Raw genomic sequence first — 70,280 nt, 5'->3', positions numbered from 1 at the left:
GTACCTATGTTATAATACAGGGGTTAAGGCACTGATCCCTGGTTGTTGTTGTTGTTGTTGTTGGTTTTTTGGTTTTTGGGTCAGACCCGGCAGCACTCAGAGGTTACTCCTGGCTCTACGCTCAGAAGTTGCTCCTGGCAGGCTCGGGAGAGACCAAAATGGGATGCCGGGATTCAAAACACTGGTCCTTCCTGCATGCAAGGCAAACACCTAACCTCCATACTATCTCTCCAGCCCCTGATCCCTCCCTGTTTGATCTCCATCACCACTTATGGTATCCAAACACCTCCACGAATGACCTTCTCAAAAAAATTTTAAAAACACAAGAAAATTTGCCTTTACCTGACCACAAAATCTTTGCTCCAGTAGGCAGCTCCTAAGGACAATTCTGACCCAATCTTGCTTGTGCTATGGGACTGAAAGAAGCCAGCCTTCAACTTCTTCCAGAAACCAAAGTGGTTTGGGCCCGGAGAGATAGCACAGCGGCGTTTTGGCCTTGCAAGTAGCCGATCCAGGACCAAAGCTGGTTGGTTCAAATCCCGGTGTCCCATATGGTTCCCCCATGCCTGCCAGGAGCTATTTCTGAGCAGACAGCCAGGAGGAACCCCTGAGCACCGCCAGGTGTGGGCCCAAAATCCAAAAACCAAAAAAAAAAAAAAAACAAAGTGGTTCAACCCCCTGGAAAATGCTTATCTCAGCAAACAAGCATTCTGCATCAAGTCTCCTTGTCTTTGCAGGGATGTTGGTGGTGAATGTAACGTGGAGGAATAAGATCGTACGGTAGGCACACTTCTAGACTGTACCAGGCATGATTGGGCACCCCCCAGGTAAGCCCCTGATGTCTAACTCCTACTTTTATGAATCTAGAGCACAACAGCTTTTCAAAAGATCTCCAGTTTGCGGCGGCAAGGGAGCCATTGCTACTCATCTGCTATTCGAGAACAAATTAATTGAAATTGACAGGGAGGAGATCCTGTTTAAGATTTTATTTGGAATTCTTTTCCCCCTCATTTGCTGACCACCCACAGCAGTGCTTGGGGGCTACTTCTGTCTCTGTGGTCCAAGATTAAGCCCAGAGGTGTGGGTGGGCCATGAGCATGGGGAAGGGAACCATGTGATACAGGGTGCTGAACAAGGGTCAGCCATATGCAAGACCAGCCTTAACTCCTGTACTCCTAGTGATACCTGGATATTTTTTTGTTTGTTTGGGGTTCTTTTTGTTGGTGTTATGTTGTTTTGTTTTGTTTTTGGGTCACGCCCGGCAGCACTCAGGGGTTCCTCCTGGCTCTATACTCAGAAATCGCTCCTGGCAGACTCGGGGGACCCACATGGGATGCTGGATTCGAACCGCCATCCCTTCTGCATGCAAGGCAACACCCCTACTTCCATGCCATCTCTCTGGCCCCCATTTGTTTTTTGGTGTTTTGTTTTGGGCCACACCCGGTGAAACTCAGGAGTTATTCCTGGCTCTGTGCACAGAAATAGCTCCTTGGCAGCTTGGGAACCATATGGGATGTCAGGGATTAAACCTGGTCAGCCACATACAAGGCATATGCTCCTAGCCTCAAGGGCCCTTATGATAACTTTTTTTTTTTTTGGTTTTTGGTTTTTGGGCCACACCTGGTGACGCTCAGGAGTTACTCCTGTTTGGGCTCAGAAATCGGTCCTGGTTTGGGGGACCATATGGGACACTGGGGGGCTTGAACCTCAGTTTTCGTCTTAGGTTAGCTTATTCAAGGCAGAGGCCCTACCACTTGCACCACCGCTCCCAGCCCCATGATAGCTTTTTTGTTTGTTTGTTTTGGTTTTTTGGGGTCACACCCAGTGGCACTCGGGCTATGCCTGGGCTCTGTGCTCAGAAATTGCTCCTGGGAGGCTCAGGAAAACCACATGGGAGTGGCGGGGATTTGAACCACCATCTAACCTGGGTCAGCTGTGTGCAAGGCTAATGCCCTACTGCTGTGCTATCTCTTCGGCCCCCATGATAGTTTTTTGATAGAAGGTATATCTCAGAAAATTTTCCGGAGGACCATGTGTTAAGGATTGAACCTGGAACTCCCACACACAAAGTATGCATTCCAGCCCTTCTTTCAGTAACTTACATGCAAAACCATTGTGGGTATATCAGTCCTTTCTTTGAAGGGATGTGCAGTCTCAGATTCAGTGCCTTATGAACTCTTCCTTGGCCCCTTCTTCAATTTCTGTGTGTATGTATGTGTGTGTGATTTTATATTTATTTTATGTTTTGGGGCCATGCCCAGCAGTGTTCAAAAGCAAAGGGGCTCACAACTAGCAGTGCCAGAGAACCAGAGACTATCAGGGTTGAGCCTAGGCTTTTCACTTGGAAAGCCTGTGCTCCAGCACTTTAACATCTCCTCACCACCCTCGTTCAGCTGTTCAGCTTTTTAAACTAGACGGTGTGGGGTTTTACGATCTTCCCAGGTTGTAATTGTATCTTAAAACTGACATCTTGGGGGCCAGAGAGATAGCATAGCAATAGGGCATTTGCCTTGAATGACGGACCTGGGTTCGAGTCCCGGCATCCTATATTAGTCCCCAAAGCCTGCCAGGAGCTATTTCTGAGCACAGAGCCAGGAGGTAACCCAAGTGCTGCCAGGTGTGGCCCCAAACCAAAAAACCAAGAAAAGGAAGAAAAAAAAACCATCTTGACATCTCAACAAATGGCACATTACAGCTTGTTCCCAATAGTAGTATCTGTTTGCTAGGGCTTAGGATCCCAAATGGGTGTGGGGCTGGTTAGAGAGAGCTTGCACATGCTCAGGAGTTGGTCCCTACCACACTTCCCACAATGCCAAGGCTCCTTTAAGAGTCATGCTATTGAAAGTGATAGTTGCATCCAGACAGTTCTGGTGGCTGCAGCTAAACTCAGGTTTTGAAGTTTTTTTGTCTTGTTAATAATCCTCCGTTTGTCCCTTGCCAAGGTTCTGTGACTCCCCCACCAGTGACTTAGAAATGCGCAATGGTCGGGGTAGAGGGCAAGCGCAATGCGCCCCAACAGCAACACACCTGTCAATGAGGCTGCCACAGCCTCTGACAGCAAAGGGAGCAGTAGCAGTAGCAAGACCCGGGCAGGAGCCAACAGCAAAGGTCGCCGGGGCAGCCAGAATTCTTCCGAGCACCGCCCGCCTGCCAATAGCACCCTCTGAGGATGTCAAAGCCAGCCCTTCCTCGGCAAATAAGCGGAAAAACAAGCCCCTCTCTGACATGGAGCTGAATTCCAGCTCAGAGGACTCCAAGGGAAGCAAACGTGTCCGCACAAAATTCCATGGGATCAGCCACTGGCCCCCTCCCAGGGACCAAGGCGGAACCCACTATTGTAGACAGAAACTGTCCCTCCCCTGTCCTCATTGACTGTCCCCATCCCAACTGCAACAAGAAGTACAAGCACATCAATGGACTCAAGTACCACCAAGCTCATGCCCACACGGATGATGACAGCAAGCCCGAAGCAGACGGGGACAGTGAATGTGGGGAGGAACCTGGCCTCCACGCTGAGCTTGGCAGCTGCAACGGTGCAACCGTGGCACAGAAAGGTTCCCTGTCACCTGCCCGCTCAGCCACCCCCAAAGTTCGACTTGTTGAGCCCCATAGCCCTTCCCCCTCCAGCAAGTTCAGCACAAAAGGCCTCTGCAAGAAGAAGCTGAGCGGAGAGGTGGACCCTGACCTTGGGGCCTCCTCCAATGATGGCTCTGATGATGGACCCGCTGTCATGGACGAGACGAGCAGCGATGCTTTCGACTCCGCGGACAGAAAGTGTTTGGAGAAGGAGAAATGTAAGAAGCCCACCAATCTAAAAGCAGAAAAGCTGCCTGCTAAGAGCCTGAAGTCAGCACGGCCCATTGCCCCAGCCATTCCCCCACAGCAGATTTATACCTTCCAGACCGCTGCCTTCACAGCCGCCAGCCCTGGCTCCTCCTCAGGCCTGGCCACCACCGTGGTCCAAGCCATGGCCAGCAGCCCCCAGCTAAAACCCATTCAGCCCAAGCCCACCGTGATGGGGGAGCCTTTCAGTGCTAGCCCTGCCCTGACACCCGCCAAGGACAAGAAGAAGAAAGACAAAAAGAAGAAGGAGGCCGCTCGGGAGCTAGAAAGCCCTCTGACTCCTGGGAAGGCCTGTCGCACTGAGGAAGGCAAAAGTCCTTTTAGGGAAGCAGCTGATGGGATGAAAGTGGAGGGGCTCCTCAATGGCTCCTCGGACCCCCACCAGAGCCGCCTGGCAAGCATCAAGGCCGAAGCAGACAAGATCTACAGCTTCACAGACAATGCCCCCAGCCCTTCGATCGGAGGGCAACAGCCGCCTGGACAGCACCACCCGACCCAACCCCTAACTCCCTTACATGTAGTGACCCAGAACGGAGCCGAGGGCAGCTCTGTCAAAACTAGCAGCCCTGCCTACTCTGACATCTCTGATGCCGGGGAGGATGGTGAGGGCAAAGTAGACAGTGTCAAATCCAAGGACCCTGAACAGCTGGTCAAGGAGGGCGCTAAGAAGGCACTCTTTCCCGCTCAGCCCCCAAGCAAAGACTCGCCCTATTACCAAGGCTTTGAGAGTTACTACTCTCCAAGTTACGCACAGTCCAGCCCCAGCGCGCTCAACCCCAGCAGCGGGGAGAGCCAGGCCCTAAAGACAAAGAAGGACGAGGAGCCTGAGAGCATGGAGGGGAAGGTGAAGAGCGACTCGTGCGAGGAGAAGAAGCCCGAGATGAGCAGCTCCAGCCAGCAGCCCTCGGTCATTCAGCAGCGACCCAACATGTACATGCAATCCCTGTACTACAACCAGTACGCCTACGTGCCGCCCTATGGCTACAGTGACCAGAGCTACCACAGCCACCTGCTCAGCACCAACACAGCCTACCGACAGCAGTATGAAGAGCAGCAGAAGCGGCAGAGCCTGGAGCAGCAGCAGCGGGGGCTGGACAAGAAGACAGAGCTGAGCCTGAAAGAGCGAGACACTGTGCTCAAGGACGAGTGGAAGCAGAAGCCAGCAGCCCCACCCACGCTTACCAAGGCTCCCAGCCTCACTGACCTGGTCAAGGCAGGGCCCGGCAAAGCCAAGGAGCCAACCACTGACCCCGCCAAGTCCGTCATCATTCCCAAACTAGATGAAGCATCCAAGCTCCCCAGCCAGGCACCAGAGGGACTTAAAGTGAAGCTGAGTGAGGCCAGCCACCTTGGTAAAGAGGCCCCCGAGGCCAAGGCAGGCACTGAGTGTGGCCGACAGGCAGAGGTTGGACCCAGTTCTCTGGTACCGGCAGGTAAAAACTTCTGGCACAGGTGGAGATAGCTCCCTATCTCTATCCTCCTCTTCCCTCCCTTCTCTTCCCCTCCTTCCCTTTTTCTCCTGTCCTTTGCTCCCTTCTCCTCTCCTCACAATTCAAGGCTGCCCTGACTTGGGGTGGGGATGGGGTCAGGGGGAACATAACTCATTTGGGGAATTCATTTTTTTTGGTTTTTTGGCTCACACCCGGCAGTGCTCAGGGGTTACTCTAGCTCTATGCTCAGAAAGCGCTCCTGCAGGCTCGGGGGGATCATAGGGATGCCGGCATTCGAACCACTGCCCTACATCCATGCTATCTCTCTGGCCCCTTTTTGGGGGAATTCTTGGTTAAAAACTAAAAGTGTTTTCCCATATGACAGGAAAGATGGGTTTAGACAGTGTTGCCTTCTCTGGAGCCGTGGAGTCGGTGTCCACTGTTTCCTCCCTGTGGACAGAGAGAGGAGCCTGTGGCAACTTTGTCACTGTTTAGACCACAGCACACTCAGACCAGAGAGACTTGGTGGGTTGTCTTTGTTTTGTGTTGGTTGTGGGGTGACTCTCCATTATGCTGGGGGCTGGCTGTGGAACAGCTTCATGGCCCGGTCAGTCCCAGCCACCTACCTACAAAGCATGTGCTCAGCCCAAAGCTTCTTGAACTCTCTCAAGGCCCAAGAAGATTTCATGGGGAGAAAGTAAAACCAAGAAACTTGGTCTCACATCTTACTCTTCCTGTGAGACTCAGAAATTTTCTTTACCTCTTTGATCAGGCTACCCTTTTACCCTGATTGGCACTTTTGATACCCTTGGACTCGGTGGGCTGGCTCACTCTTCCTAGAGACACAAGGGTGCCTCTTTTTGTTTTCCTCATGGCTTGTTTCCTTTGGGGTTTAGGGAGGCAAATTTTCTAGTACTTGACTGACAGAACTGATTATTAGTGAAAATCAGTAGGGCCCCATAGTGCTTGGGGCCCAGTGCTTGGGGCCTAGCAGTGATCTATGCCATGTTCTGACCCTAGGAAGCAGAACCCCGAATGTGGACCTACGTGTATCCTGCCAAGTACTCAGACATCAAGTCAGAGGACGAGCGGTGGAAGGAGGAGCGGGACCGGAAACTGAAGGAAGAGCGGAGTCGGAGCAAGGACTCTGTCCCCAAAGAGGACGGGAAGGAAAGCACAAGTGGTGACTGCAGCAAACTACCCATGCCGGAGGAGTCCCGCCTCGGGGGCAAGGAGCCGCGACCCAGTGTGCACGTGCCCGTGTCGTCCCCCCTCACTCAGCACCAGTCCTACATCCCCTACATGCACGGCTATTCCTACAGCCAGTCCTACGACCCCAGCCACCCCAGCTACCGGGGCTTGCCTGCTGTAATGATGCAGAACTACCCAGGTGAGCAACCCCGGAAGCACCACTGGGAGCTTCATTTGCTCAGCCCTAAGCTTGCTGAGGCTTGGATAGGTGATGCCCTGTCTTCAGTGGCCTTTTGTGATGTGCCACATGACCTTCAATTCCTCATTGATTACTGATTGCTGCTGTAGGATCACTTCTCTCTCTCTCTTATTTCACTGCAATTTTCAGGCATCTGGGACAGAAAGTAAGCCCCCTGTTCCTCAGCTGGGAGTTGTAGACTCTGTATCTGAGTCTGCAGAGCATTGTGGGGTATGCAAAAAAGACGAGGCTAGAGCCTCTCCTGAAAGAGCTTCACCTAGGGGTAGCTGGGCAGATAAATGAAACAAATGAGATTCAGCGCTTGCATTTATATTTGTCAGACTGTGCATGGTCAATCTGGGGGGAGGGTAGTGTGGTTGGGCCACGCCTGGCAGTGCTCAGAGATTACTCCTGGCTTTGTGCTCAGGAATCACTCCTGGCAAGCTCAGGGGATCATATGGATGCCAGGTCGAACTCGGGTTGACCACAAACAAGGCAAACTTCCTACCGCTGTGATCCAGCCCCACGTGGTCAGCTTTAAGCGAAGGCTGTGGCAGGAGGTGGCAGAGTCAGGCAGTGGGAAGTCAATTTGAGAGCAATCAATAAGCAGATAGATGTTCCACTGTTTGGGGGGGTTGGAGGGACTTCCTCCTGGCTTTGCACTCCGTGATCACTCCCAGTGGGACCATATTGAGTACCAACATGTCAGCTACATGCAAGGCAAGCATCCTACCTGCTGTATTGGCTCTCTGGCCCTAAAAGGTTCTGATTACAGTGCCACCGTGAGTCTGGAGGGGTAGGGGGCAGAGCAGAGTGTATCCACAGGTTCTGACTCACGAGGAGAGTGCTCACAACTCAGATTATGCATTGAATCTCATACTGGAGAGTGATGTCCGCTCTCATTCCTCAGAGCTGCGTCTCCCACACGAAAGCAGCTAGGACAGTCTCGCTATTCTGACAATGTTCTAAAGCAGACTCCAGACAGGCCAAAGTAAGCATTTTTTTTTTTTTTTTTTTTTTTTTTTTTGGTTTTTGGGCCACACCCGGTGACGCTCAGGGGTTACTCCTGGCTATGCGCTCAGAAGTCGCTCCTGGCTTGGGGGACCATATGGGACGCCGGGGGATCGAACCGCGGTCCGTCTCCTAGGCTAGCGCAGGTAAGGCAGGCACCTTACCTCGAGCGCCACCGCCCGGCCCCGAAAGTAAGCATTTTAGACAGCAGGAAATTAACTCAGCCTGCTGGTGTGTCTTCCTCCCCTGCTCCAGCTAGCTTCAGGGAATGAGTTTTCTCTGAAAAGGGGAAGAGGGACCAGAGATATAGTACAGTGGGGCAGGCACTTGCTTCAGATATTATGGTTCCCCTAGCACCACCAGAGTGATTCCTGAGCATCTCCGCGTATGGGTGGGTGGGTGGATAATAAAAGAGAGTGAAGGGTTAAGGCACTTATCTTGCATGCAGACAGCCCCAGTCAGTACCCTGGGAAGCCCAGAAAACAAAACTGGATCCAAACAACTAATATTAATGATGGTGTTGGCGCTGGAGCAATAGCGCAGTGGTAGGGTGTTTGCCTTGCACGCGGCTGATTCAGGATGGACCTTGGTTCGATTCCCTGTATCCCATATGATCCCCAAGCCAGGAGCGATTTCTGAGCGCATAGCCAGGAGTAACCCCTGAGCGTCACCGGGTGGCCCAAAAATAAAAAACGAAAACGAAATTATGATGGTGACTGAAACAACTAATATAATGATGATGGTAATGATTATTTCTATGGCTAGGAAAGTGGTTCAGCACCCCTAACTTCCAGATCCCATCCCCAGCATGGCCAGTAGCAGCCCCCCACAAAGAAAATAGTGATAATAATAATGAGACTGCCTCCTTCCCCCTGGTATGTGGTCTTTGCTTGTCTTCCCTCACAAACACCCTAAGTCAGTGTTGTATTTTTACTGGGGTGGAAACTAACTCAGAAAGGTCCGTCTGAACCGCGGTCCGTCTCCTAGGCTAGCGCAGGTAAGGCAGGCACCTTACCTCGAGCGCCACCGCCCGGCCCCGAAAGTAAGCATTTTAGACAGCAGGAAATTAACTCAGCCTGCTGGTGTGTCTTCCTCCCCTGCTCCAGCTAGCTTCAGGGAATGAGTTTTCTCTGAAAAGGGGAAGAGGGACCAGAGATATAGTACAGTGGGGCAGGCACTTGCTTCAGATATTATGGTTCCCCTAGCACCACCAGAGTGATTCCTGAGCATCTCCGCGTATGGGTGGGTGGGTGGATAATAAAAGAGAGTGAAGGGTTAAGGCACTTATCTTGCATGCAGACAGCCCCAGTCAGTACCCTGGGAAGCCCAGAAAACAAAACTGGATCCAAACAACTAATATTAATGATGGTGTTGGCGCTGGAGCAATAGCGCAGTGGTAGGGTGTTTGCCTTGCACGCGGCTGATTCAGGATGGACCTTGGTTCGATTCCCTGTATCCCATATGATCCCCAAGCCAGGAGCGATTTCTGAGCGCATAGCCAGGAGTAACCCCTGAGCGTCACCGGGTGGCCCAAAAATAAAAAACGAAAACGAAATTATGATGGTGACTGAAACAACTAATATAATGATGATGGTAATGATTATTTCTATGGCTAGGAAAGTGGTTCAGCACCCCTAACTTCCAGATCCCATCCCCAGCATGGCCAGTAGCAGCCCCCCACAAAGAAAATAGTGATAATAATAATGAGACTGCCTCCTTCCCCCTGGTATGTGGTCTTTGCTTGTCTTCCCTCACAAACACCCTAAGTCAGTGTTGTATTTTTACTGGGGTGGAAACTAACTCAGAAAGGTCATGAACACCAGGATTGATTCCTGAGTATTGCCAGGTGTGGCCCAAATACAGGACAAAAAAGTCGATTTGCTTCTTAGTCTTAAAGCTAGGGTTTAAATCCAGAGCATCTCCCGGAGAGATAGCACAGCGGTGCTTGCCTTGCAAGCAGCCGATCCAGGACCTAAGGTGGTTGGTTCGAATCCCGGTGTCCCATATGGTCCCCCGTGCCTGCCAGGAGCTATTTCTGAGCAGACAGCCAGGAGTAACCCCTGAGCACCACCGGGTGTGGCCCAAAAACCAAAAAAAAAAAAAAAAAAAATCCAGAGCATCTGAACTCCAAATCTCAGGACCTTCCCATTGCCCATCCACCTCCCCAGGATGGATCCTGAGACTGGGATCTAGCAAGGAGCTCAGTAAGGGACCTTCTGGGAAACAGCTGGGAGTTCCTGCAGCAGAAGGTGGCCCCTGCCCCAGGGTCTGCTGTCCTCCCACTTCCTGTTCTCTCCTCTGCCCCAGGTTCCTACCTGCCTTCCAGCTACTCTTTCTCCCCATATGGCAGCAAGGTCTCTGGGGGAGAAGAGGCAGACAAGGCACGCGCCAGCCCCAGTGTCAGCTGCAAGCCCAGCTCGGAGTCCAAAGCTTTGGACATTCTGCAGCAGCATGCCAGCCACTATAAGAGCAAGTCCCCCACGGTGAGGCCATCCAGCACCTCCCCTCCCAAGGCATCTCGGGGTACCTGGCTCTCCGGGTGCACCTCTCACATTTATGTATTTGCTTTCCTTTTTAGATAAGCGATAAGACATCTCAGGAGAGAGACCGGGGAGGCTGTGGGGTGGTCGGGGGTGGTGGTAGCTGTAGCAGCGTCGGGGGTGCAGGCGGGGCTGACCGGAGTGTGGACCGGCCCCGCACCTCCCCTTCTCAGCGCCTCATGTCCACACACCACCACCACCACCACCTGGGCTATTCACTGCTCCCAGCGCAATACAACCTGCCCTATGCAGCAGGTAAGGTGGGCCACCCATGCCGCTCTCTTATGCCCTTTCTTGTTGTGTTTTTTTTTTTTCCTTTGGTTTGGGGGCCATACCTAATGGTGCTCAGAGCTTATTCCTGGTAGGTCCAGGGAACCATATGGCCCCTGGGGAACTATCCTCTACTCTTAGCCTCTCATCAGCACAGGGGTTCAGCAAAGCCCATGCAACTTGGGGAAGTCCCAGGAAGTGTCTTTGATTTGCCAGATAAAGAAGGGATTTCCCTACAGGAAAAGATGACTGAGAAATGGCTTTCTTGCCCTTAGATTGGGTGTCTGGGTTTGTACATAGGAGGCCATGCTCAACGCTGGCTCTTCTGCATGATGGTGTGAGCTTGGCCTGATGGGGAACATGATGGGGAACAGTCCTGCTTGCTCTCCCTCCCTCAGTTTCCTTCTGTTGTTTCTGTTCAATGGGGCCTCCCTATACCTGCCAGGGCATGGCTCTCACCTGCTCTCTGTCTTTCCAGGGCTTTCCTCGACAGCCATTGTCGCCAGCCAGCAAGGCTCGACTCCATCTCTCTACCCACCCCCCAGGAGGTGAGAATGGTAAGTAACAGTGTCATTCGGGCACTCACCTCCAGCAGGGGCATAGGTTCCTGCTGAGTTTAAGTGAGGGGCCGCTGAGTAGGGTTGGGATATGGAAATGAGAGTGTTCTGGCCAGGCTTTTCATCCTTCTCTTTTGAAGTCCCTGTACTTGGTGGAAAGGCCCTGGAACACTTAGAACTGATGTGGCCAGCACCTCTGCTGTTCGTGTTCCTGGAGCGCCACCTGCTGGTAGTCATGCCAGCTGCCTGAGTGTCATGTTTTCTTGCAGACCACCAAGTGCCCGGACACAGCTTCACGGTGCACCCAAGGGAGGTGCTGGAGATGCCGCTTAGACCTCAGTTAACTGGTGTTGATCTTCCTGTTTGCTGTTCCTGCCATGCCAGAGGCAGACCCTCGGCTCTCCCACCTCCACCAGACTCCTGGACTCTGACCAGCCTCTTCCTCAGGAGCTGGAGGGCTGGTTCTTGGCAAAAATATTTATTCTCTTGACCACAGTCATGAGTGCAGTGGCTTCTGGAGCCACCAGGGCAGAAGGGCCTCAGCCCCACGAAGTCACTGCTCTGTTCCCCAAATCCCTGTTGGTGCTGGGGGTGGGGAGGAGCGCAGCCCTGGGTCAGATCTGAAGACAGCACATCTGCCACCACCAGATCCCTTGTCTCTCCAGCTGTGGGGGCCTGGAGGAATCAGAATCTCAGGAAAGAAATTGGGGGGACTGTTTTCTCTGTCCTGGTGAAAATAAGGTCTTCAGACTTGAAGGCTTCTCCCCTTTGACTTGAGCACATCTGCATGCTCAGCGCCACTCGGAAGGAAGGACACGAGGTGCCTCCCACAATGCCTGGGCTGCCCATCAGGCGGGGGCCCGAGGGCACAGGAGCACTGGAGTTGGAGTGTGCACGGAGCCTGTGGAAAAGCACCTGCGTCCCCCACCATGTCCTGCTGCTTCTTAGCCCCTGACTCTGTACCCTCTCTCCCCTCCTGGTGCCTTTCCCAGGGGTCCCATGCTGTTCTGTCTTTCCTACTGCTTGGCTCCCGAGCCTCGGGCAGGTGAATCGTCTTTTCCCAGGTGGGAGGAGCTTGGAGCTGTCAGGCCAGGCCATCTCCACACAGGCTCCCTCGGCCGTCTCAGCCCGGGTGCCCGTGTAAGTGGTTTCCCTGGGATCCCCATCTTCTAGAGGCCACGGCCTGAGGGTCTGATCCATTCAGTCTGGGAGCCACTGCACCCTCCCAACCCAAGTTACGTGGTGTGGGGTTCACCGGATACTATAGCTGTGTTGATGCTCTTGTCCTTTGTCCTCCCATCTTTGCTAGACCTTCTCTCTGGATTGGTCCCACCCAACGTCAGAGATGGACATTGTTGGGACCTGGGAGCATAGTAATTGGGCCCCACACAGCAGCTCCCCAGAGTCCAGGTGTCCCAGTCTTCCCTCCAGTTTCTACATCTTTGTTTTTGTCCAGTTTGGTTTCTGTACCCTCCCCAGGCCTCTGAGCAGTGACTTCCTATCAGCATGGAAGTAGTTATGGTGTAGACAACTTGACCCACCAGACTGAATTTCAGTCTGATTGTGGCCTTCCAGCTTCTAGCGACTGCCCAGCTTTGTCCCAGTTTTTAAATATCGTTGTGTGTTTTGTGCCTGTGGCGCAGCTCTGTATATACTGTAAAGATCCGGGCCCAGGCCAAGCCGTTTGCTTTCCCCTGGGCTGGCTCCACTTTATTCTTCAACACAGAGAAGAGGAACCTCCATGGGTTGGGGCAGCCTGGGTTGGCATAGGGACCAACCCCTTTTTTTTCCCAGAAGAAATGATTCTGGGCGCTTAACTCACTCGAGCCAAGGTTAGTGAAGCAGCAGTCTGGCCTGTAGGCACTAAGTGAAAGGATTGCTTTCCTCAGGAGCAGGACCCCGGACATAGGTCTGCCCCGTGACCCGGTCTGAGGAGCCCCGGCCTCACTTCGTAAGCAACACTGGGAGCGTCCGGCACGGGATTTCTGCTGGGGCCCTCAGAAGCCTAGGCCACTGCCCATCCCCTCACATCTTCTCTATCCTCCTCTGACCAGGGCCGGGCGAGCACCCTGTGAAGTGAAAGGTGGTTCTTGAACCTCTGCTCTCAGGTGGGGCAATGGGCAGGGCTCCCCAGAAGGGCTAGAGTCACTGTGCGTGGGCTTTGAGGTCACCATGTCACAACTCCCCCGTGTCCCCTGCCGCCATCCCGACTCAACCGGGCAGCTAGTTGGCCCCACAATTCTGGGCCTCTGTTATTTGCTTTCTCACTAGGGCATCCCAGGGAGCTTCCCGGTGACCCTCTGCCGCAGGCCCCATCCCCAAGCCCCCCTCCTGCCCCAGCCCACCCGTTTGCCTTGGTGCTCAGCCCCCTTTGGGAGCAGGTTGGGGCGAGCTGGAGGCCCGGGCCGGAGGGTCGGTGTTACTGTTCATAGCTTTTGTTCCATTGGCGTTGCTGTTGCATTTAATTTCAGTCTTCCTGATTCTTCCCTTCTGTAAAGTGTACATTACCAAGTTCCTTGTTTTTTTATATATATATATAAATATATATATATACAAACTGTACTCTTTTTGCCTTTGTACATTCAGGCAAGAAGAGAAAATAAATCTTTTTAAGAGACAATCACAAATCTGTGAGGGCTGCTGGTTATTTCTCCTGGAGTCCGCTGCCTGAGCTGCCTCCTTCCTCCACCATTCCCCTCCCCAGCTTTCCTGATCTTCCCAGCCTGCTTCAGAGGTAGCCCTGGCCCCTGGTGAGCTGGACCCCAGCGTCCTGACAGTGGCGGTATTTGACAGCCTGACCACTGGCTTCCCTGCAGCTGGGCCTATCTCTTCTTCTCCCTTAGCTCCCATTCACCGAAGTGGCTTTGGACAGTCAATTGTGAAACTATGCAGCTGGGATCTCTCTGCCTAAGCATTTGCACTACTTACCCTGCCTGGGAGTTAGAACCAGTGATCTTAGTATGAGGGAACCTGGCCCCTACATGCACTCCCACCCTAATTCCAGCCTCATGCTCTAAATACAGAGCTTTAGAGCATCCCTCTCTGCTCTCCTCTCTAGCCAAACAAAGGGCTAAGGGTTTATGGGTCAAAGGCATTTGGTCAGCATTTCAGAGGGTGGTATACTCTGAAGCACCCAAACTGTTGTTCCCCCATAACTTTCTTCTGCTTCTAACTTCCTCCTCCCTCCCTTTTTAACCTTTCTCTCTACTTCCTAATCTTAATTGGCTTTGGAATTGAAGTATATTTTTTAAATTATTTGTTGTATTTATTGAATAAAGTTTTTAATGTCCCTGTTCTTAAATTTAGACTTAGTTTGCCTTTCACGTATCTCCCCTATCTCACCAAAACCCCCCCCCAAATTCCCATCTTCTGTTTTGCTATATCAATTGGAATACAGATTTTGGAGATCTCAATTTTTTTCCTTTCAGTGGGCTTATCTAGCAAAGGTTTTTGCTATCTTCATATGGAGTGCCTGTGTTTGCAATTCAGCCCAATTCAACTGTTTCGAAGAGGATTTATCAGCAAGTGTAGCAGGAACTCAGGGCCAGGAAAGAATTGGGTTTTGCTGCCTTACTGTCTTTGGTGATTCTTTCTTTGGTTTGGAATTTCACACATTTTTAGAGTCCTAAATGGCCTCTGTTCAGTTGGCCAGTCAGCGTGCCCTTAGATTTCTGCTGAAAAGTGCTCACTCAACCATATTTTGGTCAGATTTCTGCTGAAAAGTGCTCACTCAACCATATTTTGGTCACTGCCTTTTATGCTGCTTATGGACAGGACGGGAGGGATGTTTATTTTGGGTTTGGGGCCACACCTGGCGATGCTAAGGTTCACTCCTCCTAGCTCTGTACTTCCAAATGACTACTGGTGGGCTTACAGGACCATATGGAACACATATGGTGATCAAGTGCTGCAGACGTCTTGCGTCCCTAAGCAAAACCTTAGTGGGATCAGAAAACTACACGAAAGAAAGCGGGTTCACGAGGCGGACGAATATGAAATACGAAATAATTGAGACCACACAAAATGCATTGTATGGGGACCCACGTCTATGAGACCAGAGACAATTTTACTTTTCAGCCGATGACATTTTAAGCACAACTCTGGTATGCAAGGTAATTTCAGGGAAACAAAGGGCAGAGGATCCTTAGGAGGGACAACACAATGGTACTGGACCCTAGAATCTACATATCAAATAACTACCCAATGTAGGTGAGAAAGAGCCCTGCTAGAGGTATGCAGAACATGAGCTGGAGATGTTTTTTTGGGTTAGCAAAAAAACAGGTTTTTCAAGAAACAGGAGGAGAGAAGCAGGTTAAAAGGAAAAGAGAAATTGGGAAAATTATTGTTTACTATCATGGAGCTAGACCCAGAAAAACAAGTTGCTGGTGCCAGGTTATACTCAAAGTAAGAGTTACAAATAAACTAGCCAGCGGGGAGCTTTTGGCAGGCTTTCTTTGGTACTGAAATTTCTTTGTGACTATAGGATAGCTAAGGCCGAATTTCTGTAGTCGAAAAGGAGACAAGGGCCCAGAGAGATAGCACAGTGGCGTTTACCTTGCAAGCAGCCGATCCAGGACCAAAGGTGGTTGGTTCGAATCCCAGTGTCCCATATGGTCCCCCGTGCCTGCCAGGAGCTATTTCTGAGCAGACAGCCAGGAGGAACCCCTGAGCACCGCTGGGTGTGGCCCAAAAACCAAAAAAAAAAAAGGGGGGGAGACAAAATCAAAAGGAAAAGAGAAAATGTAATGCCACAGCCATGTCAGAAATATAGCCAGTAATCCATGTAAGGGTCAATGATTGACTTCTCCAACGGGCCTTCTGGCAGATATTTCTTGGGAGGAAAATTAGGCACTGCACCAGGAAAGCCAAAAGCCACGTCTGGTGCGTGTTTCCCTAATAAATAGAGACATGCATGCTGCATGCCTCTACAAGTGTGTGGCTGCATGCAAAACAAATGCCCTGCTTCACTGCACTATCGCTCCAGCTCGTGGTACACATCTTCAAGCTCTTATTTTCAAATGAACCTCTGTAGGTTCTACGCAGACTTGTGAGAGTAGAGGTGCTGAGCATGACTTAGCATGACGAAAACAAGATTAACACTAACTGAAAATGGGCCAGATTCAGGAGAGGCCAACTTAATAGCAGTTACAGAACTAACTGTAGGAGATGCATTTCATCATTTGGGGCAGCAGAGCAAAAAGAGGAGAAAAGCAGTAAGTCTTTGAGAAATTGAATAGAAAGAATGAGAGACTGTAGTCACCACTAAAATGCCACTGGCCTACTGGGGATGTGATCCATGATATAGGGAGAAAAAAAAACACATGTGAGCTTCATTAAAATGGCTTGAATTCACAGTGTGACCTGTTTATTGAAGGAGGCTGATGTGTACAACACAGCCTGTCTCTAGGGGGTTCTGACAATGTGGCACGGAAACCTAGCAACCCAGTGTAATGTGGCCCCAGAGACCACGGCCTTTGCTCAGGTGCGTGTCAGACCCCTCAGGCTTTAGACCAAAGATTCCCAAACTTGTTTTGCTGAATCAACCCTTCATCGCCTCCCTGGAAATCTACCTTCTGTGATCCAAATCTCACTCACTCTCTGAGGTAGCTGCTATTGTTGGTCTCTGGATCACTTAACATCACCTCGGGACATTGTCACGGTGGTGCTTTAGACTTAAATGTACAGATGGCAGGGAGATGATTGTGGGACAGGAATAGAGAGCAGAACAACCACAACTTTAAATCAGTTTATTGACACAGAAACACAACACATTTGCCTTCCTGGCACCCCGCCCCCCTCACTCAATCTTGATCTCTCCCATTTTCTCCTGCTTAGGACATGCTGGCCACCTGTGCACACACTGCCGACCCCTGGTTGTGGAGTAGGGTCTCAGCAATCACTCCTTAGAACCTGGTGAGGGCTGCAAGTTTGCACTAACCAGGCAGAGGCCTCCAGTCCTGAAGAACGGTTCCGCATCAGCCCCAGGCCCTGAGCTGCAGCTCTTCCTCCCCTCTGTGACCCTAGGCAGGAGAAACCGTGGGGCTGGTCCTGTAGCCAAGATCATGATGTGTTTGACAACCGGGGTTTGCTAGTGTTTCTAAGGTTCAGGCACCCCCAAAAAAGCCCTGGTGGTGAGAGTGAACTTCAGTATCCCTATTTAAAAATGCACTGATAACATGAAACAGATTAAGCCAGCTTAACCAAATGCCAGAAAAACACTAAACTGTAAAAGAAGGGTTGGGCTGGGACCTGGGACTGCCAGACACTAATGCACAGAGAAGCCCAGGTGTGGCTGTCAAAAAAACAATTCTGAGGCCACTGCCTAAGGGCTGAAAAGGCCAGGATGAAAGGAAGCAGGAAAGAAAATACACATCTTAAAACTGAAAAACCCACCAACAGGGGATGCTGCACCCTCGGGGCTTCCCACCAGCCCTCCCACCAGCCCTCGGGCCTGGCCCGGCCCCTCCAGGAAATTCCTCCCCAGGCTAGATAGAGCACATCACACAGCGCAGATAAGAAGCTTCTAGTGCCAGTTCAGAAACATCTTCGTTTACTATTGGTGATTACATGTGAATAATATGTTTATACTGTTCTTTATGGAAAACAATTTCAACCAGTCAACTCCGAGAACATAATAGGCAACCCTCACCCTGAGCCCCTTGGCGTCCTGCCCTAGACAGCAAGGAGCCCCCTTGTCTGTCCTAGGGCTACATGGCTTCCCTTCTGACCTCACTGCAGCTCTCGGACAAAGCATCCTCTGACCACTAGTCCTCATCGGACAAGTGCTGGTCCAGGGGGTAAACCATGAACATCACATCTGGCCGAGAGGGGACACAGGGATGGCCTGGGCGCACAATCTCAAAGCCCAAGAAGCTGAAGGTCTTTAGAAGTGGAGCTGCACAAGAGAAAAAGAAAAGGTTCTGAGAAACCCCTAAACAAAGCTCGGGAAAATTAACACTAGGTCTTCAGGAACAAGCCTTTGGGACCTAACCCTCCTTCCCGGACTACATTTTCTTTTTTTGGGGGGCAAATTTGGCCCCGCCTCATGTGGGGTGCCGCTTCCCTCTTTTATCCCAAATGTCTGGAGGAGGGTTCAGAACATTCAGTCCTCTCTCACCTCTGTCTTCCCGGCCTTTCCTGAAGCAGATGAAGACATAGTTTACTTTCATCTTCTCTTCAGCAAACTCTAGCAGTGCTAACAATCTGCAAGAAGCCAAGCAGCAATTCAGGCCCATTCCCACCTCAGAATCCCCACCTACACAAATGAAATAGTTGGGGGCTCAAAGCCAGCATTATAAATAGGAAAGACGCTCCTGCGTAAAGCTTCCAATTTTCAAGACCTGTGTGGCCCTGAATTCAGAAATAAAGTCGCAGTCTCAAAAATGGTACTCAATGATCTTTCCCTCGATAATAGGAAAAGGGCTGTTCCACTCAAAATAACAATCCGTTATAAAGCAAACTTTCTGCTGTGTTTTTGCCAAGAATGATCACCCACCCTAGAGGGACTAAGGATGTGGGGTAGAGGGGACCTAGTTCAGGAAGCTGTCCCACAATGTGCCCCACTCTGTCCTCAGTCTTCTCGACAGTATTATATGGTGGTTCAAGGAGGATTTCGTGTCTACCACAGCGAAGAGACCACTAGGTGGTTAAGTGACATGGAGAATCTGCTTTATGTAGAACACAGCAGACCTAGTCTACTGACTAGAAACAACCTGTTACAGAGTGTTTGCCTGAGAAGCTGAGAGCTGGAGAGAAAGCAGACTCCCTACTTATCCCACTCAATGGGTGGGCAATGGGACCTTTCTTGCCCCTTTACTCCTCTGAAACCTTCCCTTCCACCCACCTTCTCCTTACCCTTCTTTGCTCCCATCAGCTAATAATCCATCTGGGATTTCTACAAACAGGTTCTGGCTGGACAGGACTGCATCCCATGAGGAGGCTTTCACCTCACTGACCTCATACTGGAAGTGGACGATGTGAGGTTTCCCATCATTTACAGGGAGGTCCTGGGTCACAGTGAGCTTCTCGTCCTGAGAGACAGGTTCAGAGGACAGGTCACTGTTTCAGCCACATCACATATTCCCAACCTAGGAGGTGCTGGCAGGCCACTGGGTCCAAGTGGGTAGTGGTACATGCTGGCTACATGTAGCCCCTTTTCACAGAGCAGACCCACAAAGGGGTGAGCAGTTAGTTGGCGTGATGTAACAGTGACGATCACCATACTCAAAACTGCAGGTGGGCCGGAGCGGTAGTGCTAGCGGTAGGGCATCTGCCTTGCACGCGCTAACCTAGGACATACCGTGGTTCGATCCACTGGCATCCCATATGGTCCCCCCAAGCCAGGAACAATTTCTGAGAGCACAGCCAGGAGTAACCCCTGAGCATCAAACGGGTGTGGCCCGAAAAAAAAAAAAAAGTACTGATGTCCCCCATTTTATTTATTTTTGATTGGAGGACAGAGTAGTACTCGGGATATTCCTGGCTCTACACTCAGTTATCATTCCTGGTGATGCTCAGGGAATCATAGGGGATGCTGAAGATTGAACCCACATCAACTGTATACAAGGCAAATGCCCAAAACTGCTGTATTATTATTGCTCCAGCCCCCAAAGTCCCCACTTTAAATCAAATATACTGAGGAACCAGATTAATAAAACAAGTGATCTCAGGCACCCAGTTAATAAACAGCAGGGCTGGTATTCAGAGACCTTGCACAGGGAAGGCCACGTTCGACTGCAGCACCACACAGTCCCCTAGTACGAAAACCGAGCACTGCTGGGTATGAGTCCCAAAACAAAAGCTCCTGCCTCAGCTCCAAACCATGCCATTAAGTCCCTTCCCAGAGGAAAACATGTAATAAATGGTCAAATCAAATCTAGGGACTGAGGCATTGTGAGGTCTCCTGCAGCTCTTAAGGCTTGGGAGACACAAAACCAACTTTCAGACTCAATCTGTGCAGACCAGGGTTTTGGGAGGGCCAAGACCCTGACACAAGACCCTCCTGACATGACACCACATGCCAGGGCACTGCACACTAGCAGAGATCAAGGGTCTGCTGGTGCCAAACCCTTGGGCCGAAGTAGACTGCTAGAACCCATCCTATGGCCCCTCCTGGCTGCCCAAGCCCCCTTACCTTATAGATGAGAGCTGAGAGAGAAGGATCCCTGCCGCCCCCTCGCCCACCGGGGATCTTCGACAGTGGGTGAGGGGCATCAGGAGCACCACAGAGGCCCTGGAACAAGGTGCCTGCAGCACTGGAGCTGGGGACAGCTACTCAAAGGCAAAATACTACTGCAAGAGAGCAGAGAGAGAGAGACATGAACATTGCACTGTGAGTCCATATGGTCACCCTCTCCAGCGGAAGCTTCTAGAACTACTGTTCTTTAAGGACAGAAATCCACCATTGGCAGATGCCAATCCCAGTAGAGCTAAAGGAGGTCCCACAGGAAGAGTCTGGCCAAGAGAAGCACTTCTCAAGCTGCAAGACCTTAGGAGGGCCCGGTCTTGGTTTCCTTGATGGGTCAAGAGCTTTTCATACTCCATCAACCCTGGTCCACACCCCAACAGGGCCCCACCACCACATGGTAGTCACAAAGCAACCATGATCACTCAGGCTAGAACGAGGGATGATTTATTTGGAGATGCCTAGAAGTTCCATGGGCTAAGGAACTCAGGTCACTTCTACCAAAGCACTGGACAAGAAGCTATCTTCCAGGCAGAGAGAGGGCAGAAGAAAAGTACTTGGCTTTGCACACAGCTGACCCTAGGTAAGTTCCCAGCACTCATATGGTCCCAAAACTAAAGTAATATAAAATAAGACTTGAAGGATTCCAGGAAAGATGGAGGCAAGAACCAGCATCAGCACCTGGGAGTGAAAAGCCACCTTCTCTGGGGAGCCTCCTCACTTCCAATGAGGCTGATGGGAGCTGTCAGAATCCCTGCCACATGGCACAAGCCAGACAGTGCACACTGGACAGGAAAGAAGATGGGATAGAGGACATGTGGTGCAGGGGCCAGAGCGGTAGGACATTTGCCTTGCATGTGGCCAACCCGGGAGGGACCCGGTTTGATTCCCAGCATCCCATATGGACCCCCAGCCTGGCAAGGGTGATTTCTGAGAGCAGAGCCATGAGTGGCCTGAGTGCCGCTGAGTGTTGCCCAAAAACCAATCAATAAAGTTTAAAAAATGTTTAAGGGGGGCCCAGAGAGATAGCACAGCGTCATTTGCCTTGCAAGCAGCCGATCTAGGACCAAAGGTGGTTGGTTCGAATCCCGGTGTCCCATATGGTCCCCCGTCCCTGCCAGGAGCTATTTCTGAGCAGACAGCCAGGAGTAACCCCTGAGCACCGCCAGGTGTGACGCAAAAACAAAAAAACAAACAAAAAAAATGTTTAAGGGGCCGGAGAGATAGCATGGAAGTAAGGTGTTTACCTTTCATGCGGAAAGACAGTGATTCGAATCCCGGCATCCCATATGGTCCCCCCAGCCTGCCAGAAGCGATTTCTGAGCATAGAGCCAGGAATAACCCCTGAGCGCTGCCGGGTGAGACCCAAAAACCAAAATGGGTATGGTGAGACTGTACAGGAGCAATGGGCAGGCAGATGGAGCCTGTTTATGGCACTAACTCACTTCATCTCCTGCTTTCAGAGGAATCACTCCAACTGATGTTGGAGTGATCAACCCTACTGCTGTCCAACCTGTCTTAGCTCTGGGCAGGGGCAAGGGGGCTAGGAACAAACTTGGCACCACATGCCAAGCAACTGCTCTAGTCCATGCCCCACTGGGTTCATTTTGACCTACAAAGAGTAAAAGTCAGAAGCCAACCTGCTAAGAGGTCAGAAAAAGGTAGGTTTTCCTTTTTTAGCTCCAAAATCCCCTTTGTCTTCCTATAAATAATCCCTCTAGCCTGCCCTCTTCCCAGTGCTGCCTATGAGCTGCTGCTAATCCCAGCAGCTTGTTCTTGCTCCTCTTCAGATAAACGCAGTGTTCCTCCATGGTAACGAGTCACATGACTACAAATGGCTGGCACACAGCCTCTGAACGTCCTCTCCCCACTGAGCCCGAAGAACATGCCAATGTGTGGGAGGGGTGTCCCAGGCACCCACCTTCCACCCCCAGCAGTCAATCCTGTAAGAAAAAAAAAACAAAACACTGGAGTTTGGGATAAGCTTCACTGATCACAATCTATAATTACCTTCACTACCTAACATAATGCTCTAATTTTAGCAAGGCGCAATGAGTGGAAAATTGATTTTTTTGGAAAATAAAAAAGCCCAATTCTTATCTCTGGAGTGAGAAGGGAAGGAGACAGGTACATGTATGGTATTAAATGAAGGGGCCAGAGTAGTAGTAAAAGGGATAAGGCACTTGCCTTGCACAAGGCCAGCCCAGGTTCAATTCCCAGCATCCCATATGGTCCCTCAAATCTGCCAGGACAAAACCTTGAACACATCTGAGTGGGGCAAAAAAAAAAAAAAAAGAGAGAGAAATGTGTGTAGAAAAATATGCTGCCAACCTGAACAGGAACAGAATTATAAGAGGATCCTGAACCGAGGAAAAAGCAGTTTCTAAGCCCAAATCTTTCCGTCCCCAGCTCTTCACTTCAGTCAGGATTCATCTGGCCCAGGCCTAGAGGTTTCCATTCCTCCCTTCCATCCAACTCAGCTCAATCACCACCACAGGATAACCTAAGCAGCTAGTCTAGAGGCTAAAGAGATCGGGCTGATTAAAGAGGATCAGATGGATCCCACTGAACTCAACATCCAGCTGAGCTGCTCCTGCTTCAGAACGGAAGAGGCAGGAGATTAGAGCCTTTTTCGTGTTCTTGGCCTTTCTGGAGTTCAGCCTGCAGAAATGCTGCTCCGGCAGCTGACCTGCGCCTGACTTTAAAGTGACCTGTGAAGCTGCTGTCTGCAATTAGCTGCCACTGTTAGCAGGTGATCCTTTCGCACACTGGCTTTGAGACAGCAGATGTATTCCTGGGGACTACTGTTGGCAAATCACATTTTTATCATTCAAATCCTATTTCTAAGTCTCCAGGGCGGCCACTCTTGAAAGGAAGTAACCTTCAATCCCCGTGCACGTCAAGGCAGAAAGACTCCCCTGCTAGAGCAGCACTTCCAGCTGGCTTTCTGTCAGTTTTCATTTTTCTATTTTCTCAAGGCAGAAAAGAGATGAGCATAGGGATTTTTTTTTTTTTTTTTTTTTTTTTTGGTTTTTGGGCCACACCCGGCAGTGCTCAAGGATTACTCCAGGCTGTCTGCTCAGAAATAGCTCCTGGCAGGCACGGGGGACCATATGGGACACCGGGATTCGAACCAACCACCTTTGGTTCTGGATCGGCTGCTTGCAAGGCAAACACCACTGTGCTATCCAGGCCCAGAGCATAGGGATTTAATATAAAGTAATGGTGGGGGCCAGGGAGACGGCTCAAAGAGCATGCTTTACATGTAGGCAGCTAGTTTTCTTTGTAGTGGTTGTTGCTGGGGTTTTGAGGACACACCTGACGGTGCTCATGGACAAGGCAAGTGCCTTACCCCAAGCACCTGTGGGAGTGATCTTACAATGAGAAGGGAGTGTTTTGTGTGTGTGTGTGTGTGTGTGTCTGTCTGTCTGTCTGTCTCGCACCACCACCACCCGCCAAACAACAAAAGACTGAGGTCCACAGAGTGCAGTAAATATTCCTTGTGAATACCTTGCCTTTTACTGACCCCCAAATTTTAATCCCACACCACATATGGTACCTTGAGGAGAGCCTGGAATAAGTAGTTAGCACTTCAGGCATGGCAAAAAAAAAAAAAAAAAAAGTAAAGTTCACTCTGTGGCTGACATCATTTACTTAACTACTTGAACGCATGTACACCTTGATATATTTTTGTGACCAGGTTTCACTGGAATGAGTGGTTTAAATTTGTTCTAAGTCTATACCTTTTCTATGTTCTGTGACCTGTAGGGGGTGGAGTGGGGACTCAGAAGGCCTTGTAGTGACCTACCTCGTGATATCAAATGACATGACAAACACACAACTGTCAGCTTTTACCACAGTTCCCTTCTTTCAATCTCATCTGACTCATTTGTTTTTGTTTTTGTTTGTTTGTTTTGGCCACACCTGGTGGTGCTAAGGAGTTATTCCTGGCTCTTGCACTCAGGAGTCATTCCTGGTGATCTCAGGGAACCATACAAGAAGCTGGGGATTGAACCCGAGTCAGCCATGTACAAGCTAGCACTATTCCCACTGTTATCGATCCAGCCCCTACTAGGTTTATTTTTAATGTGTGCCTAAGATTAAACAGGGAGCAGAGCCACATCCCCAGCCCAGTCCTAGATGCAGCTTCCCAGATGGCCCCCAACGGTGCCCTGCCTTCCTACTTGGGGCCTCAAAAAGTCCCTGATGATGGGTACTCTGCACGGGGGCCTGTCCAAGGTGCCACCACACTCAGCTAAAAAGCAACAGGCAGAGGCCAGAGCAATAGCACAGCAGTAGGACATTCGGTTCGATCTCCGGTATCCCATATGGTCCCCCAGAGCATCACAAGAAATAATTCCTGCGTGCAGAACCAGGAGTAACCCCTGAGCACCGCTGGGTGTGGCCCCCAAAACAAAAAACAACAGGCAAGGCAAAAGGGGGTTTAAAGCCCACGTCCAGCCTAGAGAACCAGGATGGCTGGTTCTCGGCAGCAAAGGGCCTGGTCAGATGCCAGGCAGAAGCATCTCATTGCCAGGGATGCGCCATGAGCCAGAGGGAGACAACTCTGCAAAGCACGATTCTGGAGATGACATCACCACTCTGAATCACAGTCTAAACACCAAAGTGGGTTCTGGCTGATTCTCCCCAAGAAAGGAACCCACAGTGGCAGCCAAGGTAGCTGTGCCTCTGGGGTCAATTTAGCTATTACACAGCTGATGTTGTTCATCCTCCAGCAAAATAAGGTTGAACCACAAATGACTACAGGTGGTTGGAGAACTGGGTAATGTTCAACAAACCACCCCACCTTGCTGGTGAAGCCCCTCAATCAGGCCTGACTGTTAGCAAATCTAACTTCCCAGGAGAGCCATTTCATGGTTAAAGGCCTAGGAAATCTAATCCTATACAAAGCATTTGATCCTACTGTTGCTAACAGGAAACCACCTGTTTTGTTTGCTCCAAATAATAAAATTCTGGCTCATCTACTGGGCCCTTTCTGGCCTATAGCTTGATTTCTATGAGGTTTCATATTCACAGCCTTTGGAATCAAGGTGCCAACTTGACTCACCCCTCTCAAAAAAGGATGAATTATACATTTTCCTTCTAGAAATGTACATATGGAGCATCCCTCTAACCCATTCTTCAGTCCTTTTGTTTTATATTTCTGATCTGAGCAGCTCCAGAACTAAATTTGTATTTCTTGGCAGGGTAAAGAATTACTATTCTTAGTCCACATTGCCTTCCCAAGTGCCTATATTCTAGATGGGGATTCCTGTTTTTTCTTTTTTGGTTTATCACAGAAAAAAAAAATGCCACTTTCTCAAACACGCCTAATACACCAAAGTGTCCAAGCATGCAGAATGTCAAAACACCACATTCTCCGGGCTAAAGGTAGAAACTCCTTTCCCAGGGGCTCTGGACAGATCTCATCGTGCTCTCATGCCCCCAACAAAACCTCCTCGTAACCCTAACTGCAGAGAGCGGCTTCTCTTCATCCTGCATTGGCCCTGGCACTAAGCAGGCTCCATATGTATAGTGGCAACAATTGCCCCGTAATTCGGGGAGGACAGAAGGGCCGTGAAGTTGAGAGTACCAGAGATGACCCCTGACAAGTGAGTTTGTACCAGTGTCCTCTTCCCTGTCCAGCGGTTCCCAACATGCCTGCATCTCTGCACCTATGTCCCCAGGAACCAAACTCCCTTTTACAGGAAGCCTGAGAAGTTGGCACCCACCCTCCAACCACGACGAAGCCCCAGAGAAGCTCCCTCTGCTGATCCAAAACACCAACACCACAGCCTGGTTAGTACATCCAGCTCTAGCCAGGGGCCTCTAGTTCTAGATTAGTTAGGAGCAGGTCAGCAGAGAATGGGAAAGGAGAACAGAAAGGCGCCCCAGGAAACCGGACACCCCACGCACTCCACCCCAGGCAGAGCCTGCTCCAGGGCTCCTCCCCACCTGCCACCACAGCCCAGCCCTACAGCTCCAGAAAGCAGCGGCTGGTCACTGCAGAAACCACGGGCCCACAAGAGCGAACCCGGCCCTCTCCCGAGCACTGGCTGGGTCTGAACTGGGACTAGGCTTCCGCGGGCCAGCTTCTCCATGTCAGCATGGAGGGGAGGCCCTGAGTGTCCAAGCCCCTGGCACCAGTCATAGCCCACTGCAGGGCTGAGCCCCACCACAGGGCCCCTTCCTCCGTCCTCAAGTGTCCACCACAACAGGCACCTTCTGCCTCCAGCACCACCTAAGCACCTACCATCCCCACCTCCTCAGCTCCACAGGGTCTGGCTAGACAGAATGGGGTCAAGAAGACGAGGAGGAGGTCAATAGGACCACAGTAGAAGGACATTCCTTTACAGTCTCAAAGATAAACATCCCCTTTCAGCAGGGAAAGGGCTGCCCCCACAACAAGAATATGATGAGATGGGTTGGAGGAAGACTGGGTCCCAAATCTAGCTGCACATGAGGTCCAAAAGCCCATACTGGGAACAAGAAAAAGTAGAGGCATTATAGTGCCTGCAGCAGTTAAAAACCACACTCACTGGCCCCTAGCATGGCCAGGGGTCACTCTAGGGCACCCAGGCAAGAATAGCCCGGGAGACCACCAGGTGTGGCCCAAAACACACACGACTGGGAGCGCTTTGTGTGAGGTTCTGAGTTCAATCCCTGGCACCACACATACAATACAAAAATAAAAATATTACTGGGGGCCAGAGCTGTAAGGCTGCGTACATATGGTCCCCTGAGCATCACTGAGTGTGGCACCAAATATTTACATATATCTGTATATATATGCAATTAAAAATTACTAAAATCAGGTTCCAGCTCTGCCCAATTACACACATCTTGGAAGATGGGGCCAAGATGCGGCCAGAGCGAGGAAAGGTGAGAGAGTGGGGGTTACGCCTGAGGGTGCTGCTGGATGGAGTGCAGAGTGGGGTGGGCAGAGCAGGCCCAGGTCTGTGAGGGGGGCTTCGCAGGGTGTGCAAAATGCCGAGCCCTGGGCCAGAAGGGCCGCTGTGGCCCACCCAGGCTCACTGGGGAGCAACAAGTCTAGAAGGGAAGGCAAGGCAGAAGCATCAAAAGTCAGCTCGGGATGGAGTCCTGCGGGGGAGCCTCTTGGCGGGGGGGGGGGGGGGGTCCTCAAGTGGCTTTGGGGGAGCGAGGGGAGTCAGTAGGACGACAGACAGGGGTGCCCAGAAATGGGCCCAGATCGACTGGGCCCAGCCTGGCAGGGCTGGAGGGGAGGGAAATGGGGGGCAGAAGGGGGGCGCAGCTTGCTCTGGGTGGGGGTGGGCGCCTCTGAGCGAGGAAGGAAGGAAGGAAGGAAGGAAGGAAGGAAGGAAGGAAGGAAGGAAGGAAGGAAGGAAGGAAGGAGAGAAGGAAGGAAGGAAGGAAGGAAGGAAGGAAGGAAGGAAGGAAGGAAGGAAGGAAGGAAAGAAGGAAGGGAGGAAGGAAGGAAGGAAGGAGAGAAGGAAAGAAGGAAGGAAGGAAAGAAGGAAAGAAAGAAGGGAGGGAGGGAGGGAGGGAGGGAGGGAGGAAGGAAGGAAGAAAGGAGGGAGGAAAGGAAGGAAGGAAGGAAGGAAGGAAGGAAGGAAGGAAGGAAGGAAGGAAGGAAGGAAGGAAGGAAGGAAGGAGAGAAGGAAAGAAGGAAGGAAGGAAAGACGGAAAGAAAGAAGGGAGGGAGGGAGGGAGGGAGGAAGGAAGGAAGGGAGGGAGGGAGGAAGGAAGGAAGGAGAGAAGGAAAGAAGGAAGGAAGGAAAGAAAGAAGGGAGGAAGGAAGGAAGGAGAGAAGGAAAGAAGGAAGGAAGGAAAGAAAGAAGGAAGGGAGGGAGGGAGGGAGGGAGGAAGGAAGGAAGAAAGGAAGGAAGAAAGGAGGGAGGAAAGGAAGGAAGGAAGGAAGGAAGGAAGGAAGGAAGGAAGGAAGGAAGGAAGGAAGGAAGGAAGGAAGGGTCCGAGGGCCCAAGCAAGTCGGGGTGCAGCAGCCCCGAGAGGAGAGGGCGAGGGCGAGGGAGAGGCCGGGCCAGGCGCCGTGCGGGGGGCCAGGGGAGGCCGCACGTTCGTTCCCGGCCGGGGGATGGGTGACAGGACGGGCCGGGTCGGGCCTGGCCGGGCCCGGGGTGTGGTGTCGGCGGGCTCGGGCCCTCCAAGAAGAGGCCAGGCGAGGCGAGGCCCGGCCTGGTGCACCCAGCAGTGAGGCCCGGGCCGGGCCGTTACCTGTCCTGGGTGTTTATCATCGTCGGCGGCTCCGCTCAGGGTGGGAGGCGCGGCGCGGGGAGCGGGAGCGACGGGCGGGCGAGCGGGCGAGCGAGCGAGCGGGTGCGGGGTGGAGCGCGCGCGGCCGCCGGTCCCTGCGGGCTCAGTCTCCTCCGTCCGTCCGTGCGGAGCGTCGCGCCCAGCTCCCAGCCCAGCCGCTCCTGCCTCGGCGAGCGCCTGCCTCCGACTGAGCCTGCGCGGCCGCCGCCGCCCGCCCCGCCCCCGGCCTCATCTGCATAGCCACGCCCCGCGCCGCGCGGTGTCCTGGGAAACCGGCGCCCACAACAAAGGGCGCCGCGCCGCGCCGCGCCGGCTCTGCGCAGGCGCGCCGCGGGTGGGCGGGGCGGGGCGACGAAGGGGCGGGGCGGTTAAGGGGCGGGGCGAAGGACCACCACCCCGGCTCCCGCTGCCGGGTTTTGGCTCGCGGCCTTGTGCGCAGGCTCCTCCCTACCCCTCCCCTCCCCTCCCCTCCTCGGGTGGGCGGGGTTTGTCAGTTTCCTGAGCGTCTCCGCCACCTACCTCCTAGACGTCACTGCGCGTCGGAGTGGGGCTAAGACTAAGGCATGGGGAGACCCCCAGGGGATGTTTTAGGGTCAAGGAAGGAAAGTGGGAAGGTCAGCGCTCCACTTGAGCACTGTGCTCTGAGTCTCACCCCCAAGGCGAGTGGTGGCCTAGCCCCAGCTCATCCAGATCAGAGAGACCTGCAGTTTGAAGGCCTGTCTCAAATCAAGGCCTTCCTCGGTGTTACTGTGAAGCAGATTTCCCTGGGTCCCATCACTGTCCCAGCGGGGTCTAGTCGCAGATCAGCGTCTACGGGACAGGCTCAAGACCATAATCTGCAGGCCCCAAGCCCAGACAATCCCATCCCTGGAAGAATTCCTGGCTCCACAGAATTCCAAGCAGAGGAGTGACCAGCTCAGACCACCTCCCATCCCACTCATCATTCAAATACTAGTCTAGAGCAGCTGTTTCAGCGCCCCTCCAAGCACTGGCTAAGCTAATACCCAGCCGTCAGCTACTAAAGAAGTTCCTGCCTCGATGTCACAATCTGATCAAATGGAGAGACAAAGAGGCCATCACAATGTAGGCAATTGCAAGCTCGGGGCCAACAGATCGTATAAGGTGTTTACTTTGCACAAGAATGGCCTGGGTTCAATCCCCTACACCTCATATGGTCCCCTGATCACCACCAGGAGTGGCTTCAACCCCCACCCCACCCAAAAATGTAGGCAAGTGCTCAGTCTGAGGGATGATGGAACAGAGAAAAATGTAGCAACTGGAATTAGGAATGGTTTGTGGAAAAGGAGCCAGAGAGACAGGACAGTAGCTCTTGCCTCACATGAGACCAAGTTAGGTTCAATCCCTAGCACTCTGGAAGCACAGCTGTCCCTGGAAGCACAGCAAGGAGCCAGGAGTAACCCCTGAACATCACTGGTTGTGCCCCTCCCTCAAAAAACAAAAAACAAAACAATAAAAAAAAACCCTATGAGTCAGATAATAGTACAGGGTAAGTTAAGGCACTTTCCTCAAAGGCAGCTGACCTGGGTTCATTCAATATCTGGCACCCCATATGATCCCCTGAACCCATCACGACCGATCCCTGTACACAGCCAGTGTGTCCCCATAACGAACAAACAAAAAAACACATGGTCTGAACCAGAAAACTTGAGTGTCTATTGTCCCTCTTACTGAGTTGTTGCTCTCGACTTAGGCACAGTGGCCCTTTGTGCCAAGTTTCCCATGTTGTGAGGCTGGAAGTGAACCCCTGGGGACTCATTTCACTGGAAGAGGTTGTAGCCTTCCAAATGCCCTGTGTGTTTGGTCCAGCCACATGGAGGCATAAATCACGAGACAATGGCAGAAGAGAGACTGAGGTTCAGGACTCAGCCCTTGTCTGGAAATACATGGGAGTGTAAGTAGAAGGCTTTGAGGGTTAGTCCTGTGACAAACCCACTGGATCCATTTCATCCCACACTCCAATGGGAGCAGGACCAGGCAGGACAGGAGGAGAGGGAAGATTGTTCCAGGGGTATCCAGAACCTGTAAAGAGCCCCCATTCACCTGGCCAGTGAAGAAAGGCAAGGCCTTCTGGAGTACCAGAGCCCTGAGTGAGTAAGGACAGCCCCTCCCAATCTCAGAATCAGGCCAAGCAGTGTGTCAGAGCAACAGGAAAAGCAAGAGAGAAGTTCCCACAACTTCACAGCCCCAAGAGACTGGAAATGGCCATGAGCATGTTCTCTGCCTCTGAGAGTGGCACGTGACACCACCCAGCCTCACCCAGGCACAGCCCCAAACACTCCATTCACTGCAGAATTCTTTCAGCCACCAGAGAAAAGTTCTAGGAAATATTGCCTTTCTATCCCCGACACTTCCACTAATCCAAGTCTTCATCACCGCTCGGCCTCAGGGACTGAAAAGACAGAGCAGCAGGGAAGGCACTTGCCTTGTAGGCAGCTTACCCCAGGTTCAATCCCCCGAGCACCACTGAGCACAGAGCCAGGAGCAAGCCTTAAGCAACCCAAAATAAAGCAAACAAAAAACTTGACTCTGTCCATCTTCCTGAAATCATACCCAAATGGGGGGAAGTGGGCCAAGGGACCAGCCTAAGAAAGGGGAGAGTGTCTTGTTCCCCTTGAGAACCACTGGGTGGTAGAGAGGTAGAGGGAGGGGAGCAGGAGTCTTGGCCAGGCCCGGTGTCCACTCAGATGTGTTGCATTGTTTTGGATTTCCTTCCCTGGAAGTAGTAGGGGGATGGTGGCTGTGGTAAATGGAGCTGGGTGGAGCATCTATTTGGGGGGGAAGGGGTTTAGGCAGTTCCCACGACCAGATGCCCTTCCGGCTGGCCTGGGACTGCATGGGAAAAGGTCTTGGACACTCAAGGGATATGTGTGTGTGTGTGTGTGTGTGTGTGTGTGTGTGTGTGTGTGTGTGTGTGTGTGTGTGTGTGTGTGTGTGTGTTTATTTGGGTCTGGCTGCCTTGTTGGATTTGGTCCCAGGCCAATGTCTCCAGTCTGTTCCTGTCCCAGGAGAGATCCTCAGATCTGCCTGGACTGAAAGAGACCTGAGGCCCAACTCCCCAAGGAGTCCTGGCTCCCATGACTTTTGATTGGCTGACTTCCTTGGATTTATGAGGATGCTTCTGGAACCTTCTAAGGCCCCCGCTTCCTGGCAGAGTTCTGTTCCTAGCTGAATGTTAAAAAACTGGTGGGAACCGGACGTGCAGTGAAGTAAATTTTCCCTGAGAGGCTTAGAACCTTCTTGCCCTACAGGGAGCCCAGGGCCCACAGAGGGCTGGTGACTGCTTAAAATAGAGATGTGGGCCCACATGCTTCCTGTAAACAGTCTTGGGCAGCACAATAAACATTTGGGGTGAGCAGTAAAACTCTTCCATTAGTGCTCAGAGGATTCCCCCAAATATATATCCAGCAGTACCCAGCCAGGAAGGACCCCAGGCCTCGGCATGTAAGGCATCTGCTCCAATACTTTTACGAGCTCCTAGCCCCAACACATTACGTTTTTTATTTTGGTTTTTGGTTCTTGGGACACACCCAGCTGCACTCCTGGCTCTGTGCTCATAAATCGCTCCTGGCAGGCTCAGGGGACCATATGGAGTGCTGGGGCTCAAACCCAGGTCGGTTGGCCGCAAGCAAGGCAAACGCTCTACCCTCTGTGCTCTAACTCCAGGCCCCAACAAAAATATTTTGAACAAATAATGAGAAATTGAGAATATTTCATTTTTATTATTGTTTTGGGGCACACCCAGCTATGCTTGGGGCTTTCTTATGACTCCATACTCAAGGGTCACTCCTGGTGATGCTCAGGGTACCTGATGAGGTGTCCAGGATTGAACCCAGATCAGCTGAATCAATGCAAATGCCCTATCCACTTAGAATAGTCCTAATTTATAAAGTCTCTTGAAAAATCACAAGTAACAATTAACATTGATGCTCTATTTCCCCTATAGTGATCAGACTTAGCCAGAAGTGTCCTCACATGCTAAGAAAAGCATGTGTGGGCCGGAGTGATAGTGCAGTGGGTAGGGTGCTTGCCTTGCACGGGGCTGATATAAATTTGATTCCTGATACCATATATAATCACCCAAGTCCACCAGGAGTGATCACTGAGCACCAAAGTAAGAGTAAGTCTGGGGGACCAAATGGGATGCCAGGAATCGAATCAGCAGGCCCCTCCCGAGTTAGCTGCATGCAAGGTAAATGCCCTACCGCTGTGCTAGCTCTTCTTGCCCTAAAAATTTTTTTTTTTTTTTTTTTTTTGGTTTTTGGGCCACACCCGGCGGTGCTCAGGGGTTCCTCCTGGCTGTCTGCTCAGAAATAGCTCCTGGCAGGCACGGGGGACCCTATGGGACACCGGGATTTGAACCAACCACCTTTGGTCCTGGATCGGCTGCTTGCAAGGCAAACGCCGCTGTGCTATCTCTCCGGGCCCTAAAAATATTTTTAATCTTGACTCCAACCCTGACTTGTTGTGAAAAATAGAAACAAGTTACTTCATCTGTGGATGGAGCAAAAGTATAGCATTTGCCTTGCTTGTAGCCAGCCCAGGTTCTATTTATAGTCCCTAAATAGATCAGGAGTGATCTCTGAGCACAGGGCCAGGAGTACACACTGAGTATCACCTATTATGGCCCAAAAACAAGCCAAAAAAAAAAAAAAAAAGGTACTGTGTCTGCATCTCAGTTTCTGAATCTGCAAAATGGAATAATAACTTACCTCTTGTGGGGCCGGGCGGTGGCGCTGGAGGTAAGGTGCCTGCCTTACCTGCGCTAGCCTAGGAGACGGACCGCGGTTCGATCCCCCGGCGTCCCATATGGTCCCCCAAGAAGCCAGGAGCGACTTCTGAGCGCATAGCCAGGAGTAACCCCTGAGCGTTACCGGGTGTGGCCCAAAAACCAAAAAAAAAAAAAAAAAAAAAAAAAAACTTACCTCTTGTTTTGTTTTGTTTTTTTGGCTATTGGGTCACACCCAGCAGCAGTCAGGGGTTACTCCTGGCTCTGCCCTCAGAAATCGCTCCTGGCAGGCACAGGGAACCATATGGGATGCCGGGATTGGCTGCGTGCAAGGCAAACGCCCTACCACGTGCTCTCTCCAGTCCCCAACTTACCTCATATGATTGTGAGGAGTAAATGATTTATATGATGGTGCCGGAGAGATAGCATGGAGGTAGAGCATTTGCCTTCCATGCAGGACAGTGGTTCGAATCCCGGCATCCAATATGGTCCCCTGAGCCTGCCAGGAGTGGTTTCTGTGCTTAGAAATTGCTCCTGGCAGGCTCAGGAGACCATATGGGATGCCAGAATTCAAACCACCATGATCCTGGATGACTGCTTGCAAGACAAATGCCCTACCACTGTGCTATCTCTTCAGCCCCCTCCCCGCATATCCTAGTAGCATTGTGCTTAGTTCCACTCTATCTCACTAAGATCTCAGCTTTGTACCCAAATCACATTTCTCAGAGCCAGGGAAATAGCACTTGCCTTACTCGAAGCTGACTTAGGGTTCGAATTCCCTGTACTATATACAGTCCCCACATACCACATGGGTCCCCTGAGCACAAAAACGAACACCAAATCACATCTCTCATTTTCTCAGTGAGCAAATCCCAGTTGTAAGGAATAACGGAGGTATCTTTCTTGACCAATTTTAGCTCCTTTTTCTCACTTTCTGTCCTCTCCTCTCCTTTTCTTTCCTTCCTTCCTATGCTAGGAATTGAACTTTGGGTATCACTCATTCAAGCCATGTGCTCTGTCTTGTTTTTGTTTGGGGGCCACACCTGGCAGAACTCAAGGGTTACTCCTGGCTCTGCACTCAGGATTCACTCCTGTCAGTGATTGGAGGACCACATGAGGTGCCAGGGATCAAACTCAGGTCCACCACAAATGCTGTGCCTTTTGTACTATCATTCTGAGGTCATATGAGTCCAGGATAGATCCTAAGCCTCTTAGGATCAGGTGACCCAGACATTATTTTATTTTGCAATTTCAATTTTTTTTTTTTGGTTTTTGGGCCACACCCGTTTGATGCTCAGGGATTACTCCTGGCTATGCGCTCAGAAATCGCCCCTGGCTTGGGGGAACCATATGGGACACCGGGGGATCGAACCACGGTCCGTCCTACGCTAGCGCTTGCAAGGCAGATACCTTACCTTTATAAGCGCCACCTTCCTGGCCCCGCAATTTCAATTTTTTAATTATGCAAGCAGCCGATCCAGGACCAAAGGTGGTTGGTTCAAATCCCGGTGTCCCATATGGTCCCCCGTGCCTGCCAGGAGCTATTTCTGAACAGACAGCCAGGAGTAACCCCTGAGCAATGTGGGGTGTGGCCCCCCAAAAAAAAGCCAAAAATCAATTTTTTAATTATAAAACACGATTTACCCAGTTGTTTGTAATAACTCATTTCAGAGGCCAGACCAATAGCACAGCAGATAGGGCATTTGCCTTGCATGGATCCTACCATGGATTCAATCTCAGGCCTCTGATTTGGTCCCCTGAGCCTACTAGGAGAAATTTCTGAACTCAGAGTCAAGAGTAACCCCTGAGCATCGCCGGGTGTGGCCCCAAAATAAAACAATAAAAAGTCATTTCAGGCATTAACTATTCAAATATCAGTCTCACCACCAGTGTGACCCCTCCCATCACCATTGTACCCAATCTGGAATCTACCACCATAGCTTACCTCCAAAGTTACTTTGTGTTGCTTGTTACAACACAAGGGCAGATAAACAACACAGTCAGTTTGAACTGTTATAACTGTCCATGGTATTACTAAAGTCAGTGTGGCTAGTGCTGGTTTATCCTTCTATGTTACTGGCTAGGCTCATGGGACTTGGCAGATTTCTATGTAACTTTTCTTGGGGGGCACACCCAGTGACGCTCAGGGGTTACTTCTGGCTTTGAGCTCAGAAATCGCTCCTGGCTTGGGGGACCATATGGGATGCTGAGATTCAAACCACCGTCCTTCTGCATGAAAGGCAAACACCTTATCTCCATGCTATCTCTCCAACCCCTCTATGTAACTTTTCTATTAGATTTCCTGTGATACTGCTGGGCTGACAAAACTAAGTTGCTGCCGGTGTCTCAATATGAGACCATTGCAGTCTAGTAGGAGGTCGAGGCTTGGGAAACAACCCCAAGAAATCCCATACCTGGCCTTAACAGCTGGCAGTCGGTGACCACAATCCCCACTGCTTACTACCAGACTGTTTCCTGCCCTGCCCTGCCCCCTGGTGCCCTTTGGAGGCATTACCAACACCGAATGCCACATGTCTCACACACACACACACACACACACACACACACACACACACACACACACACATGCACACAGTAAATGAATGGAGTTGTTTATTGACTGGTCTGTGGGCTACAACTGACAGGGTTCAGGACTTACTTTTGGCTCTATGCTTTTGGTGGGCATGGTTGGGCAACCATACTAGGTGCTCGGGACAAGTGCCCCATCCACTCTACTATTGCTCCAGGCCCTTGGAGTTTTTATTCAATGGAGAACCAGGATGTGCATACTTCACAGAGCCATCCACATGAGTGAAATGCCCTGTGTTGTCTAGGATCTGAATAAATGATTAAAGCAGGTAAAGGGAATATGGCAGCTCTTGGCTGGCCTAAGCTGCTTTTGTGTGAAACAGAACAAGGACGGAGTAATAATACACACGGACTGGGACAACTAGGACAGCTTTTGTGAGCAGGCAAAAATAAATCTCAGTACCAGAACCAGAGCAATAGCACACCAGGTAATGTGCCTTGCAAGCAGCCAACCCAACTTCAATCCCCAGCATCCCATATGGTCCCTCAAACACCACCAGGAGTAATTCTGAATACAGAGCCAGGAGACCCCTGAGCTAGGTATGGATGGGCGATACATCACTAGGTATGGCTCCAAATTCAAAATGTAAAATAAAAATTGTGTGAGGGCCAGAGAGATAGCATGGAGGTAGGGGTTTGCCTTGCATGCAGAAAGATGGTGGTTCAAAACCCGGCATAAAATATGGTTCCCTGAGCCTGCCAGGAGTGATTTCTGAGCATAGAGCCAGGAGTAACCCCTGAGCGATGCCGGGTGTGACCCAAAACCAAAACGAAAATTTGTGTTGCAGAATGACAGGGAATGAACAAAGCTTACATTGTTCGGGGTGGTGGTGGTAAAGACCTACAGCACTTGGGGACAATATTTGATTCTGGGCATCAGATCAGGACTGGTTGTGTGCTATGCAAGCATCTTAGAGTTTACTCCATCTCTCTCTCTTTTTTTTTTTTTTTTTTTTTTTTTGGTTTTTGGGCCACACCCAGCGGTGCTCAGGGGTTACTCCTGGCTGTCTGCTCAGAAATAGCTCCTGGCAGGCACGGGGGACCATATGGGAAACCGGGATTCGAACCAACCACTTTTGGTCCTGAATCGGCTGCTTGCAAGGCAAACACTGCTGTGCTATCTCTCCGGGCCCCTCTCTCTCTTTTTTTTTTTTTGGTTTTTGGGTCACATCCGGCAGCACTCAGGGCTACTCCTGGCTCTATGCTCAGAAATTGCCACTGGCAGGCTCGGGGGACCATATGGGATGCTGAAATTTGAACCACCATCCTTCTGCATGCAAGGCAAACGCCTTACCTCCATGCTATCTCTCTGACCCCTTACTCCATCTCTCAGCATAGGGTTTTTGTTTTGTTTTGTTTTTGAAGGAAGGCAGTTGGAACTATACCCCACCCTGTGCTCAAGTTTCTCCAGGTCCAACTGTCATTTTCTATCCAGTGTCTGCCCAGAAGCAGGCTAGGTATATCCTCAGTGTTGCTGCTCCTCTCTGCCAGAGTGGCAGTTGGGGGGGGGGGGGCTGCCACACCTAGTGGTGCTGGGGGGGGGGAGGGTATATGCAAGTACCAAGACTTGAACCTGAAAAAACGTGGCAACATGGGGCTGAAGAGAGAGTACAGTAGGTGAGTTTCTCGCCTTGAACAAAGCTGGCTGATAAAGGTTTGATCCCCTGCATCCCATATATTCTTCTGCATATAACCGGGGTAATTCCTGAGTGCAGAGCCAGGAGCAAACCCTGAGCATTGATCCAAATCCCTACCAAAAAAAGGGAACGGGGGAGGGGGAGGGAGCCAGAGCAACAGTACAGTGGGTTAGGAGCTTGCCTTGCGCATAGCTGACCTTGGTTCAATACCTGGCATCCCGTCTGGTTCCAATCACTGCCAGGAATGATTCCTGAGTACGGATCCAGAAATAACCCCTGAACATCGCCCAGTGTGGGTCCCCCAATAAAATACAGGCTTTAGTGTAGAATCTGAATATACAGAAATCAGTTATGATTCGTGATTGATTTGTTGACTTCACTCCATGGCTGGCCAAGGAAGATGCACCTAGATCATTAGAGAAAAAGAACCCTGGAGCTCTTCAAAAGAATAGAAGGTTGGGACTGGAGCAGTGGCACAAGCGGTAGGGCATCTGCCTTGCATGCACTAACCTTAGGATGAACCGCGGTTCGATCCCTGGCATTCTATATGGTCCCCCAAGCCAGGAGCGATTTCTGAGCGCATAGCCAGGAGTAACCGCTGAGCATCACCGGGTGTGGCCCCAAAACCAAAAACCAAACACAAGAACAGAAGGTATCACAATCTTGTGGCCACAATAGGGCGCGCGCTTCAAGCCAGTCTCAAGAAACTGAGAACTTTTTGAGCTACCCTGGGACGGACAGGCCTGAGAGGTAACACTGGGAGTCCAGGGGAACTTGGGCCTGGCCAGACCCTGAGGATGATTTAGGGATCACAGTGCAATCCTCCAGGCTGAGATCCTTCCTCCCCAGTTCTCTTGTCACCTGAAGGATGAAGGGAACATCCAGCTTCCTAAGGCATCCTCTCTGCAAGACTCAGATCTCTCTGGATGTAGTGTCCAGGGAGAAAGCCACCCAGTGTTGGCTGACTGGGTCTGTCCTCAGTGCACCAGCTGGCAGGTTCTGCCCCTCCAGCTGTTTCCATCCCAAGCCCTTTAAGTCTGAGATATGCAGCCAGGAACAGCACTCCTACATGGTATTTTAGTTTGGTTGATTTTGAGTTTGGGGCTACACCTGGAGGCTTTCAGGGTTCACTCCTGCCAAGACTCAGACCATATGGGGTACTGAGGATGGAATCTGGGTCAACCTTGTGCAAGGCCAGGGTCCTACCTGCTACGTCATCTCTCCAGTCCCACAGGAGAGTTTTTGTTTTTGTGTCACACCCAGCAGCGCTCAGGGATCACTCCTGGCTTTACGCTCAGAAATCGCTCCTGACAGGCTTGGGGGACCATATGGGATGCCGGGATTCGAACCACCGTCCTTCAGCATGCAAGGCAAATGCCCTACCTACATGCTATCTCTCCAGCCCCCACACAGGAGAGATTTTAATTTTTTATTTTTTATTTTATTATTATTATTATTTTTTTTTTTGTGTGTGTGTGTGTGTCACACCCGGCAGTGCTCAGGGGTTATTCCTGGCTTCACGCTCAGAAATTGCTCCTGGCAGGCACGGGGGACCATATGGGACGCCGGGATTCGAACTGATGACCTCCTGCATGAAAGGCAAACACCTTACCTCCATGCTATCTCTCCGGCCCCATTTTATTATTTTTTTTACAGGAGAGTTTAAAATGTGTTTTTGGGTCACATCACTTTGGCGATGCTTAGAGCTTACTCCTGACTTTGCACTCAGAATTACTCCTGGAGTGCTTGGGGGACCAAACACGGGTCTATTGCATGCAAGGCAAGAGCCCCATGCATCGAATTATTACTCTGGCTCTGTTAGACTCATTTTAAGTTGTCACAGGAGGCTACAGAAGACTTTCACTATGGCTAATTTTTGCTTACTTTTATTTGTGGGGGGGGGTCATACCTGGTGACGCCTAGGGGTTACTCCTGGCTGTGCACTCAGAAATCACTCCTGGCTTGGGACCATATGGGACACCTGGGGAAATCGAACCGAGGTCCACCGTCCTGGATCTGCTGTGTGCAAGGCAAATGCCCTACTGCTGCGCTATCACTCTATCCCTGCTTGTTTTTTGACTGGCCAAATTTTTCACTTCTCCTTCTCCCCCAAATCAGTTATAAGTTTCAGAAATTGCAGAGTTTGGGGCCAAGTGATAGCTTAATGGTAGGGCATTTGCCTTGCACGTGGCCCACCTAGGACGGACCCAAATTCAATTCCCAGCATCCTATATGGACCCCTGAACTCACCAGGAGTGATTTCTAAGCGCAGAGCCAGAAATAATCCCTACGTAAACAAAAACAAAAAAAAAGTTCCAGAAGTTTGACGTTTTAGAAGTTAGGTCCTTTCAGAAGTTAGGTGCTACAAGACTGCCAAGAAACTTCTTTGCAATAGCAAAAGTAACATTTGGGCGGGATTCAAGTGGCAGCTGCAGAGAAAATATTTAAATATTAGTAGTATCAGATTTAAATATCAGTATTAAGTAGTAAGTTGGGTGCTTGTCTTGCAGGTGGTCAACCCACATGCAATCCCAGGCACTTTTTGTTTTTGCTTTTTGGGCCACACCTGGTGACGCTCAGGGGTTACTCCTGACTGTGCGCTCAGAAATCACTCCTGGCCTGGGGGACCATATGGGATGCTGGGTGATCGAACCGAAGTCTGTTCTAGATTAGCGCATTCAAGGCAAATGCCCTACCACTTGCACCACCACTCCAACCCCCAGGAGTGATTCTTGAGTGGCGAGCCTGGAGTAACCCCTGAGCATTGATAGATGTGACCCAAAGATGAGAAAAAAATGGCGGCACCAAGATGGCCCACTAAGGAGCTGAGCATCACATCACATCTCCTGCAACTGGGAAATGAGTGGAGACTTAGGGCCATATAGCACAGGGGATAAGGCACTTGGATAAGGTGCTTGCCTGACTTGTGGCTGACATCCATTCCATCCCTGGTACCAAGTGGTTCTGCCCCTCCGGTGTGACTCAATATCTCTCCTAAGTGGGGGCATCAGCACCTACCACTGGGCCCTGTCAGCATTCAAATGGCAGGACCAGGGGCCTTCAGGAAGGGGAGAGGGCCTTAGTGCTGCCAGGGGCCCTGGGCATCCTCAGTCCTTTCTGAGAAAAGCTTCTAGCAATCACTGGGAATCAGGATGGGCCCCACACTCATTAAGGACTAGGGGGCTTCCACAAGAGAACAGGGAGGAGAGGTATGGCTCTTGCCTGGAACACATGGCCCTGGCTTGATCCCAAACACTGCCATGTTCTCCAATCGCTGTTGGGAACAATTTCTGGGGACTGAGCTGGGAGAATCTCTAAGCAAGGCCCAGTGTGACCTTGAACAAAAAACATGACAGAGACCGAGACCAGCCTTCCTGGTCCTCACAGGAGGCCTTGGGACTGGTAGTGACCATGGTTGGGTTTATCTGCTGAGAAGGGCCCCAGTTCTGCTGTAGAGCCCCCAACCTGAACAGCCTTGGGGCCTCCTAGACCTGACACAGGCCTGGCTGGTCATGCGTGAAGGGCCTTCAATTACAGCGCAGCTTTCCCAGCCTGGGTGCCCCCCCACTAAATAAATAATTCACTAGCAGCTCCTGACAAATAGGTCAGGCAGGGCTGGGCACTGGGGGTGTTGCTGGTTGAGAAGACCTGTGGGGAGCAGTGCATAATCTGGAGAGGCACTGGGCCTTGGCCTCCTGCTGAGCAGGCTCCGCTCTCCTGACAGGGACCTCCCTCCAGGCAGGGCTCAGGGCTAAGATTCAGGCACCAGTACCCTCCCAAGTGTAATCCCATCTTCTCTGCTCCAGCCAGGCAGCAAGGACAGGGCCCACAGGAACAGATTCAGGTCAGAAGAAAGAGGGGGAGGTCAGGTAAGCACAAAAGCCAAGGCCAAAATTCTGGTACTCGAAATATTTTTTATTTTGCATGTCATAGATTATCCACTTTCACATTCTTAAATGCTCAGCAAGACTTCCACGTCTGAAAATGGCCAGACAGCCACAGAGCAGTGGCCAAGTGACCACTAAGCGCTCACAAAAGAAAAGAAAATTGGGATGAAAAGAAAATTGCATGTTTTTCCTTCATATTCCTTAAACAAAGGCTCAATGCTGAAGAACGGAAATTCTTTTCTTCTTCATGCCTCAAAGGAAACATTAAACTTATCTGACAGAGCCAGTGAGGTCTCTTCAATAATTAATTGCACACATGAAAAACCCTTTAGGATACATAAATATTTTGCCACACAGGGTGCAAACATATTTTTATTCTGGTTGATTCTGAAGTCTGGAAACAAGGGGGACCAGTGGCAGGAGTGGGGTGTGCTGTGCCGGAGAAGGATGCTTCCCACCTATAGTTGGCCAACAGGAAGGAAGAAGTGAAAACACCAACACTATCTTCGCCATGTGCTTGCTGCTATTCAGCGTGTGAAGTGTATAGGTGTGGGGGTGGCAAGTGGGCCAACTGCAGGGCTTGCCCTGAGAAGTAGGGATATAAAGAGGGGTGTGGAACAGGGGTATAGATACAGGGATTACAAAGCACCGCTGGCAGGTGACGTGTGTTAAGAACACCGTGCTCAGGTACACACAGGGCAAGTGTCGTGCTAATGCCAAAACATGTGGGTTATGAACCTCTTTCCCCGAGGGGGGCTACACAGCAGGTTTGGATCAGAGGTCAGCCCTTGCCTGGCCCAGCAGGAGGCCTTGAAGAGGGGCTTGGAGGCAGGCCAAGGGAGACATCCACTGAGATGGGCTTAAAATCCAGTCTTGTAGGGAAGCGGAGTTTTCCACAGGCCACCTGGGGGCAGCAGAGCTGGCGGATTTTGTCCTTGGAGGCACTGGATGGGTGTTGGCAAGTGACCTGCCGTGACCTGCCTGGAAGAGGGGCCTTTAGCTGAGCTAGGCCTGCAGCAGAGTGGGGTGAGGGGTGGGAGAAAGGGAGAGCAGAGCCCCATGCAGGCTGGTGCTCAGGGGAGACACCTTGCACTGACACTTACCAAAACACTAGCAGAACTGGCGGGACTTCCACCCTGGCTGGGCACTGTCAGAGGCCAGGCACCAGCGCACCTGCAGGAAAAGCAGCATCAGAGCAAGCCCTAGGGCCTCCCTGTGCAGACAGATAGCAGCATCCTACAAAGCTCTGCTGCTATCCCCTTGGTCACCTCCAGGGATCACCGTGTCCATCCCAACCACGATAGCATTGCCCGGCCTTCCTGCTCCACAGGATCAAGGGTCCAAGGAGGGGCGGGCAGAAACAGTAGCATAACAGGTAGTGCACTTGCCTTGTACATGGCTCACCTGGGTTCTGGAACTACATATAGTCCTCTGAGCCCCACCTTGAGTGAACCTGAGCTCAGAGACAAGAGTAGGTTTTGAAGTACCACCAAGTATGGTCCAAAAGCAAGCAAGCAAGCAAAATTTAAAGTATAAACAAACAGTGTAGCAACTCTAATGCCAAATATTCTGAAGAAATGTTAAGTCATTAAGCTATATGAAGCCTAAAGTCTTTTTTCTTTTTTTTTTTTTTTGGTTTTTGGGTCACACCCGGCAGCGCTCAGGGGTCACTCCTGGCTCTATACTCAGAAATCGCTCCTGGCAGGCTCAGGGGACCATATGGGATGCCGGGATTCGAACCACCGTCCTTCTGCATGCAAGGCAAATGCCTTACTGCTGTGCTATCTCTCCCTGAAGCCCAAAGTCTTTATGTGAAAAACAAAATACAGTAGCTGGAGAGATAGCACTGCATAAGGCACTTGCCTTGCACGTGGTCCGTCAGCCTGTGTTCAATCCCTGGCCCCACCAGGAATAAGTCTCGAGTACTGCTACATGTAGGGAAATCAAACAGAGTTGGGAGTAACCCTGAGCACCCAGCACTCCACTAAATAGTAGGGGTTGGAGTGCACGTACCCCAAGTGGAAAAGGCCCAGAAATTCCACTATGTGGTTCCCCAGCACTGCTGGGAGTGGCCTCCAAACAAAGGAGTCTTAACGGAGTATGACCACATTGACCTTGGTCCTTGTGGAGTCTGAGGGAGTTGGCTGGGAGCCATTCCCACACCCCATTCCCACTCCTATCCCTGCCCTGTCACCCCTCACCATAAGCCTCTCGGTTACTGTGCAGGATCAGGTCCCCAGAGGCAGCCAGTGAGGGGGCAAAAAGCCCATCGATGGGCAGGACTCCAGAAAGACTTCCCTGGGTCTGGCACAGAAAGAGTTGTGATGAAGGGCCTGAGTGATAGCACAGCGTGGGGCAATCTCACCACTTGGGAATATTTTTATTTACATAAAAGATGTACCTGAAGGGGACCAGGGAGATGAGGAACATCAAAGTTGAAAACTAGCCCGGGCCCAGGACCAAGTCAAAGCATAGCTGGTTGGGTGTTTACAGGTAGGACATTTGCCTTGCATGCAGCTGACTTGAGTTTGATGACCCAGGTCCCATATGGTCCCCAGCTTGCCAGAGTGCAGAGCAAGTAGTCCAGAGTGCTGCCAGGTACTCCCAAGACAACGCCCTCAAATATATATATATATATACAGGATGCAGATATTCAGGTTCTGGGACTAGGCCTCAAGCCCCTCTGATGCTGAAATAGGTAGAAGGCTGGGTCCTGAGCACAGTGCAGTCTTCTTGCCCTGCCCAGGACAAGGGTCAGGCCTCCCACAGGACTCCAGGTGTCTACCATTGTAGGTGAATCTAGGTAAAAGCCTAAACAAGTGTTTTCCCCCAACTTCCTTTTTCCTTAACCTTTTCCTTTGAGATGTAAAAACTCACTGGATAGTTGCTTTTGTATTTGAATTGACTTTCCCCCCAGCAGGGATTAGGGGTTGGTTTGAATAAGAAAAGGCTGTCTGCTTTTGGGCTACAGAGAGAAAGCACATGGCACAGACAGCACTGGGCAGTGAGAGCACAGAGCAAATGGAAAAAGCACATGGGAAAGAAAGACTTAGGAATAAAGCGAGCTGACTTCAATGAATATCTTTTATGACTGCTGTGTATTATTTATCTGCTACTACCCTGCTTATCAGACTCCTCAGCCTAAAGGGTTAGAAACATGGTGTTTGAGGGGTCCTCATCTAGTTTGTAGACTTTATATTTTCTCTCTCATTTTTTTTTTTTTTTTGGTTTTTTTGGGTCACACCCGGCAGCGCTCAGGGGTTACTCCAGGCTCTGTGCTCAGAAATAGCCCCGGGCAGACTCAGGAGGACCATATGGGATGCCCGGGTTTGAACCACCATCCTTTCTGCATGCAAGACAAATGCCTTACTGCTGCTGTGCTATCTCTCCGGCCCCCAGACTTTATATTTTTTATTTTTATTCTACACACAGTGACTCAGATACTGTGGTCAATCTGTTCTAGCTATAATACCTCTGGAGCATCTAAATGACCAGGCACAAAACACAGGGTTCGGGTCAAACCCCATTCTTCTTCTGACCCAGGGACTGTGAGGACACACCAGAAAGTGGCAGAGAAGTTCTGGAGTGAGTCTGAGTGGCTTCAGGGTCATGGCCTTAGTGCAGGGTTTTCTGACATGCGCTCTGGTTCCTGCTTGCAAACAAGCACACAGCAGAGAGAATCAAAACAACCCAGTTAGGGGCCGGAGAGATAGCATGGAGGTAAGGCGTTTGCCTTTCATGCAGGAGGTCATCGGTTCGAATCCCGGCGTCCCATATGGTCCCCCGTGCCTGCCAGGAGCAATTTCTGAGCCTGGAGCCAGGAATAACCCCTGAGCACTGCCGGGTGTGACCCAAAAACCACAAAAAAAAAAAAAAAAAAAAAATTTAAAAAAAAAAAAAAAAACAACCCAGTTAGGCCAAGTGATAGTACAATAGTTAGGGCACTTGCTCTGCAGATGGCAGACCTGATTTCTTCGATCCCCAGCACCCTTTATGGTTCCCCTGAATCCTGTAGGAGTTATCCCTGAGCACACAGCCAGAAGTAAGCCCTTAAGCACAGCCAAGTGTGGCCAAAAACAAAACAAAACAAAACAAATACGCACTATGACCTGTGAGCCCAGACTGGCAACACTCTGACTTTGTGAAAAGCAAGGTCTGATATGGAAAGCAAATGGCAGTTGCCATGGCGGAGTGTGCAGACGCCATTGGCAGGATCTGTCCACAGCTCAGGAAAACATTGCTAAACCAAAAGGCAGGCAGGAGCACATGTAGGGCCAGGCCAGATATATGTACAGCTTGTAGACCTACCACATTGTCATCAGAAAAGAAAATGCTAATAAATATATTTTTTGGAGAAGTTGGTTTTGGAGCCATACCTGCTCAGGGATCACAGGACCTCTGGGTGTTAGAGATAGAACCTGGATCAGCCACGTGTAAGGCAAATGCACCCCCCAACTGTCCTTTCCCTCTGGCCCTTGGTTTCTAAGATGACACCACCACACCATAGCATCACTCCAGCAGTGCCAGGTTCCAATCATGTGCCCCCAGCCTTCTCCTTGACCCAAAAGCAGTGACTTTCAGAGTTAGGGATAGTACAGCAAAGATATTTGCCTTACATACAGTTGACCCAGGTTTAATCCTCATACAGTTAGTTCCCCAAACACCTGGGGCCGGAGAGATAGCACAGTAGGCCTTGCAAGCAGCCGATCCAGGAACTAAGGTGGCTGGTTCGAATCCCGGTGTCCCATATAGTCCCCTGTGCCTGCCAGGAGCTATTTCTGAGCAGATAGCCAGGAGTAACCCCTGAGCACCGCCTGGTGTGGCTCAACCCCCCCCCCAAAAGAGTGATTTCCTAGCCAGGAGTAACCCCTGAGCACTGCTGGGTATGGCCCAAAACAAATAAACAAAACCAAAATAAAACAAAAAACAAACAAACAAACAAAACAAATCAATAGACAATGAATATGAGTAATAAATTTGAAAACCCAATAGCAGGGGCTAGAATACTCCAGCAGGTAGTACGTTTGCCTTACACGCAGTTGACCTGTGTTCGACCTGTGTTCAGTCTCCTGAACCTGCCAGGAGCGCAGAGCACTGCAGGGAGTAGCCCCAAAACAAACCAAACAAACAAACAAAAAGATACAATAGCACACCGGTAGGGCAGACCCAGACGGGCCCAGGTTCAACCTCCAGCATCCCATATGGTCCCCTGAGCCTACCATGATGGATTTCTGAGTGCAGAGCCAGGAGTAAATCGAGCACTGCAGGGCATGGCCCCAAAACCAAACAAACAAAGACACAATAGAAGGGATACCATGTCTTGGGGCCGGGCGGTGGCGCTAAAGGTAGGGTGTCTGCCTTGCCAGCGCTAGCCTAGGACGGACCGCGGTTCGATCCCCCGGTGTCCCATATGGTCCCCCAAGCCAGGAGCGACTTCTGAGCGCATAGCCAGGAGAGTAACCCCTGAGCGTCAAACGGGTGTGGCCCATTAAAATTAAAAAAAAAAAAAAAAGGGATACCATGTCTTGACAGAGTGAAGCAGCCCTGTCAAGGGAAGCCAACTTGAGAGGAAACAGCTCTGTGAGGAAAGTAGTTTTGCCCGAGGTAAATAGAACTGAAAAAAGCCAGACTAGGTGACACCTAGCTGGAGACTCCATTCACTTTTTTTTTTTTTTTTTTTTTGGTTTTTGGGCCACACCCGGCAGTGCTCAGGGGTTACTCCTGGCTGTCTGCTCAGAAATAGCTCCTGGCAGGCACGGGGGACCATGTGGGACACCGGGATTCGAACCAACCACCTATGGTCCTGGATCAGTTGCTTGCAAGGCAAACGCCGCTGTGCTATCTCTCCAGGACCGAGAGTCACTTATCTTGGGGGAAGTGGGAATGGTAGGTGACAAGGGAGGCAACCACTGGAAAAGCACCTGTCCCCCAATTACACCCCCACTGCAGAACTGGCCTCTCTCCCCTGGTCTGCATGCAACTGGTCAGTAAGAACAGATCTAGAGGACATGCCCTCCTCACTGCACAGAAGTCTGCTCCACAGAGGCCAAGGAGAGGTGCTGTCCTCCCTTGTTTGGTTCTACCACCTCCCCTGGATAGCTCCCCTGTTGGTGGGGGCACCCTGGTTGCACATGTTCTGCCCTCAGCACCAGCTGAAGTCACAGCTGGCAAGACAAGCTAAGAGAGGTAGCTGGTCAGAGTTGTCCAGGTCTGAACCTTCCTGCCTGGACTGATTGAGCACAGAAGTCATTGGGTTCCCCAAACCAAAGGTGACAGATAAGCCCTAGGGTGGAGCTCTACTCCTCCTGTGCTGACTGGTACCACCCTGCATCCCCCCCACAGTACAAGCCACTTTTCAGTGACCTCAAGGCCCTTTCCAACATTCCTGAAGTGTAGGTCCAGGAAATGTGAGCCCTGGACTGATCGGGACACAAAAGCACACAGTCAGCAAGCACATGGAGTGTCCAGACCTGCCACACTAACATAAAACACTCAATACACAGCATGTCTGGTGTACTTAACAGACACTCAGCAAGCAGAAAGTCCTGGAATACCAACTAACATGCAAACACTCATCGTGTCCCGGCATGCTAACACTTCCCAGGCCAGGAGGCAGCTGTGATACACAGACCCCCTGAAATCCCTGCAGAGAGGTCTTAGGGTGCTCTTCAGACTGAAATGTGAGTGCACCTGTGCCCCCATGATCTCCCCATCACGGGCTTTCTTTCCCCTGTCTGCCTCCTCTGCTCCAAGACTGAGAATGTCAGTGGGAAAGACACAGTTCCCAGGTTCACTCATGTGCATGCAGGGCTTACCTGTGCATTCAGGGTGGTGGTGGCAGAAGCAGTGCACGCTGGGTAGGTGAAGGCAGCTTGAGAAATGGCAGGGGCCAGCTCTGTGGTGTACAGAGGGTAGGGGGCCCAGGCCTCTGGGGATGCAGCGATAAGGGGAGCCCCTATCAGGTCATCTGCAGAGACAAGAGCCCCCCTGAGAACACTGGGCTCCCACTCCAAAAAGAGACACAGGTACAGACCCTTCCCAGGTGATTTCAGAGAGGGGAGCCATTCATGCACAACACAGAGACACGTTATGTTACATATATGCACCTCTCATATGATGTATACCTCATCATCAGAAGGTGCCAGGGGCAGACAGCCCTGTGGGTGCAGCAACAGTCGTGGGAGAAACTCCTAGGAAAGGGGCAGGGGACTGGATGCCCACCTGATGCCCACCACTAGCTAGGGCCCATCTTGCCACTCACAGGGGTCCTGGGTGATGAAGTGTGCACCGAGGGCAGGGTGAGAGCTGGTGGGGTTCGGTGTGGCTATGAGCTTATTCCTGGCCATCTTGGTGTTGGCTTTGGCAAACTCTAGCTTCAAGGTCTGAGAGTTCTCAGGATCAAACCGGATACCCTAAGAGGAAGGAGAAGAAGGGAAGGAGAAGCCTTCTTCAGCTGCACAATCCAGGCTGGGGTGCAGCAGCAAGTCTAGCAGACACAGGAAGGCAGAGCCCCAAGAAGACAGACAGCTGGGCAATGAGGACACCTGCAGGTTCTGTCCTAGGGCAGGCTCTGCAGAGGTAGAACAGGACCCTTTCCCACTACCTGGAAGTCCGTGGGCCAAAAGAAGATCTGTTCTACTTACATTCAAGGCGTTCTTGGCCACTTCTGCTCTGGGCCGACTGTCAAAGCTTACAAAACCAACAGGCTAGTGGTAGGCGAGGGAGAAAGAGAGATAAAGAACCTTGTAATTCTCTCCATTGTCCAGCTCATGCCACAGCTCATCACTGAAATAGATAGCTTTATTATTATTTTTTTGGTTTTGGGGTCACACCCAGCGACGCTCAGGGGGTCACTCCTGGCAGGCACAGGGAACCATATGGGATGCTGGGGTCTGTCCTGTGTTGGCTGTGTGCAAGGCAACGCCTTACCACTGTGCTATATGACTCTAGCCCCTGAAATAGGTTTTTGTTTTGTTTTGTTTTGTTTTTTGTTTTGTTTTTGGGCCACACCCGGCAATGCTCAGGGGTTACTCCTGGCTGTCTGCTCAGAAATAGCTCCTGGCAGGCACCCGGGGGGGGGGGGGGGGAACCATATGGGACACCGGGATTCGAACCAACCACCTTTGGTCCTGGATTGGCTGCTTGCAAGGCAAACGCCGCTGTGCTATCTCTCCGGGCCCTGAAATAGTTTTTAAGAACAGGGAAGTCCCACAACTACTGCCCACCCCCATTTGCATCTGGAAGAACAAAGGTTCTTTGTACCCAAAGATTCCCACTCAGGTACCACTGTGAGGATGGTATCAAGAGCCTCAGGGCAGAGCAATAGTACAATGAGTAGGGCATTCATTTTGCATGCAGCTGACCTGGGTTCAATACCCAGCACCCCATAAGGTCCCCTGAGCACCACCAGGTATGCTTCCCCACCATCCCCCCCAAAAAACACAAAGATCCAGGTATAAGGGTCAAAGAAATAGTAAAGGGGTGACTCTTGCCATGCACAAAGCCGATCTGGATTAGCTCCCCATCATCCCATCTGGTTACCCCAGTCTCACCTGGAGTGATTGATACCTAAGCTCAGTGCAAGGAGTAAGCCCTGAGCACTGCCATGTATGGTCCAAAGCCTAATCCTCTTCCCCCCCATAATCAAAAAGTGTCTGTTCTAGGGCCCAGGGGTGGGAGGGAATTCCTCCATGGTAGGGCACAAACCTTACATGTGCAAGGGTCCAGGCTCAAGCCACATATACAGCACAACACTACACAAGCACTGCAGCACAACAAATCACACAACTCCCTATACCTCAACTTCCCCCAGACCCTGTTCATAGGGTGAAAGGTGTTCTTTAGATGTTCATAATGGTGTTCATTAGGGATCAGTTCCAGAATTTTCCAGACTAGAAAAGTGGACATCCCGGAGAGATAGCACAGCGGCGTTTGCCTTGCAAGCAGCCGATCCAGGACCAAAGGTGGATGGTTCGAATCCCGGTGTCCCATATGGTCCCCCGTGCCTGCCAGGAGCTATTTCTGAGCAGACAGCCAGGAGGAACCCCTGAGCAACGTCGGGTGTGGCCCAAAAACAAAAACAAAAAAACAACAACAAAAAAAAAAAGTGGACACATGGGGCCGGAGAGATAGCACAGTGGTAAGGTGTTTGCCTTAGACACAGAAGGACGGTGGTTCAAATCCCGGCATCCCATATGGTCCCCCGAGCCTGCCAGGAGTGATTTCTGAGCGTAGAGCCAGGAGTAACTCCTGAGCACTGCTGGGTGTGACCCCAAAAAAAATAAAAAAAATAAAAGTGGACACCAATATGGCTCCTAAGGGTGCCAGACTCAGTCTCCGGAGCTAGAAGTCATGAACAGCCTCAGCACAGATGAAGTTGGCCCAGGGCATCAGGAGAGACTCAGCCCAGGACAGACAGACAGACACAGGTCCCTGTGCAGGGACCATCTCAGGAACAGGCCATGACCTCAGAGCTGCAAGTCATATTCCTGAGCAGCCACTGATGGTCCTTGAGACTGAGGAGTGGCTGGTCTGAACTGGAAAGAGAAAAATTACCTGTTTTGAGGTGAACTTGATGAGGGAGCCTTCATAGCCCTGCAGAAAGAGAAGTGCCCATCAGCTACTGCTTTATAATACTCTCCTCACTCTCCCCTGCTGCTGCACACACACACACCCATTCCCTCTCTCCCCAGCTCAGCAACACCAGATTTCTCATGAGCTGGCATAGAGGCTCCAGGCAACACAAATTAAAACTGCCCCCCCTGGAGAGATAGAATAGAGGTAAGGCATTTGCCTTGTATGCAGAAGGTTGGTGGTTTAAATCCCGGCATCCCATATGGTCCCCTGAGCCTGCCAGGAGTTATTTCTGAGCATAGAGCCAGGAGTAACCCCTGAGAGCTGCCGCATGTGACCCAAGAACAAAAAAAACTGCCCCCAGCTTAAGATCCACTTAAGAACCCAGCTCCCATCCTTGAGCCTTTTCAGCGACAAGATGAATGTTTCAGTTTCTTTTTTTTTTTTTTTTTTTTGGTTTTTGGGCCACTCCCGGCGGTGCTCAGGGGTTACTCCTGGCTGTCTGCTCAGAAATAGCTCCTGGCAGGCACGGGGGACCATATGGGACACCGGGATTTGAACCAACCACCTTTGGTCCTGGATCGGCTGCTTGCAAGGCAAACGCCGCTGTGCTATCTCTCCGGGCCTTCAGTTTCTTATATGGCTGAGTCACCGAGACACCTCTGCATCTTCCTTTCCTTGAGAGGAGGGGCTCTGGGTTGGAACAGTAACTGGGGCTCAGATGACCAGGAGAGAAGTGAGTGTCCTGCTGCAGCCTCTTGCTGTCTTGCAGGCAGCCCAATACATCATCCACCCAGCCCACCCACGGCCCATACTCACCTTGAATGGCCTGAAGAGCAGGTAAAGTTCTCTGGGCTTAATATCCACAGGAAGGCCACTGATGAACAGCGTCCGGACCTGGAACATTGAGAGCTGTTGTGATGGTCTGGCCAGACACAGGAGGGAAGAACTGCCGATTTCCTGAGCTCTGGCAGCCTTCACATACCTGAGCACTGTTTCACAATGGTGAGCCCTTCAAAACCCCTTCTGGACACTTTCCCAGGTCAGAGACAGTATAGCGGTTAAGGCACTTGCCTTTCACACTGCAGACCCAAAATTGATCCCCAGCATTCCATATGGTACCCCAAGCGCCCCAGGAGTGATTCTTTTTTTGGGGGAAAAGATCACATCTAGGGGGCCGGGCGGTGGCGCTAAAGGTAAGGTGCCTGCCTTCCCTGTGCTAGCCTTGGACGGACCGCAGTTCGATCCCCCGGTGTCCCATATGGTTTCCCAAGCCAGGAGCAACTTCTGAGCGCATAGCCAGGAGTAACCCCTGAGCATTACCGGGTGTGGCCCCCCCCCAAAAAAAATCACATCTAGTGGTGCTCAGAAATTACTTTTGGAGGGCCCGGAGAGATAGCATAGCGGCATTTGCCTTGCAAGCAGCCGATCCAGGACCAAAGGTGGTTGCCCCTACCCTGCTAAAGCCATGCCTGCTCCTTCCATCACCCAAAAATCAACATTTTCCCGATAGCCCTGCCTCATCACTGACCCTCTACAATTCCCTCTGGGAATGATGAATCTGACCAAACTTCAGATCATGTGTCCTACCACTGAGGTATACCCGTTAGGTCCTAGAACTGACACTTTTTGATTTTTTTGGGTGGGGGAGGCACAGGCTTTGGACCATACCTGGCAGTGCTCAGGGCTTATTTCTTGCTGAGCTCAGGGATCACTCCAGGTGGGACTGGGGGTAACCAGATGGGATGATGGAGATCTAATTCAGGTGGGCTTCATGCATGGCCAGCGTCACCCCTTTACTATCTCTTCGACTCTTATACCTCGATCTTGTGAGTTTTCTTTCTTTGTGTGTGGTTTTTTTTGTTTGTTTGTTTGTTTTGTTTTGTTTTGGTTTGGTTTGGTTTGGTTTGGTTTTGGTTTTCGGTTTTTGGGTCATACCCAGCAGCGCTCAGGGGTTATTCCTGGCAGACTCAAGGGACCATATGGGATGCCAGGACTCAAACCACCATCCTTCTGCATGCAAGGCAAATGCTCTACCTCTATGCTAGCTCTCTGGCACCCTGTGGGTTTTCTTTTGAAGGGGTGGGGAAGCATACCTGGCAGAGTTCAGGGGACCATATAGGGTACTGGGAATTGAACCCAGGTTGGTTGCCTGTGGTTTGTTGGGCTGATATCACCAGGGCTTTTTGGAGCAAGTGCAGGCACCTCCCCATCTTCCTTCTTCAGGGAAGTCTGGTATGTCCCCTAAAAGTACATGTCCCTAAAAGTCATAGAATCAGTAATAGTGCTTTGAATCTCTGGACAACTTCATTTGCTTAATGCTGTTAGTTGCAGATTAATTGCTTAATCTGGGGCCAAAGTGACAACACTGTGGTTAGGGTGTCTGTTTTGCACACAACTGACCAAGTTTGACACCCATGTTTGCCAGGAGTAATTTCTAAAACACAAACCCCTGAATGCCACCAGGTATGGCCCAAAAACAAAAACAACAAAATTGGGGCCAGAGAGATAGCATCATGGTAGGGTGTTTGCCTTGCACACAGCTGACCCAGGATGGACCCACTATCTCTGCTACATCTGCTGTGGTCAGGTCACTTGGCTGTGGATTAGAGGTTGTGCTTTTCTGGGGTTCAGGAGATCCAAGCTACAGAGCTGCCAGGGTTGTTTCGGGCATGGAAGGACTGTATGTGCTGGGGATTTACAAACCCCTTCAGGACTGCTCTCCACAGACAGAGCCACCAGGCCACGGCCATGAGCCATGTCTTATACTATCTTCCTCTCTACTCAACATCACTGGGTTGAAAAATTCGTCTAATAGATGGGACTGTGCCTCAGTGGCATTTGCCTTGCATATGTGAGGGCCTAAGTTAAAAAAAGTTTACTTGCCCAAGTTTACCCCTTTGCAAAAAGCAAAGAAGGTAAAGAACTCTCTCTCTCTCTCTCTCTCTCTCTCTCTCTCTCACACACACACACACACACACACACATACACACACATACACACACACACACACACACACTCAACACAGATAGCTACAGGCTGGGGAGGTGATTTAAAAGGCTGAGCAAATCCTTTGATATGGAAGTCCAAGCTCAAGCCTGACCACTGGTGGCCTCCAGCATCTACAAAGAGAGACCATGAGTCATGGGGGGAGAAAGGCACAACCCCCACAAATAAAATAAAGGCAAAGCTTCTGTCCTGAGGATGAAGCTAGTGGTTCCTTCTCTTTCTGGGAGAGCAGATGGGGTCAGAGCAGGATGGGCCTCAGTTCACCCAGACGCCATCCCTGCTGCTGCTAATTTTAAACCCTTCCTCAAAAGGCCCTTCTAGCCAGACCTCCCCAGAGGCTTCTTAAAATGGCATGTTCCCCCCCTTCAAAAGAAAATGGCATGTTCCCAGCAAGTTGGATGAAAGATGGACAGATTGATAGATGGGGGTATGTCTCACCCTCAAGGCTCAGAGCCTTGCTCCAGCCTGCTCCCACCCCTGTTTCTGTCTGAGGGCCTTGTCCTGTCACAGCCAGAAGCTAGGAATGAAGTGTGGGAGTCACACCCTGACTTAGGACTTGTTCCTGCACAGCTGTTCAGGTCCAGTGGAAAACACCTAGAACCTGTTTTGGTTTTTGGTATTTATTTATTAGTTTATTTTGTTTTTTGAGTCTCACCCCCAAGGTGCTCAGAAGTTACTCCTGGCTCTGTGCTCAGAAATCACTCCTGGAAGGTACAGGGGACCAAATGAGATGCTGGGATTCAAACCACCGTCTGTCCTGGATCGGCTGCATGCAAGGCAAAAACCCTACCACTGTGTCATCTCTCTGGCCCCGTTTTGATTTTGGGGCTACTCACAAAACCAAAACCACACTTTTTGGTTTTATTGGGTGGTGCTCAGGGATTACTCCTACTGGGGCTTGAAGGGGATTTCATGGGGGGGGGTGGGCATGAGGGGAAAGGAGGGCAGAAGGCGGGAGGTACAGGAGCATGTCACATCCTGCAGAGCAGATTGGGGTGGAAGGTGGTTCAGTCCCTTAGGTTTCATAGCAGGGTGTGTGCAAGTACACAGAAAGGGGATGTAGGAATGGGTCTCCAAGGGCCACTCGGGAGAGGTGGATGGAATGCAGCTACAGGCCGCACAGGCCCAGGACTTATATGGCCTGAACAGGGGCAAACATATCTGTCACAAGGGCTAGGGAGAAACTCCAGAAGGCTGAATCCCAGCTCAGGGTCTGTGACAGGGTCTTCCCTATCCCTGTTCACTCCAAGCCTGAATTACATGGGGCTGGGCTCTGGTACCCCCCAAAGCTAGCTCAGTTCATTCACTCCGACCTTCAGATCAGCCTGTGGCCCAAACCACTAGCTAAGGATCAGGAAGCAGCCAAAGGCAAAACAAGGGTCATGACCAGGCTGTCTCGGCCAAATGGCTATCATTCATCTGAAAGTTAGTCCTTGTGGGACAGGGGAAGCCAGAAGGGTACTCAAGTAGGACTGTACAAGTCAGGAGCGTGTGAGCCTGGCAGGTGGTGAGACGCCCATGATCAGAAAACAGTGTGGGGCCCGGAGAGATAGCACAGCGGTGTTTGCCTTGCAAGCAGCTGATCCAGGACCAAAGGTGGTTGGTTCGATTCCCGGTGTCCCATATGGTCCCCCGTGCCTGCCAGGAGCTATTTCTGAGCAGACAGCCAGGAGTAACCCCTGAGCATGGCCGGGTGTGGCCCAAAAACCAAAAAAAAAAAACAGTGTGTCAGGCACAACCCCCTGAACAACACCGATGAACCCCAAGCACCTCCAAAGGGTGCCTGGACAACAGGATCCATGTGACCACAACTTCAGGACATGGCTCCTGGTTAGCACCAAGACCAAATGTGCAACCTGCAGTTATCCCAATCAGAATGGCAATGGGAGAAAGGGAAGGAGGGTCTGAGGGTTCAATCCCAAGCACACCCTGGTGTTACGTTACAGCTTTTTGTTTTGTTTTGATTTTTTGTTGTTTTTTGTTTGTTTGTTTGTTTTTTGAGTCACACCCAGCAGTGCTCAGGGGTTACACCTGGCTCTACATCAGAAATCTCTCCTGGCAGGCTCGGGGGACCATATGGGATGCCAGGATTCAAACCACCGCCCTTCTGCATGGAAGGCAAATGCCTTACCTCCATGCTAGCTTGTAGCCCTGAGTTTATTTTTGGGTCACACCCTAGCGGCGCTCAGGGGTTATTCCTGGCTCTGGGCTCAGAAATCACTCCTGGCAGGCTCAGGGGACTATATGGGATGCCAGGAATCAAACCAGGTCTTCCTCGATCAGGCAGGTGCAAGGCAAATGCCCTACCGCTGTGCTCTCTCTCTCTGGCACCAGGTTACAGCTTATTTTACATAAAACAAAGATCATCCCCAGTTCCTTATGTTTGTTTACAACTTGGATTTATTCCTAAACAAAGATTGTCTTACTTGTAAACCTGGGTGGGACTGGCTCAGGATAGCCTGCCTGATGTCCTTATTGCCCCACCCAGGGATGGTCTCTGTACTCAATAAAAACAGCAGTTCTGGCAGGCAGCTTGCTTTCCATATGAGGTAGAAGACTGCTAGACTACAAGAATTTCACCCTCAGTCTGGTTTGGATTATTTCATGCACGACTCTGAATCAGACTAGTTCACCTGGGCACATGGTGATTTATGGCACGTGGGTGATTTTACACTCTCACCCCTAGCTTCTGGCAGGAATGACAGTGTGTCACCTGAGCAGAGCAGGAGTGATCCATCACAGTTAGGTATGGCACAAACCAAAGGAACAAAAAAGGAGGCAAGCATTTCCTCATACTCATTCCCAGTGGGCTGAGCACACCTCAGTCAGCCCAGGGCAAACCAGGAGGGTATTAGAGAGGGAAGAAGGGAAAATTGCTAATTAAGAGCCAAGGCCATTGGGGCTAGAAGAATAGTACAGTGGGTAGGGCATTTGCTTTTGCACATGGCTGACTAGGTTCGCTCCTCAGCATCCCATATGGTCCCCTAAACCTGTCAGGAATAATTTCTTTTTTTTTGTTTGTTTGTTTTTGGGTTACCCGCCCGGCAGCATTCAGAGGCTACTCCTGGCTCTAGGCTCAGAAATCGCCCCCAGCAGGCTCGGAGGACCAAATGGGACCCCGAGATTCAAAACACCGTCCTTCTGCATGCAAGGCATGCACCTTATCTCCAAGACACTCATAAGGACACTGAGCCTAGTCAGCCAGGGTGGTCCATTCTCTGGGCTGTACAGAATGCTAAAGATGGTTCCACAGACAGTGGCATGGAAGATAAACCTGCACACCCTCCCACTACACATCAGCATCTCTCCAGGAGGCAACAGGGACCAAGGAGAGGAGGCAGTGGCCATAGGGGGCCACAGAGCAATGTGTGTGTGAGAGCAACCAGGTCCTGCCTAGGAGTCAAGGGACTGAAAAAAATTAAAACAGGGCCCGGAGAGATAGCACAGCGGTGTTTGCCTTGCAAGCAGCCGATCCAGGACCAAAGGTGGTTGGTTCAAATCCCGGTGTCCCATATGGTCCTCCGTGCCTGCCAGGAGCTATTTCTGAGCAGACAGCCAGGAGTAACCCCTGAGCACCGCCGGGTGTGACCCAAAAACCAAAAAAAAAAAAAAAAAAAAATTAAAACAATTTCTCCCACCCAGGGGAACCACTCAGAGGCTTAGAATAAACTTTATCAATCCCGATTACCCCACACTGAGTACTTGACATGGGCAGCCCACTGTTCCATTCTGGAATCTGTGCTATATCTGCAAAGCCCAGAATCAACCCCAGCAGTGCAAGCAGTCAAATGTGCGGGAACAAGACAACCAGGAGGTACACATGGGTTACAGGTTTGTGGGCATGAAAGTGAACCCCTAACAAGCACAACTATAACCAATGAGCCTTCACATACACTCTGAGCCCTGTAGGCACATGGCACAAGCGAAGGAGTGCAGACATTGGAGAACATTACAGCCATGTGCGCCATCTGCATTGATCCCAACATCAACCACCTCAACAAAAGGAAAGGAGGACAGAGGGAGAAAGAAAGAAAAAGCAGAGGGGGCGGATAGTGCAGGAAAGGAACTTGACTTACACACAGAAATTTAATAACCAGGTATGGACCCACCCTCAATAAAATACAGAAATGATGGACTAGAGGAGGTGTGGATTAGACCCCAAAAACAGCGCACAGGAGCCACTTAGTACTCAAGTTGGGAAGGGAACAGCTGGAGTATTACAAGATGATCAGAGCACTAGCATAGGAGGGTAGGCTTCTTACCTTGTAACAGCCACTTCCTGCCTACCCTGATTCAAATCCCAGCACCACCTATGATTCCCAGACCACAGCCAGGGACAACCCAAAATCAAAATCCAAAATTAAAATTTAAAAGAAAATCAAAAAGGAGAGGGAAATAAAAGGCAACAAGGCCATGTTTGCACAGGGCAAGCTCCATAGACTCATTCCCTTTTCTTGAAAGAGATGTAAATCAAGCCATGAAAAAAATCATTGGTATACTGGCCATGCAGCATAAAGCTGGCAATCTTGGGAGAAGAGGGCAAGCCAAGCGCGTCACCCATTCCATCCTGTTCCCCTACCCCTACCCCTGTCTATCATCCACAACTGCTGCTTTGCATATGGCCCTGCCTCATCACCTCCCTAAGATTCTCTTCAAGGACACCAATCTGACCAAACTTCAGGTACTCTGGTATTTGGGCTAATATCAACAGGGCTTTTTATTTTTATTTTTTTTTATTTTTTTTTTTTTTTGGTTTTTGGGCCACACCCGGTGACGCTCAGGGGTTACTCCTGGCTATGCGCTCAGAAGTTGCTCCTGGCTTGGGGGACCATATGGGACGCCGGGGATCGAACCGCGGTCCGTCTCCTAGGCTAGCGCAGGTAAGGCAGGCACCTTACCTCGAGCGCCACCGCCCGGCCCCTCAACAGGGCTTTTTAGGAGCGAGTGTGGTAGGCACCTTCACAGCCAGGCCCACATCCCCATCCTTCTTTCTCCAAGAGACCTGGCTGCTGAGAACATGCCTCACAAAAACTGTAGTATCAGGAATAGTGCTTTGAATTCCTGGACAACTTCATTTGTTTGATGCTGTCATCCCTTAAGAACACACAATTACAAAAAAAAAAAAAAAAAAAAAAAAAAAAAAAAACCAAAACACGCACAATTTAACAGAATGAACAGCTAACAACAAGAACTTACTAAACCTTCCACCTTTGTATTAATGACTTCATTGGAGATATAATACTTTTCACAAATGTGCTTGCCACTGTACTTTTTCTTTCTTTCATTTTTTTAAAACTAACTTTCTTTCTTTCTTTTTTTTTTTTGGTTTTTGGGTCACACCTGGCAGTGCTCAGAGGTTACTCCTCCTGACTTTGGCTCTGTGTTCAGAAATTGCTCCATGTTATATAACTACACACACACACACACACACACACACACACACACACACACACACACACACACTCTGCTCAATTTGACTGGCTTTAAAAAAAAAAAAAAAAAAAAAGTTGCTCCTGGCAGGCTCAGGGGACAATATGGAATGCCAGAATTTGAACCAAACTTCTATCCTGGATCGGCTGTGTGCTATCTCTCCAGAACAATACCGAGTATCACCAGGTACTGCCAGGGAGGTTCAAAATCTATAAAAGCACTCTTGGCTCTAGAATAGAGCGAGAAAAAACTGACTGGAAGAGGAGAAACACACGTATGAAGGGATGAGGGGCCGGGACCAAGCAGTCTTAGGTGCATTGGTAGTGTTAAGAAAGGACCAAAAAGATAGCATGGAGGTAAGGCATTTGCCTTTCATGCGGAAGGTCGGTGGTTCAAATCCTGGCATCCCATATGGTCCCCCGAGTCTGCCAGGAGTGATTTCTGAGCATAGAGCAAGGAGTAACCCCTGAGCACTGCCGGGTGTGACCAAAAAAAAAAAAAAAAAGGACAGAACTAGGGGCTGGAGAGAGAGCACATCGGCAGGATGTTTGCTCTGCATGCCACCACCACAGGACAAATGGTGGTTCAAATCCTGGCATCCCTTATTGTCCCCCGTGCCTGCCAGAAGCAATTTCTGAGCACAGAGCCAGGAGTAACCCCTGAGGGCTGCCAAGTGTGACCCAAAACCAAAAAGAAAAGAAAAAAAAAAAAGGACAGAACTAAATATCCAAGCCAAAGGCAACAACAAACAACAATGGAATCAAGAGACCCAAATTTTAACAATCTAAACTTAACATGGGCCTGTTATACTGGCAGGCTGGAGGGCAAGGAGGGCGATAAGGAATACACTTGGGGAACATTGGTGGAAGGAGGCGGACTCTGGTGGTGGGATTGGCCCTGATTCATTGTATGTTTGAAACCCAATTATGAAGGACTTTGTAAATCACAATGATTTCAATAAAATTAAAATAAGGGGCTGGAGAGATAGCACAGGGATAGGGCGTTTGCTTTGCATGCAGATGATTCAGGACATATGGTGGTTCGAATTCCAGCATCCCATATGGTCCCCCGAGCCTGCCAGGAGTGATTTCTGAGTGCAGAGCCAGGAGTAACTCCTGAGTGTTGCCGGGTGTGACCCAAAACCAAACTAACTAACTAACTAACTAACTAACTAACTAACTAACTAAATAAATAAATAAATAAATAAATAAATAAATAAATAAATAAAAAGGAAGTTAATCTAGACTAGAGCAACAGCACAGTGGATAGGGCATTTGCCTTGCATGTGCTGATTCCAGTCAACTCATTTGGTATCCTGAGCCTGTCAGGAGTAATTTCTGAACACAAAGTCAGGAGTAAACCCTAAGCACCACCAGATGTGGTCCAAAAACAAAAAAGTTTTTTTTTTGTTTGTTTTTGGGCCACACCCAGCGGTGCTCAGGGGTTACTCCTGGCTGTCTGCTCAGAAATAGCTCCTGGCAGGCACGGGGGACCATATGGGACACCGGGATTCCAACCAACCACCTTAGGTCCTGGATGGGCTGTGTGCAAGGCAAACACCGCTGTGCTATCTCTCTGGGCCCTTTTGGTTTTTTTTTTTTTTTTTTTTTTACAAAAAGGTTTTAATTAAATTAAAAATAAAAAGGACTGGGGCCGGCATGGTGTCTGCCTTGCCAGCGCTAGCCTAGTCCCCCAAGCCAGGAGCGACTTCTGAGCGCATAGCCAGGAGTAACCCCTGAGCATTACCGGGTATGGCCCAAAACCCAAAAATAAATAAATAAATAAATAAATAAATAAATAAATAAATAAATAAATAAATAAATAAATAAAAGGACTAAAAGTAAATAAATTAATAAATAAAAGGACTATCGGGGCTGGAGAAATTGCATAGCTGTAGGGCATTTGCCTTGCATGCAGCCAATTCAGGTGGTTCAAATCCTGGCATCCCATATGGTCCTCCATACCTACCTGGAGCAATTTCTGGACGCAGAGCCAGGAGTAATCCCTGAGCACCGCAGAGTATGATCACCCCAAAAAATAAATAAATAAAAGAATTATTAAAGAGGCCAAGGAGATAACTCAAGAGCAAGTCCTGATTTCTATTCTGGGTACTGTATATCCTCAGGCTCTACCAGTTCTACACCAGGGAGCTTTGGGGATCCCTGATTACTTTCAGGAATGGCAGAGACCCCCTCCGAATGCCTGGCTGGGGGGCCCTTATTTGTTTTTGATTTTAGGCCACAACTAAGTGTGCTAAGGGGACCATAAAATATGCCACCAAAGGGGCCCGGAGAGATAGCACAGCGGCGTTTGCCTTGCAAGCAGCCAATCCAGGACCAAAGGTGGTTGGTTCGAATCCCGGTGTCCCATATGGTCCCCTGTGCCTGCCAGGAGCTATTTCTGAGCAAACAGCCAGGAGTAACCCCTGAGCACCGCTGGGTGTGGCCCAAAAACCAAAAAAAAAAAAAAAGATGCCACCAAGGATTAAACTTCTGTTGGGTGTTTGTGAGGCAAACTTCCTGCCAATTTACTATTTCTCCAGTCCCAGGTGCTGCTATTAATAAGTAAAAGATAGTACGTTAAAATGCTTGCCTTGGGGCTGGAGAGATAGCATGGAGGTAAGGCGTTTGCCTTAGAAGGTCATTGGTTCGAATCCGGCATCCCATATGGTCCCCCGAGCCTGCCAAAAGCGATTTCTGAGCATAGAGCTAGGAGTAACCCCTGAGCGCTGCTGGGTGTGACCCCCTCCCCCCAAAAATGACGCTTGCCTTGCACCCAGCCAACCCAGGCTCATCTTGGCGACACAGGGTTCTTCAAGCCCCATCAGGAGTGATCCCTGAGTAGAGCCAGGAGTAAGCCCTGAGCACTGTCAGGTGTGAAAACCAAGAAGGGGAGAAAGAAAAGAGCTTCACTTCACTCGGCACCTGTTTCCTCATTATAAAGTGGTGAAGGCACACAATGCTTGGAGATGGATACCAGGCACAAACACTACATATGGGTTCCCTATAATTAGCTCAGCATGCCATAAAGTTCTCTGAACAGAAGAGACATGTCCACAATACATCCAGGAACCTGGGAGGTTGTTCTTCCAAAACCCCAGGGCTCTGTTCAGGTGAAAGGCCAGAAGCAAACAGCCAGTCCCACCCACACTGCCAGCAGACAGCCCCGACATTCCAGACTGTCAAACAACAGAGAAAAAGAGATATACCCCAGCTTGTACTCACTACCCCCCACCTGGCCTGTAGAGACATTCTGCAGAACCTGAAGAAGTGGTACCAAGCCTGCAAGAGCTGCTGACCAGCATCACTGCAACAGGTGAGCAAAGAAGAGGAAGGAGAATGGCCAAAGTCAAGGAAGTCAGGTTGACTCAAAAACCCAAAAGAAAAAAAACAAAAATAAAATAAAAAACAATGTGACTCGGAGATAGCACAGCATTAGGGCGTTTGCCTTGCACAGGGGCCGACCCAGGGACTCAGGGCATATCTGGGTTTGATACCTGGCATCCCATATGGTCCCCCACAACTGCCAAAAGCGATTTCTGAGCACAGAGCCAGGAGTAAACCCTGAGCACCAAAAACCAAAAAAATAACAAACAAAAAAAACCATGAGGTTGAGAGCCCGAGTGATAGTACAGCAGGTAGGGCACTTGCTTGGCATGCTACTGGCCCAGGTTTGATCCCTGGCACCACATAGGGTCCCTCAAGCACCTGAGTAGAGAAAGAATAACCCTGGAGAGCACCCCAGCTGTGGCCCCAAAACAAAAGACTCAGGCCAAGCCACCCACTGCCATTTACCAGTGACCTTTCTAGAAACACTAAGCTGACATGAAATAGCCATAACTCAGGCCAAGTTTGATCCCTGATGTTATATATGTTCCCCTGAACATTACCAGGAGTCATCCCTAAAATGCAGAGCCAGGTGAAAAGGCCTGAACACTGCCAGTGTGGGCCACGTCCCCCAAAAATTCACAACTCCCAAAAAACTGAAACGTATGCCTGCCATACACACACCCTAAGATTCCAAAGACCACCTTCCCTTTAGAGGACCCCCAAAACAATAACTGTAGCTTAATCATCTTTGCATAAGTACACCTTATACTTTATATTTATACAATTTACATATATATATATATACATACAATATATGTGTGTGTGTGTTTTTGTGTCACACTAGCTGTACTTAGGAGTTAACTCCACGTGGGCTTGGGGCAACCATAAGGGGTGCCAGGGATTGAAACAGGATAAATACATTAAAGGCAAGCATCCTACTCGCTGCACTATCTCTCTAGCCTAACGTTTTCTTTTCTTTTTGGTTTTGGGTCACTCCCAATTTTGCTCAAGGCTTACTCCTGGCTCTGTGCTCAAGGATCACTCTTGGTGGTTCATGAAGGCCTATATGGGATGCTGAGTATTGAACCTGAGTCAGCCACATGCAGTGCAAATACCCTAACCTCTGTACTCGTGTTCCACCCCAATATTTCCAAGTTATGGGTCTTCCTCCCCAAGAGGGCTATGACTATCTAGCTATCTACAGCAATGGCTAAGACAAGACAAGCTTCTGATCTGGCAAAATCAGGAGTTAAACCTGGCTTGGGTTCACATGCACGTTGAGTTCCTTCACCTGGAGCTCAAGCAGTCGACATCCCAGGCCTGGGCAGGGAACAGCTTCTATACTGGCACATACCACTCCTCATAGCCCTCCTGTATACTCAAAGCTTCTAAGATCTCCAACCCCCATAGGAAAAAAGCCAACTTCCCCCAAGTCCCAATGGTGACTGACCTCAGGCTCTTCATAATGTAGCCCCAAAGTTGCTGCAAACAGAGAAAACTACTGGTGGTGACCCAAACAGTCATGTAGCCCACAGTGCTCTAGGATTCTGCAGAGGCCAATCACTCTCCTGGAAACATCCCCACTCCACCTGCTCGTGGTCCAATCCCTGGCACACTGCTGTAACCCTGGCAGAATACCTTTAACTTTACCTTTAGCTTAGGCTGCAGCTAAGACTACATCAGATAGCACAGTGGTAGGGCATTTGCCTTGCACGTAGCAGACCTGGGACAGACCCAAGGTTCGATTCCCGGCATCTCATATGGTCCCCTGAGCCTGCCAGCAGCAATTTCTGAGCACAGAGCCAGGAGTAACCCCTGAGCACCGCTAGGTGCGGCCTAAAAAACAAAAAAACAAAAACAAAACAAAAACAAAAAAAAGGGGCAGACAGACCATGAAAAGCAGACAGTCCAGGATTTTCCTTCAAAACCTAAGCAATGGAGTCTACTTCAAAGTAGGGGAAAGTGGGGCTGAAGCGGTGGCAAACACGGTAGGGCATTTGCCTTGCACGTGCTGACCTAGAACGGACCACGGTTTGATCCCCCGGCGTCCCATATGGTCCCCTGAGCCAGGAGCGATTTCTGAGCTCAGAGGCAGACTCCTGAGTGTCACCGGGTGTGCCCCCCCAAAAAAAACAAAGTGGGAGGAAGGTCTGAGGCCCTTCTAGCTCAAGTGCATTCTGGGTCCTTTCCTAGCTTCCTTCCCCCAGTTTTGTCCCAGAAAAAGACAGGCTGACCCCCACAACAGCTGCAACCGCTCCCCCATTACCTTGGGGAAATGAAAAAACGTGGATGATCAGGGTGACATTAAAGCTCCTAAAGCCCAGGGAAACCAGGTGGCACTTGGCATGGGTACCAGTGTCCAGAGCCACCCCAAGCTGAAGAGATGTCAGTCCTTCTGACCCCTTCAGAAATTCTCCATGCCACCCCACCACCACCACCAAAATAAGTTGATCAGTACCTGTGTGTGTGTGTGTGTGTGTGTGTGTGTGTGTGTGTGTGTGTGTGTGTGTGTGTGTGGTTTTTGGGTCACACCAGCATTGCTCAGGAGTTACTCCTGGCTCCACACTCAGAAATTGCTCCTGACAGGCACAGAGGACCATACGGGATGCCGGGATTCGAACCAATGATCAACTGCATGAAAGGCAAATGCCTTACCTCCATGCTATCTCTCTGGCCCTGGTACCTGGACTTTTGAGAAGCCTCGTTCACAGGTGCTCAGCCGCTGAGAGAGAGGAGAGAGAGAGAAGAAAGAGAGGAGAGAGGGGAAAAAGAGAAGAGAGAGGAGAGAGAGAGGAGAGAAGAGAGAGAGGAGAGAAGAGAGAGAGGAAAAAGAGGAGAGAGAGAGGAGAGGAGAGAGAGAGGACAGAGAAGAGAAGAGGGGAGAGAGGAGAGAGAGGGGAGAGAGAGAGAGAGGAGAGTGTGTGAGTGTGTGTGTGTGTGTGTGTGTGTGTGTGTGTCTGTGTCTGTCTGTCTATCTGGTGGGGTGACCTGTCACCCACCACCATTCCCACCAAACCACTAGGCCAGTAGCTGGGAGTGCGGGCAGGGCATAAGCCGCTCTTGTGGTTTCACCCCAACCCAGGGGAAGGCAGTTTCGGGAGGATAAGAGGCTCTGCGTTTCCCGGGCATGCCAGGGTGGGCAGGAAGGGGCGCTCATCCCCCCAAGTCCAAGACCACAACGGAGGCCACTGGGGCCGGCAGACCGACCCCCACCTCCACCAACTTCGCTCCGGCCCGCAGTCTGGATGGAAACTGCCGCTCCCCGTCGGGGCCTCGCCTCCCCTCGCCATCCCAGCCCACGTGTGCCCCTTCCACGGGCCCATTAAGCACCGCCGAGCACCTGGCACTTGGCAGGTAGCAGGGGCCACGGAAGGCGGGCACCCGGCTGGGCGTCTTGGGGAGGGCGCGTGGCGTCTCCTGCCCGACCCCAAAGCGCGCGAGGTCTCCGCAGGGCGCAGGGCGCACGGTGGCCGGGCCAGCACGGGTCGGGCCCGCGGCCGGTCGCAGCTCCAAGGTGACGGCGTGGACTGTGCAAGAGTGGAAAGTGCAAGAGGGGGGGACAGCCGCTGGGCTGACCCGTCCAGCCCAGCCCAGCCCAGCTTAGCCCTGGCCCTCCGGCGAGTCCGGGCCCTGCAGCGGGCAGCAACCCCGGCTCCAGGGCGCACGCCTGCCCCGGCCCGGCCTGAGCCCTGGAGACGGGGGACAATCCCCGGGGCTCACCTACCTCCTCTTCCGGGGCGCCCACCTCCTCCTTCGGGGCGCCGGGCTCGTTGTCCGCAGGTGGCTCCAGGCGGCTCATGGTGCGGGCACGGGTGCGAGTGGCGCGGACCGAGCGGGCCAGCTGGGGCCGAGCGGGAGTGTCCGCCTCCGGCTCCTTTTCACTGCGCCCAGCGGGTGCGCCCGTGGCGGGGCGGAGCGCGGGAGGCGGGGACCCGAACTGGGCTCAGCTGGGGCCCAGGGACCCGCGCCCCGTTGCCGTTGCAGCTGCGGGTCCCGGCGCGCTCCGGCGTCCCTGGCGCAGCCTCGCCCGCCTTGCAAACTGCGACGCCCGCGGACCCCCAACTTTATTTGTTGTTGTTGTTGTTGTTGTTTGGGGGGCTCACACCCGGCAGCGCTCAGGGGTTCCTCCTGGCTCTGTGCTCAGAAATCGCTCCTGGCAGGCTCGGGGGACCGTATGGGATGCGGGGATTCGAACCACCGGCCTTCTGCATGCAAGGCCTTGTCTCCATGTTATCTCTCCTGGTTAGGTTTATTTTATTTTATTTTATTTTATTTTATTTTATTTTATTCTATTCTATTCTATTCTATTCTATTCTATTCTATTCTATTCTATTCTATTCTATTTGGTTTGGTTTGTTTTTTTGGGCCACACCCGTTTGATGCTCAGGGGTTCCTCCTGGCTCTCTGCTCAGAAATCGCTCCTGGCAGGCTCGGGGGACCATATGGGATGCGGGGATTCGAACCACCGGCCTTCTGCATGCAAGGTAAACAAGGCCTTACCTCCATGCTATCTCTCCGGCCCCGGACCCCCAACTTTAGTCGGTGCCCACAGGGTCCCCTCTGTCCGGCCCCGGAGAGGACCAATTTAGGCGCCCGAAGCCTGCAGGACTGGAGTCGAGGGGCCCGGCCTGTCTGGAGGGAGATGGGGCCAATGGGGCCAGGTTGTAGGGCGCACACCTGCACCCGGCCTGTGGCTTTGCTGCGTGGCCTTGAAGAGATCAACCAGTTCCTCTCTCTCTGGCCTCCAGCCCCCTACCCGCCTTGGGGACCCCAGTGTCCGTTACCTCCCGGGAGGACACCCCAAGAGACCGGAGTGCCACCTACATACACCCTGTCCCCCACTCCTCGAAAAGGACCCGCGGAAAGGGCTTCTGCCGTCCGTTTGGAGGGGGACCCCGCAAACTTTGAGGCCGGGACCCCGGGGATATAGGCTGCAAGGTTGGCTTTTCGGAGAATTCTGTCTGCTGAGCGGGGAGCAGCGGTGCCACGTGTCCCCAACGTCCAGCCCGGGGGTGGTCCTCGGGTTTGGGTGGGGTGCAAAGCGCAACCTCAGCACAGCAGGGATGCTGCTATGTTTGCTGGGATAGAGGGATTAGGACTGGGCATCATCACCCTCTCGCAGCCAGCCGGGAGGTGCCCACCTGCTAACAGGCCTACAATTACTGAATTTACGGGAGTTCCACTCCGCTGTCTCGTCGCCCCAATATTTGCGTCCGTTTTGAGCACCCGGCGGGGTTCTGGGCTTACTCATGCTCTTTGCTCAGAGATCAGTCACTCCTGGAAGGGCCGGAATCGAACCCTGCTGGGCCCGTCGGGGAGGAGTAGAAAACAAGCTCTAGAGGGATGCTTCTTTTTGTTTTGTTGTGTTTTTGTGCTCAGAAATCGCTTCTGGCTTGGGGGACCATATGGGACGCCAGGGATCAAACCAACGTCCATCCTGGGTCAGCTGCATGCAAGGCAAACGCCCTACCGCTGTGCTATCTCTCCGGCCCCTCCTTGATTGGATTTTGAATTAATTTTTAGTCATCTCACACCTTTTACCCTTGCCAATACTTTTTCCCCACCTCCTATTTGCCGATACTTTTGCCATCTCCCACATTCAGTTTAAAAGCTGTACTATGAGTACTGGATAGTACAGCAGGTAGTGAGGTTGCCTTGCAACCAGATTCACCTGGTTTGATATCCAACATATATGGTCCCTGTGCACAGAGACGAGGGTAAACCCTGAGCACTCCTGCTGAGTGGTGGAAGGGGATTTTTTTTTTTTCCAGAGGGGGGACCGGTTGCACCAGTAGTACAGCTGGTAGTGTGCTTGCATTGCATGTGGCAGACCTGGGTTCCATTCCCAGCATCCTATATATCTCCAAAGTCCTCCAGAATAATCCTTGAGCATTGCCAGGTGTGGCCTAAAAACAAACAAAAACACCCTCCTGGGACAGAGAGATAGCACAACAGAAAGGCACTTGTCTTACAGATGGCTGATCCAGCTTCTAAGAACATAGAATCAGGAGTGAGGGCCAGAGCAATACTTCAATGGGTAGAGCATTTTGTTTTGTACTCAGCCAACCTGGGTTTGACCCCAAGCATCCTATTGGGTCCCCCATATACCACAAGGAGTAGTTCCTGAGAGCAAAGCCAGGAGTAACCCCTGCTGTGTATGGCCCCCCAAACAAGACAAAAAATAGAATCAGGAGCCAAGCAACAAAAGAATCTCCTCTCCTCATAGGTTGGAGAGATAAGCTTACAGGGTGTGATGCATGCATGATTTGCATGTGACTGACACTGGTTTAACTCCTTACAACCCAAGAACAGCTTCCTAGGAGCCAAGAGGTGTTAGGTGGTGGTGAGGTGAATGTACAATACAAACTTGATCTGGCAACTCTACCATTTGGCATTGCAGATAATTTCCCATCGCCCGCCCCCAACCACAAGCAGAGATGTACTAGCACCATATTTAAAGCCGTGTGACCCCTATGGGCATCGCAGCTAGATATGACCTATGACCCCTATGAGCACTACTTGACCCCTCTAATCACCATAACCAGAAGAATGTGGAGAGAGCCACAGCTCAAAGTGCAACTCCCAGTGAGTGGAATCCAAATGGGTGGCAGGGGAGACAGCTATGGTTGCTCTGCATTGTAAAAACATTCAGTTTAAGGCCTGATACTTCACAGTCCCCCAAACACTGCTAAGTGAGCACCCCTTAAAAAGAAAAGAACAGGGCCCGGAGAGATAGCACAACGGTGTTTGCCTTGCAAGCAGCCAATCCAGGACCTAAGGTGGTTGGTTCGAATTCCGGTGTCCCATATGGTCCCCCGTGCCTGCCAGGAGCTATTTCTGAGCAGACAGCCAGGAGGAACCCCTGAGCACCGCTGGGTGTGGCCCAAAACCCCCCCCCCAAAAAAAAGAAAGAAAAGAAAAGAACAGTTGGAATGTGTGGGACTCTTGGTTGTGAACATTGACCGTGGTCCTGCTGCTGTTTGGGGTGTTTTCATTTTTTTCTTTTTGCTTTTGTTTTATATGTTGTTGTTGGTTTGGGGCCACATCCAGCAGTGCTCAGGGTTTCCTCCAGGCTCTGTACTATCTTTCCAACTCCTACAGCTAACCCACATTTGATCCGTCAACACAAGGTCCCTGAGCTCCACAAGGAGTGGTCCATTGAGCACCACTGGGTGTGGGCCAAAAACAAAGGGGAAAAAAACAATTGGGTAGATAGTTCAAAGGGCTAGGCTCATGCTTTGGAGCCCAGGTTTGATCCCCAGTACTACTTGGTCCCCCAGCACCAACAGGACCAGTCCCCAAGCATCGCCAACCCAGAGTGTGAAAACACTATCATTTCACTGCAAAGTACCTGTCTGCTCCCCTTGTCCTCTTGCCTTTTGCATATCAGGATGATCTTGAGCTGTCCTGAGCACCTTGAGGCAGGAACACTCTGGCAGAAACACCAGTCTCGGTGCTGCCAAGCAATAGTTTGGCCAATAGGGTGCTTGCATTGCATGTGATTGACCAGGGTTCGATCCCCAGCATCCCATATGGTTCCTGGAGGCTGTCAGGAATAATTC

At 50.9% G+C, this 70,280-nt stretch overlaps 3 protein-coding genes across 3 annotated transcripts in view; 1 reads left to right on the top strand and 2 right to left on the bottom strand.

Annotated features, from left to right (window-relative positions):
- The window catches only part of ZNF609 (zinc finger protein 609), a 143,497-nt gene extending 129,790 nt beyond the window's left edge, over nt 1-13,707 (top strand). The window contains 12 exon segments of the mRNA XM_049777599.1: nt 738-778; nt 781-827; nt 2,943-3,000; nt 3,003-3,161; nt 3,163-3,279; nt 3,281-5,248; nt 5,250-5,276; nt 6,294-6,663; nt 10,021-10,196; nt 10,292-10,508; nt 11,002-11,080; nt 11,350-13,707. Coding sequence (XP_049633556.1) covers nt 738-778; nt 781-827; nt 2,943-3,000; nt 3,003-3,161; nt 3,163-3,279; nt 3,281-5,248; nt 5,250-5,276; nt 6,294-6,663; nt 10,021-10,196; nt 10,292-10,508; nt 11,002-11,075 — 3,254 coding nt within the window. The 3' untranslated portion in view covers nt 11,076-11,080; nt 11,350-13,707.
- A 3,105-nt stretch (nt 13,708-16,812) lies between these two features.
- OAZ2 (ornithine decarboxylase antizyme 2) lies at nt 16,813-28,635 on the bottom strand. The gene is given in 6 exon segments (XM_049778469.1): nt 16,813-17,975; nt 18,198-18,283; nt 18,935-19,110; nt 20,214-20,294; nt 20,296-20,371; nt 28,479-28,635. Coding segments are annotated over 6 exon segments (570 nt in total). The 5' UTR covers nt 28,499-28,635; the 3' UTR covers nt 16,813-17,844.
- A 12,756-nt stretch (nt 28,636-41,391) lies between these two features.
- Nucleotides 41,392-66,517, bottom strand: RBPMS2 (RNA binding protein, mRNA processing factor 2). The gene is made up of 8 exons (XM_049782902.1): nt 66,443-66,517; nt 51,770-51,847; nt 50,933-50,971; nt 49,021-49,083; nt 48,639-48,789; nt 48,193-48,344; nt 42,481-42,550; nt 41,392-41,835 (listed from the first exon to the last, which is right to left on the bottom strand). Exons 1-7 carry the CDS (start codon nt 66,515-66,517, stop codon nt 42,488-42,490), a joined length of 621 nt encoding a protein of 206 aa, XP_049638859.1. The 3' UTR covers nt 41,392-41,835; nt 42,481-42,487.
- Between the last annotated feature and the right edge of the window lie 3,763 nt (nt 66,518-70,280).

Source organism: Suncus etruscus, chromosome 1, assembly GCF_024139225.1.
Source record: "Suncus etruscus isolate mSunEtr1 chromosome 1, mSunEtr1.pri.cur, whole genome shotgun sequence".
NCBI lineage: Eukaryota > Metazoa > Chordata > Mammalia > Eulipotyphla > Soricidae > Suncus > Suncus etruscus.
This window is presented reverse-complemented; position numbering and strand designations above follow the sequence as displayed.

What these genes read in the sequence shown, in the direction of transcription:
- RBPMS2 (XM_049782902.1), bottom strand. Translation starts at nt 66,517, where the DNA reads ATGAGCCGCCTGGAGCCACCTGCGGACAACGAGCCCGGCGCCCCGAAG. An exon ending in TCAAGTTCACCTCAAAACAG is followed by an intron (nt 49,084 to 50,932) that starts GTAATTTTTCTC and finishes GCCTACCACTAG; the next exon opens with CCTGTTGGTTTTGTAAGCTT. An exon ending in TGGCCAAGAACGCCTTGAAT is followed by an intron (nt 48,790 to 49,020) that starts GTAAGTAGAACA and finishes CCTTCCTCTTAG; the next exon opens with GGTATCCGGTTTGATCCTGA.